This window comes from Marmota monax, unplaced genomic scaffold, assembly GCF_021218885.2.
Source record: "Marmota monax isolate L192 unplaced genomic scaffold, Marmota_monax_Labrador192_F-V1.1 WCK01_AAM20220418_F8-fsc00159, whole genome shotgun sequence".
NCBI lineage: Eukaryota > Metazoa > Chordata > Mammalia > Rodentia > Sciuridae > Marmota > Marmota monax.
The window spans coordinates 344,752-416,840 of NW_026694999.1; the positions used below are offsets into that span (position 1 = coordinate 344,752).

Below are 72,089 nucleotides of genomic sequence, written 5' to 3' on the forward strand. Positions count from 1 at the left end.
AGTTAGCAAGACCTGTCTCAAATAAAAAATAAAAAGGGTTGTGGATGTGGCTCAGTGGTTAAAACACACCCCTGGGTTCAATCCCTGGTACAAAAATAAATAAATAAATAAATAAATAAATAAATACAACCCAGAGGCCTGTGGGGTGTAGCTCAATGGTAGAGTGTATGTTTAGCATGTATGTGGCCCTGGGTTCAATGCCTAGCACAAAAACAAAATAAAACAAACAAACAAAAAATTAACTTTTATATGTCAAGGCATGAATAAACATTTAGGTCATAGGAACACAATAAGAATCCCAGAAATAATCCAAAATATATGGATATTTAGTATGTGGCAACAGTGATAACTTGGGAAAGGGTGAACGAATAAATAAATAGTCCATCAAAAGTCATCATACCAACTGAATTACACATGAATAAATACCAAATTGATAAAATTACTGAGAGTAATAATAAAAACATTAATAGTACATGTAATCTCAACCAATGTTATTCTAAATATGATGTAACAAACAAAAGTGAAAGGAGGTTCAATGCAGTCTTCATGTATGGTAAAAACTGGACTAAGTAAATCTATATGAGGACATTATATAGTTAAATAAAATTGGTAATTTTATTTAGATATTGATGTAGTTAATATTTAGATATTGATGTAGTTAATATTTAAGATATACAGTCCCTTTTTTTTCTATTCCTATATATGTATGAATGACTATACTTATAGGGACTTGAGGTTTTAAATAGTTTTCCACTACTACCGTCAGTCTTAGGTCAACTTTTTCCTCATATTTTAGCCTATACTTGGAAGAGAAAAATAGCAGAAAAGGAAGGGAATATATTTTTGATGAAGTGTAATGTCATATGTCACTCTCCACTGTTGCCTAAGACAGAAAAGAAGGGAGAGAGAGAACAACAGAGTCAGTTTAGAGGCTAAGAGAAGTATAGGAAAAATTTCAAGTAAGAAGTTACTTTACATATTCTCTTAGGACAATCATTCTACTTCAGGCACAATTCAATAATATATTTTAGAAGGGAAAAAGTATAAGGCCACACCAAGATCGATGCAAGATCATTACTTTCTTGGATCAGATATGAAACAGAAACACCAAATACTGATTGGTACTGAAATAAGTAGCAGTTAACACAGAGATACTACTGAGATTGTGTGTGTGTGTGTGCGTGTGTGTGTGTGTGTGTGTATGTATGTGTTTTAAACCTCTTTGGAATAACATGCAATGAAAGAAGCCACCCTCCATCAAGGTAGGGACCTGTGTGGAAGGTCCCTGCTTTTATATGTTAAGAAAATAAATAAAAGAAATATCAGAAAACTGCTGCAGACTATTTGACTACTGATTTTATATATTTAACACAGGTAGACAGAGAAACAATCCCTGTTATAGCCAGAAGGTAGGCTGTTTGTGTTAATGACCATAGCTTTGTAATCCCAATGTCATTTGAGATTATAATGCCATGAACCAACATAATGAGAATTCGTTTCAGACCCTTGACTCATGATGAGTCGAGAACTAAGTACAAATTGGAAAGAGATCAAATGTTTGTGAACTGGAGGTACAGGTGGGGGGAATGGAGAGGAGGAATGAAGAAGAAGGGGAAGAAGAAAAAGAAGGAAGTGGGGGAGAAGAAGAGGGGGAAAGGAGAGAGAAATATTTGGAGAACACAAGAACAAACTAGTGTTCAGGATAAGAATGCAACCCATAATTCCAAAACATGTGAGGAAAAATAAAGCTAGGAACAACAGCCAATTAAAAAAAAAATCAAAAACAATGACAACAACAAAAAATAATCAGAGAATTAATTCACTCCAGAAGATGTAAAAATAACAGAATACTCTGAAAATTATGTTTAAATAAATTTGTTAAGCTCCCAAAAAAGATCAAGAAGGAGAAGTTGTGAAGCATAAAACATTAACAATGATTACGAAAAAACTTCTAAAAAAAGAAAAACAGATGTTGAAATAAAATCCAAATATATGTGAAGCTAAATAGAGAATAAATGAATTAAAATATTAATTTAAAAGGAATTTATCTCCAATGAAGAACTCTTTAGAGAGGTTTCTGCTGAGGCTGGCTTTAAACTTGTGATCCTCCTACTTCAGCCTCCTAAGCTGCTGGGATTACAGGTGTGAGCCACTACTTCCAGTTAAATTATATTTAATTTAATAAAATCTTTTTGGGAGAAAAAGTTACATTTTAAAATATTAATTTTAAAGGTTATTACATTTTGTTCACTTGTGTTTCCTAGGTCAGTATTCTGCATATAGGTGCCATTTAGTAACAAACCAAATAATAATGATGAAAGAATATACTTAATCTAAGTTTCTTCTAATGACTGGAAATAATGCGGTAAGCAATCAGTTTCTGATTTTTTTCCAGGTATTTTTATGTATAACATTATGCAAAGTTGTGTTATTGATATAATGGAATATAGTACAGTATTATTTTGATTATTTTTATGAGGAAAGAAAGGAGAAGAATCTACTCTTCTCAATCCACCTAACTCAATTACTCAGTCTCAAGACACCTTCTTTTCTTTAAATATTTTACTTGAAACATTTCAGGTTTTCAGCTAATAGAAATGTCTCAAGCATTATGCTGCTAAAATAAATCACTTAAATTGCCAGGTTATATTTTACAGCTCTAGTTGCTTGAATATTTATTGTAAAGCACCAAGTCAAATGATTTCCATTTTTATAATTAATGAGAAGATCTGGAAAAATAATTCTAATTGGCAAGGCAAGAGTGATTGCTGTGTGTTCTTAAAATTTTATCCAGATCTGTAGCATTACTCTCTTTTTTTGTGAACACACTTCAATTAGAAAGATCAGAGGAAGGACACTCACTAAAGCTGAATTGCAGACATGGTCCTGATGAGGCGGGGGCAGCAAGAGGCTGCCTAGGTTCCATCCTATGTGCTCTTTACTCCAGGGCACAGCCAGCTTCGGAGGTGTTTTTCTATAATTTAAAAAACAATTTTCTAATCTTAACTCATTATTCCTTCCAGGAGTGTAATTAAGCCTGATTTTGAATCTTTGTAATTCTGAAGACAATATTTAACAATTATATTTTCATTCTCAAACCTAATTCTAAGGTTTTTTTTTTTTTATTCTTTAATTTAAATCTGCTATCTTCTTGAACTTTGTATCAATTCATGGTTCATTCTTTAAACAAGGCAGTCTACCTTCTAGTTAAGATAAACCATAATTTGGTTTTGCTCATTTTTTTTTCCTTCAAATCTTCTCATTGTATTTTGTTCCCAAGGCCCTAAATAGTGAAGTTATCCTTGACTTGAACTTACCATTTCCTCCTCTGCTTTTTCATCTGTCATCTACTCTTGAATATTTCTAATATATGCCTAACTGGAATCCTGCCTATGTCGAGATTCTTATTTATATCTTAATCATTTTCAATAGCATATCCTCCCTCTACCTCATTTACAGCCTTCTTAAATCTTTAATCTGTGAGTTTCAGAAGATCTAGAATTCTGCTGCTATACTATGTTACCTCATCATTTTTCAAACTCTATATATTTCTTACCTTTTCTATAATCTTTGATGGTTTCATCATCCATTTTTTTAAACTCTCAGTTACCAGCTCACTTGCTTTATCCTTTTAATTCTTTTCATAACCTCCTCTTCAAATAGTTCCATAAAAATAATCACAACATAAGGTGCCAAATTTCCATTTTGTCTCCATAAAGTTTATTTTCCTAACATTATCATTATCTAACAACTGAATGTCTGATGATGTGCCAACAAATGTGTTAGGGATTCAATAGGAAATATTAGATTGCAGACAGGGTACATAGCTATTATTATGTGCTTAATGAATTAAAATTTATGTTCATTTTAATAACAAGAACATAAATTTCAACACTAAGCTATGATAAAGAGATGAGTTTAAAGTGAAATGAGATAGAATGACCTTTACATTTTGGATTCTTGATTTTTGTTTTTTGTAAAAAAAAAAAAAAAAGAAAAGAAAGAAAAAGAAGGGAAAAAGTCTGTTTATCACTTTTATCACTGTGTGCACTAATGAGCAACATCTCTACCTATCTCTCACTTTACTTTTACCTTCTGAAGTCTGAAATACCAGACAATCAATTTCATCAAAATAACGCACAGAAAGTAAATAGGCTTAGAATCTGATCTTCATCCTCAGAGTGGAGGGTATTCATTCTGAAAATAAGTTGTAGAAATGAAGGGTCTGCACTTGGAGACCCATATTTTATTTCATCAAAAGTGTGTTTTGCTTACCATACAGCATTCTGCTTACATGAGATTGTTGATACATCGGTTCAAAACACAGATATTATTAAATCTGTTAAGAGAGGTTTCTCAAGGAATGTGAAATTCATTCAACCTCTTAAGGGTATATTCTAGGGCCACTCATTTAGATGAAGAGAATGACTCGAATGAAGCCTTTTGGGAATGATGCGGTTACATAGCACAATAACTAGTATAAATAAATAAGAATAGAAAGAATTATCTTTAGTTCTGTTTTTCCATTTCTGATAAAGTTCTTTAGGTTATATGCCAAGAGATTATATATCCTGTAGGTGGAAAACTAAAACAAAAATGTGTTTTGAATACATGTAACTTTGTAAAGCTGCACTTCTCTTTTTTCTCTTGAAAGCAATTAGATGCAGTTCTGAAGACAGATCGAGGAAAGTGGGGACCTGCCTGTACGAATGCAAGACATTGCAGAAGTCCTAGAAAATTAGGACTCCCAAGCTTTCAAATAATTTAATAGCATAGAAGAGTGTAATGCTGACACAAACACTATTCACAAACAAAAAGCTCTTCGGTTACTAATTAATATTTATCGTGAGATCTTCTGTACATTCTTGAGACTTTGGGGGAAAAACAGATTTTCAGACAATGCCTACCTATACTGCATTATTTCTGGAGGGGCCACCAGGAAGTCTATGATATTTAGTTTCAATGAATAGCCAGAGGAAGCTTTCTACTGTTCATCCAGACCAGAAGGCTCTGCAAAGTCAAACAAACAACCTACTCAGGTAGTTCTTTCTGTTGACCTCCTGAAATAACAGATGCACTGTTGCTGAGCCTCTCCACCTCTGCACACTGTCGCCAAGGCCAGGAGAGCTGGAGGGAGGTGTATAAGGCGCTCTCACCGGACTCCACTTCACCTTGGAAAAAGTGAGTGGTTGGTGATAAACTAAGTTGCGTGTTTTAATGTGTGATATTGAGCTGCCAGAAGGTTCTCATTATTATTTTTAACTGTGCTGCTGCCTACTCTGCTCCTCTAATGCATGGAAGACATTGATGCAAACTCAGGCCTCTGATGAAAAATTCACGAAAAGCTCTCTGATTCTTTGTTAGGTGTTATGTATGAATAAGTCTCTGCCACCACTCCTAGGAGACAAGGAACAGACAGCGGGAAAGGGAAAGAAAAAGGGGGATGTAGTTTGTCCTCTCTGTAAACCCCATGAGTTATTTCCCAGACAGGGTTCATACTGAAGAGGGCAGGGAAAGTCACCCCAGGGATTCAGATAAGTCGCCCTCCAAAAAAATAAAATCAGGAAGATTCGAACATAATGGGTGAGATTACTTATCTGTAGGAATGACATACCCTAAGGAATAGCCAAAAAGATTATGTGGAGAAATTTAGAAACACCCTAAGGAATTTGACAATAGCAGCAGCTTGATTGTATCCATATATTTCCAGCAACAATCTAATCACAGTAAATGGATGAAGCTGCAACACAATCAGGCAGTAACTTAATCAGTTATAGTGAATAGATTAAGTACTCTAATCACAATCAATTGTATTGTAACCCACCTGAAGGAAGAATGTACTAACTGAACAGAGTGTCTATAAGGAATTGGCGACACCAAGAAACCAGAATTTGACTGTGACTGCAGTTCCCTTCAGTGCAAGATGTGCAGCTACAGTGCAGCCCTACCTAAACAGGCAGGTAGGACTTAGGGCTGTTTCCATAGTAATTTGGATTTCAAAAGCTTTATTCACATGTAGATTTGCCTACCAGGAGTGAGTGCACTTATCAGCAAAGCAGCAGTCCTTATCAGTTTTGAGGCCAACGGATTGCATTTTTAGAGTTAGAATAGCAGCCAAAGGGCAGTTGGTAAAATTAATTTCAAAACCTGGGGTTTCATATTCACTCAACAACCACTCATGGAGAACCTACTATAATACTGCAGCCTCTGTTTTAGGAGGGGGAGACTCTGTGTTGAATAAGAGAAAATCTATGCCCTTAAGGAGTTTCATTTTGAAAAGGAAGACAGAGATTAAACAACTGACTATACAATAAGTTATTTCATTATAGCAGGGATTTCTAGAAAGAAAATATACATATTTACTGGAATTGAAAAAAGTCACAGGGGCCCCTGAACTGATTTAGAGAAAGCTTTTTGAGGGTCCTATTGGTTGATTTATGCATAGCTTACTAAATGTAAAGAGACAGAGAACCACAGAAATAAATACAAGTCCAGGAAGTAAAATTAGGCTAACTTGGTGATAATAAGTAGCCCCAAGATGATCTGTGACAGAACAATGATTTGCATACAGACTGTTTAGAAAGACCACTGCTAATGTGCCTTTAAGAGTGGCACCAAGAGAGGCTTCTATTATCTGCATTCCAAACATGATGTACTATTTAGAAATGAACTGCTTCTGATATTCTAAGAAAAGATAACAGCTCTGAAGAGTTTACATCACTGGAAGTTGACCATGGATCAAAATGATCTGTGTTCACTCATGAAGCAAAATGAGGGTGCTGGAAATGTGTTATGATTCCCGCTGCCATTGTAAAGCTCTGGACAATCAGCTACAGTGGAGAAGACCAATTGGAGGATGTAAGATCATAAGGCATAAAAGTAGAATGATGCTAAAGTGATGCTGAAATAGAGCATTCTCTTGTAATTTCCTATTCGAGGCAGAGAGGGGTTATTGAAAAAGTTTTAGAGCAACCAAGCACATGCTCTATCTAAGTAGGTCTCAAGGGCACTCAGGCAGAAGCTACATTACCCAGGAATGTGTTAGGACTTGGCATGCCAGGACATAAAATATGAAGTGCTAAAACACTACACTGTATAAGATATAAGGAAAGTGCCAGCATATGTTAGCTCCCCAATCACAGATTATAACAGAAAAGGAGCAGGACCAGATGAAACAGCAAATAGGTAAAAGAGTTCCTCCTTGCAAAATATACAGAGAAAATATATTGGTAAGAAGCTTCCAATGATTGTAAAGAAAACCAATTCATTGACAGTGCCTGGGATTATAAAACATTATGCATTTATTCTTTAAGCATGTATTTCTTAAGCTTTTATTGGGAAACTGTTTGTTTGGAGTGTTGTGCTAAGTTTATGGAGGTTTATAAATCCTATCTTTTAGAAGTTTATAGTTTACATCTATAATATTTGGTGAGAAAGCAATTCAACAGATAGAAAATCAGCACCAACAGGGAGAAAGAAGAACGAGGGTAAAGAAGAGAAAGGAAAATTCTAGCACCTTGTGTACACATTGAAGGGTTTATTTTTTTTTCCCCTGGGTCTTAGCTTCTCTAATCTTCTCTCCCTATATTCATTTTAGTGAAACACTGTTTGTTTTTTTTTTTCTTAGTTCCCAGCCCCTCTGAATTGTTTAATTGACATTCAAGATAGGATGCTTCACACATTGTGATGAGTGCTACTCATTTTGTTTTCTTCTTTGGGAAGATTTAATCAAGGAGTCTTCAAGGGAGTCAACATGTATAAAAGTAAAACATGTCATTTCAAACAATTGTGTAATGAACTAACCACTGAACCCAAAGAGGGAAGGAAGAAAATCTGGTTTAGACATGGTAGAAACTACAGCAGAGTAGAGATAATACAGCTTTGAAAAAGAAACTAGAAGCTGAAAAACTGAAGATAGTCCAAAAAAGAGGCTATGGATTATTGTACTATTTAATAATATGCAAATTATTAATGTTAAAATCTTTTGAGAACCACAATGTTTTAGATTGAAAAGGGGTCTCAGAAGTCTTCTAAAACAACCTCCTTGTTTTATGATTTAAGACTCCGATGTCTAAGAGAAGTTTAGTCTGTTGACAGAGTAATTCATTATTTCATAGCAATTATTTTCCTGAGTCTTACTCATATTTGGTGGTAGAGTTGAAAGTAGAAATCATGTCACCTGACTCCTCCTCCATTCACTCAACCTTATATTCCTATTCCATTAAAAACGAATTTACCTAATTATTATAACATGTTTCAAAAAAGAAGTATTAAGGTCGATTCTAATATAATAAAACCTTGTTTGAAACACAAAGACTCTGCTCTACAACAGTGGTCAAGCATGAGATTGCAGAAGGATCACCTGTAGGTCTTGCAGGAGCAAACATTTCTTGGCTTGAGATGTTACTGATGGTCTAAACTTTTACTAGCACTTTTACTAGCACTACTCTAGGAAACAGGCCCTAGTTATACTAATCCTACTCTTGGTAAAATGGATGAGAGAGGTTAATAATTTGCAATGAAGGAACAGCATGAACTAAATGAACCATTATTGGAGTTGGTTGGTTTTAGATGCTGTTGTATTTCCTTGCCAGTCTTTCACAAATTCTCTCTGTTTAAAGGCTCCTCCCACACTCTACTTGTTTGCAGCTGGAAAACTACCAACCTCCCCAATATTCTCTTTTTCATGAAGAATTCTAGTGTTTTCCAGGTTGCTTTTCCTAGTCTTTTTTCTTATGTTCTTTTTATTTCGTATCTCTCCACTCTGGCCCTTGCCGTGTTGATCTATAATTGCTGCTTTGCATGCTTCTTTAAACTTAAAGACTTCAAACTCCTGCAGGCACTAACCTTTACTTATACCTTCCTAGTGCCTAGCATATACCCAGCCTTATAAATATTTGGTTGAATGTTTATAAACATGAAGATAACTAGAGAGAAAACAAATATAATTGACTATAGTTGACTAATTCCCTGTGAGTGAAATGCATTGCTCTTAATTCTACCATCTATCTCTCTATTTTCATTCTATTCTTGGTGGATCTATAAATAAAATGCAAACAAACTTTGAGAAGAATGTAAACATGTGTTAAGTGTTAGGTCACGATAAAAAAAAAAATCTTTCACGCAAGTGTTAGGTAGGAGTTCAGGAATGCCAAGATGGCAGAGACAGGGTATAAAGAAAGATGCCACTGGAGGACAAGACAGGGACACGAATCATCATGTCCTTGTTTATGATCAATCTCATTGCCATGATAACTCCAGCCACAAGTTTAATATTTTAAAATGACCAATAGGGGTAAAGTGGACAGGTATTCTAATTAGGATTTATAAAGTAACCAATGGGGCGAAATTGGACAACATTCTAATCAGGTATTATAAGGTAACCAATGGGATCAAATGGGGGTAAGGCCTTCAATCTGGTCCATATAGGAAAGAGAACTCCTTATAGCTCAGCAGAAAAGACATTAATTTCCAGACATTGGGGTTTTAACCCTTTCTTTCTCTGTAAGCCCACTCTGCTCTACCTTATAGCATGCTGCTATTGCCTTTGCTTTCAATAAATCTGTACTTTGCCTGCTATTTCACTGTGTCTGGCCCAATTCTTTGTTTGGAACACCAAGGACCTGGACACCCCAGTGATAACTCAAATATTTAGAAATCACCCTCCAAAAGTTTAGCATCATCAAAGATAGAATATTCCTTCGTTCCTGAGTCATTTCCTTTAGAGTTCCAGTTCTTAGAAACTTTAAGTGGGAAGGAATCTTTGAAAGACACTGAGGTTCCTTCCCTTCTAACCACATCCACAGAAGGTTGGTCTCTGAATTTGCTTGATGACATCCCTGGCAAGAGCTCAGTACCTTACAGTGTACCTATTTTAGTTGTAAGGATGTTAGTTTTTGGAATTTTGTTTCTTTTAAAAACCAAATCTATTTTCTTTAGTTGTCTTTCTGGACATACATGGAGCAAATATAATCCTTTCTTTTTCATAGCAGTCCTTTAGATTTCTAAATATAGTTGTCATGTTCTATCTATCATATCTTCCTTAGTGAGAAGATAGAAAAAAGGAGAACCACATATTTAATCAAAAAATACCTATCAAGTACATTTATTAACTCAAATGCAATGATATATTTACCATTGGTGCTGTTTAGAATGTTATTCAGAAAGACTGTGTAGGAATATGCAAATCAAATCTGAACTAAAAATACAAACGAGTTTGAATGATGCACCCTCATTAAAAGAAATTTACTGATTGATTTCTACTAATCCTATTTTATTTCCAATTTTACAGGGTTTTTTTTTTTTTTTTGGTCATTGATAATATTATTGTTTCTATATTTTTCCCTTACAGAACTGTATTTATGTGAACATTTGAAGTATTATCAGAAGGAAGTTTCAAATAACAAGATGTACTCCAACAGAGTCTGTTCCTAATTTTGTTTCATGGTGACACTCCCCCTGGTTCAAGACAGTGAATAAACCTCCCTTCCACTTGAAGTCTCCATGTCTGATAAAAAATGGAATAGTTGAGTTTATGCAGCTGTTCATGAGCTAATTATCTGCAATCATTTCTGATTACTTAATAGGCCATGGTAGGATGTGTGTTTGCTGCTATGTTGAGTTTACACATTAGGCTTTAATGTGCTGATATGGTTAATTGTTGTGCTCACTGCTGCCTGCTAATAGACCATTCCTGAAAATGAGACCATATCTCAACAGAATTTGCTTGTTTATTTTAAATAAGTAATAACTACAAACTCAGATCCTAGATCCAGTGTTTACCATTTTAAGAATGCACTTTTTAATGCTGTATCATTTCTAATGCATTTAAATTATTCAAGTTTGAGAAAACGAGTTATTAAACTAATGAGTCAATAACCTACTCAAATACATAGATTTTAACATTTTGCCTGTTCTGTTCAGTTTCCTAAATTGTTTTCTGCCATTGATAGCAAAATAAATTCTTTTAAATAGTGCCAAATAAGCTGAATGTGATACCATAATAATGAGAAAAATAAATGCATATTAAAAACAGACAAGTATTTATTAATATGTAAACCAAGATTCTCATACTAGCAATTGGGAGTGACACAGATATGCTAGTATGAAAGGTAGGTATGGAATTGTGTAATGAGACCATTAACTTGTTTTGCTGTTTTGCATTCTGTGATAGCATTTAGTACAAAAAAACTCCTTTGTAGTTTAAAAAATTTAGAAGGCTGTTCTTTTGTTGACTCTCTGTGTATTTGTGTTTCTATTACTGAAAATGGATGCAGAGCACCTGGACAGATATTTCCTTTTCATCCTTCCCTGTCGTTCACAAAGATCTACTTTTTTTGCTCTGTCATCACTTTTTCATGCCTTCCTTCCCTTATTACTTTTATTAGAGAAGTCAATACTATTCAAATAACTAATAGGTATTTAATAAATAAATATCCTAGATTTCTTTCTGCAACTTCTAGCAACAGCAGAGATCTTTCATTCCCTGCTGGTCCCCAGGCAGGCTCTGCTGTGCCTCTTTTAGCATTGTTCTCACTTCTTTTTGAATAGATTTCAATGAACAGGTCCAGTGGGTCTGCTTGAGTCCATCACTGGGTGATACGGTGCAATGTGATCCTACAATTTGCTGCTCTGGTAACATTATATACTGTTTCCATGCACTTAGAGCCATAAGTGGCAATAAGAGAAGTATTGAGAGAATGGAATTAGAATAATTTTAATTGATGATGATTTTTACTCCTTTTTCCAACATATGACTTGTATCTAAAATGCAAAGCTAAAGCTTTGGCTCTTTCAATTTTTCACGAAGGGCTTTTTAGTTTTTATATTTTCTATTCTTCTTCATGTTTTCAATTTGATGTCTCACTGAAACCATAAAACTCCAGCATCTTCTTCCTAATGACTTTGTTTCAAAGTTCCGGACTCTCTGTTCCCCAAATATATGTGCTTCCTCATGCTCCCATGCTTTTATATTGCTTCCCTCAATTGTTCCTGCTCTGGTGAAATTTAAGTACTTATTCTAAGTTTTTTTTTTTTTTTTTTTTTTAACCATGGCTGTTTCTTCTCCAAAACATTCCACAAAGGCTGGGCACAGTAGTGCTCACCTGTGATCTCAGCAACTCAGGAGGCTGAGGCAGGAATATTGCAAGCTTGAGGCCAGCCTCAGCAACTTAGTGAGGCCCTCAGCAACTTAGGGACACTTAATCTCAAAATAAAAAATAAAGAGGGTTGAGGACATAGCTCAGTGGTTGAGTGCATCTGGGTTTGATTCATTGTGCCACAAAAACAAAAAACACCCTACAAAACTAACACATTTCATGGAAAGAGTTGTGATAGACCATAGTAGTAGTACCATCACTAATAAAGATAATCAAATTAATTCAAACACTTTAACTGCCAGAGATTGTAATAAACCCTTTACATGGATATTATATTTGGTCATCATAATGGTTCTGTGATATTTGCACTATGTTTGTTACTATCTAACAGATGAGATGACTAAGGTTTACCACACATTTTTTGCTGCTGTGACTAAAAGACCCAAGTAGACTAATTGCAGAGGAGAAAAGGTTTATTAATGGCTCACAGTTTCAGAGGTCTTAGTCCATAGAAAGCCAGCTCCATTCCTTGAGGCTTGAGGTGAGGCTGAACATCATGGCTGGAGAATGTGGTAGAGGGAAGAGGCTCACATTATGATCAGAAAGCAGAAAGAGACTCCATTCTCCAGATGCAAAATATACACCCCATAGCCACGACTCCAAAGAACCACTTCCTCCAGCCACATCCCACCTGCCTCTAGTTGTCACTCAGTTAATCCTATCAGGGTTTAATTCAGTATTAGGTTGAGGCTATAACCTTATCATTTCTCCTCCAAACTTTCTTGCATTGTCTCACACATGAGCTTTTGGGGAACACTGCATCTAAACCATAACAACACAATAGCCAAAACTTTGTAAAATATTGAGTTCAAGGTCATATGGTCAAGGTCAAGTTAATGGCTAGCTGTGTAGGTCTTTAAAACAACAGTCTGACTTCAGAGTTCATATCTTAGGGTCTGAGCAATTAACCATTCTGCATACCATGTCCCACAATTCTAGCAGAATAGTTTCCCTTTTCATTTGTTCAAATGGCCCTGTGTTTGCATCATTAGTTTAGAGTGTGTCCCAGTGTGCATTGGCTTGCTTATCTGCCAATGGGCTCCTTAAGGGGAGAGAGTGATTTATTTATTTTTATAGCCTCAGAAAACAGAACTAGCCCATCTTAGGAACTCCATTTATAGCCATGAAATGGGAATTGATTCTTTCTTTACACATTTATCTTCCGGTATTTTCCTTCACATACCCTATGATATCAGTAAATAGGACTGTTTGCTATTCCCCACACATCACCCATGCTGCTGCTCTCAGATATCTTTGCTTATGCTGTGCCTACTGCCTGAAATGCCCTCTGCATATGCAAATCTTCACCAAGGTGAAATTCCCATGGCTGTCTTTCCTGAAGCTCTTCTAGTTTATGGGTTAGACATGCTTTCATTCTTGTATCCTTTAGTGCTTTGTTTATAGTGCTATTATCCATTATCACCTCAACTTTATTTATTTGTAAGATCTTTTTACAAAAATACTTTCACTGAATTTTTCACATAGTAGGTTCTCAATAGAGATCAATTGATTAAAAACTTATTTAAACCAATTGCATTGTTTTCATACAAAGTGAAGAGGTTCAAATTTATGGCACTGTGAGGAATAACTATCTAAACATGCTATTAGTGTAGATGTAATGCAGCATGATTTTCATATCTTGCTTTTCAGTGAAGGCATATCATACCCTTTCCTTTGATTTTGACCTGTCCATTTGTAAGCAAATTTCTATAAAATGACAAAAGAAGACTTTTATTTAAATTATTAGAAAAAATTAACAGCTTTTTAGATATGGAGCAATTTCTTTCTCTTTCATAATAAATCAGCCATGCTCTTTTCAAAGACAGTTAAGTGCATTCACACTCAAACAGTAGTAAAGAGGTTAAAAATATTCAATAGACTGACATATTAAACCCTTACCTACTACAGAAGTCAACAAATGTATACCAACTTTCTGCTGTGTAAGGCATAATACTTGGTAGGATTATGTGGAGAATAAATTATATATAATGCTTTAGAAAGAGAACATTAAACAATACAGATAGTGGGGCTGAGGTTGTGGCTCAGCAGTGGAGTGCTTGCCTAGCACATGCAAGGCCCTGAGTTTGATCCTCAGCACCACATAAAATAAATGTTTATTGTGTCCAATTACAACTAAAAAATAAATATTAAAAAATACAGATAGGAGATTATATATATCCTATATAGTAGATTATAGCAATCATAGGCAGACTGTGGGTATAAGCCAAAAAAAAAGATATGAAGTGCTGTAATGATATCCAAAGAGAAAAGAGGTTTCATTTTTTTATGGCATCGTGAGGAAAACTAAATAGAACGTTTGCTCTTTTATTTCCTATGTCAATTTTACTAATATTGGTCACCTATGATAGAGATTCTTTGCTTGGCCTAACTTTAATCAGGCTTCTGAATCTTCTCATAGGCCCAACTATACATTTCTTCACTTTTGTTTTTGTTTTAGCAAAAACCTCTGCAAAGTCAGTTTAGCTAAAACTTTTATCCTTTGTTATCTGATCAGCTTGGCCATACTCCACCTACCATCTTTCTCCTCCACATTTCCCTACCCACCCCATGATGTTTGATCACCCTACCTAGACTTCATTAAGAATCCTGTTAAACAGTTTTAGCAAGAATCCTTACCCTTTATGTTTCTTCTGAGTATATTCACTATTTCCTGCACTGCTCTGTGGCTATGAATTCTCACTTGCACATACTGTGCACAGAGTAAGCCCAAAGTCTATTTCACACTGTGAGAGACTATTTCAGCAATTCCTATCAACATTTTTGCTCATGGTTTCATAAGTTCCGGTCTATGGTGTCTGTTGGTTCCATTGTTTTGGGGTCAATGGCAAGGCAGTAAGTACATCATGGAGGGGAGCTCATGGTGGAGCGAAGCAGCTCTCCTAATGGCAGAAGGAAGGAAAGAGAAGGAAGGGGTCAGGATCCCAGCATCCCTTTCAAGGGTATGCCTATGACCACTAAGCCCCACATCCCAAATGTTCCACCACCTCTCAATAGCACCACTGGCAGGTGACCAAGTCCTTAACACATGAGTCTGTGGGGGGCACTTTAGATCCACAAACTGTAGCAATACATTAACAATTTGAAATTGACTTAATTCTATTAATAATATATGTTAAAAGATTAGAAAAATATAAATCTACTCCTCTTTTAAACATGTATAAGCAACTTCTGCTCTTAAATGTTGCTTTTATCATCTAATAACTTTCCATGAAAACACACCTGAAGGTAGAAAGGGGTTTGGCATTTTCCTTGCATATCAGAGGAACTTAATGTTTGTTGAACAGAATAAAATGTTCTTTTACATAGAGAGGATGTCAAATCTCATTTTTGTTTTTAAAAAACAAAAAATTCTTTTAATCATTTTAAAAATACTGGTAATGGTAATACCTGGGAAAAATATTCATTATGTAGTATCTTATTATTACATTGTGCTCCAGTCTTATACTAAAAAATAAAGGCTTCCTCAAAGAAGTTTCAAGAGACCAAGAGCTTACTAAAGATAACTTTATTGTGATTATTACATGCATTAAATATACATTATAAATGGAATATGCTGCCCATCTGATGGAACAGAGTACATTAAGATAAAAGAAAAAAGTCACAGAATAGATGGATGATACACATTAAAAAAAAAACTCTTCTCAAATACCCCAAATACCTAATTTACATATGCCACAGGTATTTTACAACATTTCTTATTAAAAAGTTTGAAAGGATGGCTCCACAGTTTACTATTATGAATTGTGCTGCTATAAACATTGATGTAAAAGAAATCAGAATAAAGAAAAAAAAAAGTTTGAAAGGATTAAGTGTCAGATATTCTACAGAAAGAGAAAATATTAGCATCCTGGAATAATTTTTATTCCTGGACCATTTTCTGCCCACTGGAAAAAATTGCACTGTTTTTCTTTCTCAAAAGGACACACAAAAAAATTCTTTCCATTATTTGGTCCAATCTTCAGCACTGTTCTCATGATGGAGCGCCTGCCATGGTTGCAGAATGGGAAGGACAAATCTGCCCACTAGAGAAACAACAACAACAAAAACACAGAAGTGTAAACTTTATGAACAAGTTACTGTGATGTACAGACCAGGCCAAGGCTCGTTTGATTGGTGTCATATTGGCTTCATTCCTATTGCTATTAATTTGATTGTAAAATAGACATAAACCATTACTTGTTGCCCTTAAATAAAGTTTCTATCCTATAAGAAGCATCTCTTTTACACATGTGTTTGAATCACACAGAAAATCGTCTTAATTATGAGCTTACAGTTGCCAAATATCTAAAGATATAGAAACTCCTTCCCTTTATTAAGAATAATTGAAAACTATCAGAATCTTGTAATAAAGTAATCACTAGAGTTCCCTCTTATAGTTGAAGTTAAAAATCACAAGATCCAATATTTGTCATAACATTAATGCTAAACTTCCTGAGTCTCTTAGGAAAAGAAAGACTGCAATAGGAACATATCCAAATTACGCAGGTTCCATTGTATTATTCTTATTTGGGCCTCAAGAGGGGCATGAAGGAGTCTTATATTACTGCTAATATTATTATTATTTTTTCCATTGTATCTATTAAAAGCTTCTTGAGGAGAAAATTTATGGATTTAGGTGGATAGAGTTACATCCTGTTCAGAGGTGTAAAATCACTATCAAATTTTCCCTAGGAAATTCTTAAGAAGGAAAGACATTGAAGACAGATATTTTATCTTTTAATAAGCCCAACTAGAAAATTTTTGCTCCAGCACTGAAATAGGTCAATATTTTTATTTTTCAGTTATATATATCAGATGAAGAGTAACTTGGAAAAGTGTGTGCCTTTAAGGTTTAGATTCACACTATGCCTGTGAGTCTCATAATGAGAGAAATGCAGAAAGTGAGACTGACTGAAGGAAATCCAGATTAGTGTCTCCTATTCAGATTCATTTTCAAGGACACAATCATAGACTGGAAAGTCATAAGGAATACAACAAAATTATTTTAGTGCTATCATCTTTTTCTTTTTTTCCCCCTTGGTCAAACTTGTGTAGTGGTGTTCACTAAGGTTACTGTAAATTTAAGGCATGTACATTGTTTTCCTCATGTACCTCTGTCCAATGAATCCAAAAATTTGATAGAACACTGACGTCAGAAAGAGCAAATTCTTATTTTGGATTATTAACCACATGAGTATACCAGTACTTGTTAGTCAATACCTTTCCATCTTTGTGAACCAAGGGCAAAATTTTTATGCTAGTGATTACAAATATGATATACTCTGATAGTCTAATAGCTATTATTTCTCTACTATTATTATTATTTCTCTGAACCTCTTTGAATTTTAAATTATTCAACATTCAGGTTTTAGACTGAATACTAATATGGCTAAAATATAAAGGTAAAACTGAAAGAGCATTGCTGTTTGTTACATTTTAATAACCCAAATTCAATGACACCATAGTAAGCTTGATAAATCTTACACCTACTTCAAAAAATCCACATTGTGTTTCTCCAGGCAGAGGACAAGCATAAAACTGTCTTCCCTTGTTTGCACCATCTTTCCTCACAACTCGCAGAACACAGCGGAGGTTGTGTTTACTGCATCGAGGGCCGCCATTATTTAAGGTACAAGGACCAGCTGTCATATTTGTTTGGAGTTCACTGTAATGACAGGTCATGAAATAATTACAGCAAAAGTGGTAGGGGGATCATTCACACCATTCTACTTGTACCTGTTAGAACTCTGCTTATAGGAAAAAATTATATCAAAAAGTAGGTCACCATGAACTTTAGGTAAGTGTACAAACTGCCTTTTAAATTGTTTTCCAAGGTAATTCTAATTCACTTCTCAAGCTACCTATGTATTTAAAGCACAGAAATTAAATTTCTGAAGAATAAAGACAGCTGAATTGTTGTGTATCCATTACATTAAATTTTAAGTTCTCTTTCTGATATTCAGTTCTTCTTTTACCCAGTATTCAGTGTGGACAGTTTTATTTCCTCTAAAATATTCTCAGGTCTAGCTGGCCCTTGCCCCATAAAGCAAGCAGAGTCACAATCTTCTCTAATTATTTTCTCATTGGTAGAAACTCTCATCAATGGCTCTGACAAGGCCAAAGAGACACTCTTTCTACTGTCCACTTTAAAGACAATTTTCTATGCTTTTCTTTGATCAAGGCTACTATAATAGTTGCAATCATATTCTAGCAAGAAACAGGCTGCCTAGGAGAGCAGAAATGTGTATTTTGTGAAGCTAGTAGGGAAGCTTTATCTCTCCCACAATTAGAATCAAGAGTATTTGGAGGTCATTCCTGTATTCGCTGAACAAAGCTGAGGAGTTGACCTTGTACTCTAGCTGTATAAGCAGAATTTTCTCTCTGAAAAAGAGCTTCGCTATTTTTAATTTTCTATATTTTGCATATTTTAAGTCATGCCTTTATAATAGACTTTTAATAAGCCAGTTAAAGAAAAAGTGTTCACATTGATAAAAACCAGGAGTTTGGGGTATAGCTCAGAAGTAGTGTAGATGCTTAGCATGTGCAAAGCTCTAGGTTCATTCCAGCACCCAAAACAAAACAAATAATCCAACAAAACAAAACTAAAAGTTTTTAACTTTTTAAGGTTAAACAGTACATCCTTTCTTATTTGGGGGGAAATTTCTAAAGAAAAACAAATATCATTCTTAAATTATTTAAAAAAAATAAAAAATCAGTTTTCTTTTTTACCTGCTTCCTAACGCATTTTTCAGATACCTGATTTTATAATAGTGCCTCAAGGCATCCTAATTGAAATGTTCAGAGAATATGATATTTTATTTGGGATAAAATTTGTTTAAACCTACTTTTAAAACTGATGCTTAAATATATTGCTTTAAAAATGTTTGCTGGGATGGACTTAAACGTTCTGAGAGCAGTTTTCAAACGTGTTCCTATGGCAGTCATTTGTAAACTTAAAGTAACTATGGGTAATACTAAGGAAACCATTACAGATATTTAACCAGTCACTACTTTGCTGGCATATTTTTCAGAGTAGGGGTGGTGGCTTATATTTGAGATGCATAATATCAAATTAGAAATAGCACAGCTGAGTTCAATCCCCAGGATGGAAAGAAACAAACAAAAAACAACAACAAAAACAAAGCTGAGAAGTAATAAGCTTTTCTTTTCCATAACCTTCCATTTGACAAAATGCCTCCAAAAGAGGTGACATTAAAATTTTAACTCGAAGAGAGGGTGAATATCTAGACAGTGTAAGAAAAGTCGAGAAATTTAAAAATCAAAGTGATTTCATAGTGTTTTTCTTTAAATTTAAAAAGAAAAACAATTAAGATTACTAGCAATGAGTGAAATGATGCTTATTAAAATATACATATGTAAAACATAGTTTTATATATAATTTTAAAGGCAGACATCTTTAACAACAATTAATTCAACATTTTCTAATCTACTTGCTTCAACCTGGATATCTCCAGGGTTCCACATACCCAAGGAAAGGCTGCCATTGTTTACTCTTAAAGCTTCTCTGAGGAGAGGGGCAAAAGTGGAGGGTAGGATTGAGGAGGAAAGAGGGGCCTCAAAGTCTTACCTCTGGTTCATTTCTGTCTTCCATTTTGTTTCCTCCTTGGTATCAAGTTGAAGGAAAAACTAGTCATATGCTATCCTAACCTTGGTACTCGGAGTGTGTTTCACTGCCCAGAAACATCAGCCTCACCTGGAGCTCCTTAGATTTACCAGAATTAACTGCCCCTATTCCAGAACCCTAAGGAATCAGAATCTACATGTTAACAAGTTTCCCAGGTGATTCATATGCACATTAAGTTTCAAGCATGGAGTTAATGTAACCAACATCCTGGATGCCACCTGCGATCACAATCACATGGGCTCTAAATATGCACAGCTAATCTTAATTTTATGATAGAAAACATTATCTAGGATAATTAAATATTCTGCTTAATTGAGGACATCTTGGTTCCTCTTTGCTTCAAGCATTATTTTAAAACTTTCTAAAATGTAGCTAAGCATTTTCATAGGTAAGTTTAGCATAGAGAATAGTTGATTTTGATGATTAGGTCTATCATTTTGAATATGGATGTCTAAATGGCATAATATATCAGGAGTGGCAAACCTTTTCTGGTAACACATTTTAGGCTGGTGGGTCTTGTGTTCTCTGTTGCAACTACTCAATTCTTTTAAAATTCATTTGCTGAATGTAAAATTCATTTAAATTTATGTTAATTTTTTAAAAATCCTTAGTTTTATATATAATTTTAAAGGCAGACATCTTTAACAACAATTAATTCAACATTTTCTAATCTACTTGCTTCAACCTGGAGATCTTTTTCAAATAGCAGCTTTATATATAAAATTATATATAAATAAAGATGCTATTTGAAAAATTTACAATTAATCAGTGCAATTGAATGTAGACATTGTCATCTGAGATTATCTCAAGGATTAAAACAAACAGAAGATAAGTAAATGACTTATCCTGAGTTGTCTGTGATTCTGCAATCCTTAGGGAGAGAAAACTTCAAAGGATGACCTGGAATCTAGAAAGAGGTGCTAGTGCTAGCACCAGTGATTAGAGATAGACCTTCCACACCACTGATGGCAGTGAGAAAATGCTATAATTTTAACAATGTCATTTCACTCTTCTAAAGCATCCTTTGCATCAGTTCAGGAAAAATTTCAACCTAGAACACATGATGACTTTGGGAATATATCACTGTGTTTTGCTCTCTATTTACAATAATTGCATCAAAGATTTAAAATTGTTTATAGTAGTTATTCTTAACTGCTTAAAAATTGGTCAATTATCTAATTTATAATCCAGGAGCTGGATAACATTCAAGTGCATTTAAAGACCAATCCAAAAATATGCCTCATCAACATGGCATGCATAGTAGGGTGATGAGACTAGTAATTAAGAGAACAAAAGCCAAATTAATTACCCTGTAATTATTAACAAAAAATTTAACTTGGTATAAATTCTGAGTGGACCACCTGCTTTAATAGTATTATGTTGTGAGCTTCTGCTAGGTGTCTTGTCCACAAGATGAACACTGTAGTTGCCAGACAAGGAGAAAAATGAAATAAATGACAGTAATTTGCAATTTATTCCTTGTAAAGTAGCTAGGTGCAGAAGGGCTGCTGGGTGAATTTATTTCATCACTTGACATTTATTCTGCTAGTTGATCTTGATTGATTGTGGAGTCTCAGTCCTGGTGTTCCTATATTCAATACATTCACATGGCTGCGGCATTTCTAAGTAATACTGTGTACTGTGATTAATCATGTAATTCTATTACTAATGGCTTATGAAGATATCATTTAAATTTAAGGTTACATTAATTTTTTTTTTAAATCCATGATTCATTAGCTAAATTGTTTAAGATTTTTTTTAAAGCACTAAGGAAATAAAAATATGCCAAGATATTTCATCTGGGTACAACGAATGACACAATATTTTAAAATGATCACTTCTACTTCTTTTTACTTAAGCCACAGAACAGAAAAGCTGTTCAAAATGATTTTCTCCTACAGAATAGCTTCTCAATTCAGATATTCTTAACTAATTCCTCCATAATTTCCATCATTGAGGCACTAATAAAGGTTAAAGTGAAAAGATATTATATTTACCCAGCAAGTTAAAAATTTGCCCACTATAGCTTAATTGAAATGTAAGTATCATGGACAGAAGTTAAATCAGTTATCATAAGAGATTATGAACGAAAGTATTTTGAAAAACAAGTCAAGAATAAATCATTGGGATTAAGTGCTATAAATTTAAAGTTGTGATAGGAAACTTGATCTAAATGCATGTATTGAGCAAAAGCTGTCTCTGAAATAAGCTTTAAGAATTCCCAGACTTTGGTCTAGGAGAACCACTTATCCACTGCCCAGTGGAGGTAATCTTCCTATTAGCAAAGCACAGCAATTAGGAAAAGCTAGCAATCAGAATTCCACCCAGATTTACTTTAGATTCACCCCAAAATAATTCTGTCTCCCATTGCATGCGAAGAATATCCTGCATTCACAAGTTATACTCTTTATTTTAAAATGCTGGATATATGGCACCTGCTTTTTGATGAAAAAGAAGCAGTTTGGAAAACAAAATTGTGGGCAAATATCTCTTTCTGATGGAGGTATAAATTCATATCATGGTGGTTAGGAATCCCAGATAAAGGGAGGAAATGAGATGGGGGAAGGAGGGCCAACAGAAGATTGTCCCAATATTAAGGAGCTGCCACTACTGAGAAAAGAGATGACACTATTTATTCAAGTTTCTGCATCTTGGTTAACAGCAATTGAAGTTTTCTGGAAATGGAGCTGGTAGTCTCATAAAACACATTCAATCAGGTAGTATTTATAAATGGGAATTACAATTTTCATTTCAGATATAAAAACAGCATGAATACTTTTTGGGACTTTTTGGATGAAACAGAGAATACCATCCCACATAGATGAGTGAGATACAACTATGTTCTTTAACAGAAACATCACTAAAGGTATCTCAGATTTCTGTTTCTAAAATAGAGGCCACTTATTAAACTTTTACAAAAGTGTCTTTTTCAGTACTACTTTTTCACTGTAGGGAAATTTAGATGGTTTTCAACTTATGATGGTTGCACTTAGAATTTTTCAACTTTTCCATGGTGTGAAAGCAGTGGGCTCTCAGGAGGAGCTATACTTCAAATTTGGAATTTTGATCTTTTTCTGGGCTGGTGATATGTAGCAAGACAATTTCTTTTGATGCTGGACATCAGCAGTGAGCGGCTCCCAGTCAGCTATACAACTGCAAGGGGAAACAACCAATACTCAGTGTCCTTATGCTGCTAGTCTATGACTGATGTTTAGCAGGTATATTAACTGCATTTTTGACTTAAGACATTTTCAACTTATGCTGGGGATAGCAGGATGTAGCTCACTGTCAGTTGAGAAGTATTCTATATAAAAAGATGTTAAAAGGGGTATTCTATATAACAAGATGTTAAAAGGGGTTATTGGTAACTGGTATTATTATGGGCAATTTAAGCATTTTTCTTTATGCTTTTGATATATTCTGTATTAAGCATGCACATGGTCATGGTGAAAAAAAAAACAACTTTTTATAGGTGTTGGAAATCTGTTTATTTCCTTTCCTTCTCTAGCATTATAAATGAGAGAAGTGAAAGCAGGCAAATTACTACAGTGGTTTTTCAGTGTTTGACTTATATTACCAAAATCAATTCAACTTTCTTAGCAATGGATGATTTTTCTGCCTTCTAAAAACTTAATGCAGTACAAATACCTCAAAGATCTCAAAAATACCTTAAACAAAGCTGAATTCAAATATCTTAAAGACAAGGGTTAGAAGCATCATACCTGTTAGAAAATCCAGGGTTGCAACTTTTGAGATCTGGTTCTGAGTAGTGGGTTGTTTTCAATTTTTTATGTGCTGGACTAAATAATTCAGACTGAGAGCAGACCAAAGGTGATATGTTTACTTTGTTGGATAGTTGAGTTATATAGTTTGTTCTCTCCTTGGAGGGGTGCTGTGTATAACTAAGACAAACGTTTGTAGGAAGAGAGTTTTGAAATTCCCCGTCTAGTATCTGGTTTTGGCTTCTTTTTCTTTCCAAAGTACTGGATTTATTGCTAAAATCAGTTAAGACAAGAGTTGTAGTTCCAAATACAGTTTTCCTGTTGATCTTTACTTCTGTATGTGTGTTTCCAAAGCTATTACAAGGATACTTAATCAAGTTGCTAAAGACAATGGTATTTTCTTCATTCTTGAGCACTGAATCTGAAAGAAGAGATAAGTAATTCTGCAGTATTCCTAAAAATATAATATATTGACTATTTGAAACATCTTTTTTCATTTGATTAGAAAATTTCGTTCACTTTATTGCAGTGAACTTATATGTAGAACTAATAAGGCAAAGTTAGGTTGAGCAAGTTATAATCATTTTCTGGTTAGGAAGTGAAGTTTTATCTAAAATGCAAAATATTAACAACCTATAGGGACCCAGATATGGAGTTAACAAAGATTTTTGTTTGCAGTGTTTTATATTTAAGCATTTAAAGGTTATACAGCTATCAGTTTTGTTAACATTAGACAAAGCATTAAAGCAGTAGTAATTAAGAGAAGATGTCTCATAAAGCTTTAGGTTCAGAAGACTCTGTAGTATGAACTACCAGTAATGTTTCTGTCAATGACAAGGCCAAGTAAAAGGTTTATTTAGAATAAGTAAACATGAATCACACAGACTTAATATTTATCAAATAAAACATTTCAACAAAATATCCTGGGATTCTGGAATTTGTACTATATTCTAAATTGTAGTTAAGGATATATGTCTTTCATACTCAGAAAAAATTAACACAAAAACAGTGAGATATGTAAAGGCATTTGAGAATGTTGAAATAATGTGGAGATCTAAGACTGAATTTCTGAGGGTGCTCTGCTGAATAATACTGAAGAAGGAGGGATGGAAATAGGAGGCGCAGTCCCTTCAGCTATTAGCAAAGCTGTGCAAGGGGTGATGCCTGCCTTGCAGGCCCAGGGAACAAAACACAATATGACAGCTAACACAATGTAGAGGTCTTTAAGTCAAGAATGAACTTTCTCATCTCTAATTGAAAGAAAGAAATAACACTTTGAGAACACAATAGAAGCTGCATCAATGAGATGGTTCTTAATCACAGGTTTCCTCTGAGGTTTTACATTCTCCGAACGCATGAAATTGTGAGCTATAAAGAGTTATTTTGAAGGATTTCAATGAAATCAGTACAATTGTCTGGGTAAAGATTTTAATAACAAGGGTAGGAAGGATAAAGAAGAGAAAAAATTCAGCATTTTTCTATTCCACCTGCAAAGATATTCTTACAGAAATCCTCCCTTTCAATTTATGAAACACTTGGACTGAATAACAAACTCGAAAGTTGCTGAAATCTGCATAAAACAAAGCTTTATTGAATAATTCATTAGAAACAGTAGAGAACAGATGTGATCATCTCAGTTTTTTGAGATACAAAGGCACATACTGTTTTAGCACAAGCATGTTTTCCCTCCCTATAAAAAATATTCAACAGAATATTGGCATGGTTTACATGCAGAGGATGGCAATTCCTTTAAACCTTTGAGAAAGAAAGCATTTGACTTAGTGATGGAATATCAAGATGAAGAGAGATAAGTACCTAACTTTGTATAAATGACCCTTTTGGAAATGCAATGAACTAGAAATCAAAATTCGGTCTTACCAATAGGCCTTGAGGTCAAGCAAGCATCACATGCCTTAGCAGAGGGCTTATTTATTAGCGTACAGACTGAACATGTCCATTGCTCTTCGGACTTCTGAGCCACCAAGTCAATAAGATGATCACTTCTGCTAGATGTCCAACTGACTACAGTATTTCTTGTTGGCAGTTTGCTATAAAAATTTTAAAAATTAATTACTAACATTATCATTGCCTTATTCTTATACATTCTGGGTATTTTAGAATCAATTACAAAAGTATGAATACCTATTCTTTCATTGCTTAGAAGTCATAACTGAGAGCTAGATGTCATAACTACATCTTGAACCATGCTGATTTGCCATTTAAGTCAGAAATAAAAGTTTTTATTTAGAGCCAAAGAGCTATTTTTTGAACCAGTAGGAAGTATTTCACAAATATTTTAAGTAATACTTTTCAAGGCAAAACTAAAATGTTATTCAAGTAAATCAGAAAAAGAAATATCATGCAGAAATTAGAGCACTAAACATTTAGTGAGAAATTTTACATTACCTCATGTACCCTAAAAAGAAAATTCTAGAAACTCTAGAATTTCTTTTTGGTATCTGCTAAGCAAGATATGGGTTAGTTGATCTATAATAATGAAAAGAGATATTTATCTTTGTGTTATTTTTCTTCATATAAACCACTTTATATTTTCAACTTAATTATTATTAGAATAGTACACAAGCAATAATACCGACCGTTTTTTTTAACCACAAATGTAAATCATGATTTTCTAAATGGAATTCTTCATTGACCATTTATATAACAATATATGTTGTTATATAAAATGCCTTTCTACAGCTCTGATACAGTCCCACTCTCAAATGCACAGGTGTAGGGCTATAGAACACATCATGTGGTTAAGCAACCACAGCAGAATCAGGGATTTGTCTCATTATTCCAAGCATTAATATTGAAAACTCTCTTCCAGGTAAAGGCTATGTATCTTACATTTCAGAACATGAGTTCTTTGACTTTCCAAGGTGACCTTGACTTCTGTAGCATTTTCCTCCTTACATACAATTATACCAGTTTTTAAATTCAAGCTTGTCTGGTAAAATAATAAATAGCATGAGAAAATCTGAAAGATACATCTCATTATGATTCTTTTATCTTTACTTACTTTGACTTTTAATGCACTTAGTATTTCTTATTCCTATGGAACACCAGACCTTCTATAGAGTTTGCTTACCTCACCTTATACCTGCCCTCTACTAATTTACACTGAAAGACAGTATGTTGCATTTGTTCATAATTAAGTAAACACAATTTTAATGCCCTTCAGACTTTCAGTATGCTTTCAACTTTTCATTATTTTCACCTTTTCTTACGGAAGTATTTGGAAGTATTCTTTCCTATACTGCCCCGTTTCTTAATCACCCACTATTAAATTCATCCCAATCTCCACTTTGGAATGTATCAGGAATCTCAAACTCACATGTGGTAGTAGGATGAATAATGGCCTCTTAATTGTATGAGGTTATATCCCAGGAAACTATAAACTGTTATTTTTTAAAGAAAAAGATCCTTTGCAGATGCAATGAAGGATCTTGACTTAGGGAAATTATCTGGACGATTCCTTAACCTATTCACAAATATCCTTATGAGAGGCAGAGGGATATGATTTGATTTACATAGGAGAAATGGTATTGTAAAAGTAGGCAGAAAAACGTCGTGGTGCAACTATAGTCAAGGACCTTGGGCAGCCACCAACAGGTCGATTCTCCTCTTGAGTCTTTAGAGGGAGCACATCCCTGTACACACTTTATCATTGTCCCAATGATGCTGCTGTTAAGCTTCTGGCATGTTGAGCTTGAGCAAATCAATTTCTGTTGCTTTAATTCACTAAATTTGTGGTAATATGGCATAACAGTTACAAAAAAATTAGTACAAATAAAATTCATGGCTCTTCCAATCTGTAACTCTCAGTAAATGGCATGAGCATGCCCTAATCAATCAGGCCCCAAACCTAGAAGTCATCCTTAATATTTATTTATTTTATATTCCACATTCAATCCATCAGCAAATCCTACAGTCGGCTGCAGAGTCAAATTTACCATAAAGGTAATGAAGCTTATCCTTTCATGGCTTAGTGGGTTGTTCTCTACCGATCAAAGTAGGGAACAGGGAGAATGGAACCAGTAACTCTAACTGCATGCTGGAGGCCAAGATGCTACCAGTGGTGGTAATCCTGGGGATTCCAGGTGAGACTTATGTGCTGCCAGTGTCACCTCACATTTGTTCATCATCCAGGGACAATGTGCCCTGGTCACATCAAGGAGCAGGTAGATTCTGTCTTTATCCTTGAGTACCAGGATCTGAACAAAAAAAATGCTGCTTCACTCCTTGCTCATGAGCCATCATTACCCAGTCTGCAAGGTCCCTCAACCCACATACCACTCCAGTGCCCTTCCCTTAGCCCCCAAACAGCAGGGTCAAGAGGGAGGAAAAAAGGGCTAAGGTTCTTAAAGTAAGGTCCTCAGGCCAGCAGCGATAGCACCGCATGGCAAGTGGGACATGCAGATTTTTGGGCCGCTCTCCAGTCCAGACCTACTGAATCAGAAACTGTGGGGATGGCCCAGCAATCTGTATTTTGACAAGGACTCAGAGATTCTGATGCTCCCTAAAGTTTGGGAACCACAGATTCGAAGTATCCTTGCAGAAAAGAAAGAGCACTTGAGGAAAATATTATAAGAAACATTAGAGACACATTACTTTCATTAGCTAACTGTGGGATAAAAGAAAGTTTTCTAATTCACTGATAATAAAAATTCAGTATGATTGGTGGTCATGTGACAGAGAAATCAAGGAGTCTGTAGCCCAAATATGGAAGAGGGCAATTACATGCTGAGTCAGGCAGTGAAGGAATAATACTCTTATTTTTCTGAAGTTTCTGGTACTTAAAAATTGTAATCTGTTATGACTTCTTATTCTAAATATTCACATGAGAACCTAACCTTTTTTTTATTTCCCTGTGATGTCTGTGCTGGGGAAGAATAAATCTGGGCCTCAGGTATGCTATGCAAATGCTCTACTACTGAGCTACATCCTTAGTCCTGGACCTAACTCTATTCATATTTTTTTATTCTTTTTCATAGAGTAGTCCCCCTAAACTGTGTAAGTTTCAAGCCTTCCTCAAATTCCAAAAATATCTTAAATACAACCACTTTTTACCAGTCATCATTCACCACCTGCACTGTTATTGAAAGCTCCTGATGCTGCTGCTTCATTCCAATAACCCTGCAGTCACTTTTTCAGAGCAGCTTGAGTGATTCCCATAGAACACAAGTCAGTTCATATGGCCCCTCTGCTTGAAGTCTTTCAGCGGGTTTCTGAGCTCACTCAGTCAATACTTTTCAAGTTAGTGATATTCTAAAATCTAAATGAGTTCATGCCTGTTCAAAACATTCCAAAGACTTCATGTTATACTCAAAATGAAATGGAAACTTATTTCCATGCCCAAGCAGGCTATGCATGATATCTGGTCTGTGTCTCCTTCCTTCTGCTTTGGTGAATCATCCTTGCCTTCTTTCTCTTCCTTAAGTCAGAGGTTCTTGATTTCTAGGCTACCTTCTTTAAAAACTTTTCTCCTATTCCCCTATCTTTACAAGTCATTAGATCTTTTCAACAATCTCTTCCTCAGGGACTTAATCTGCTTATCCCATCTAGAATGAACTTTCCTTTTTATTATCTGTCCTCTATTGTGTTTGGTATTTCTTGAGAGCAGTGATCACTACTTATCATTGCCTCATATTATACACACATGTGGACAGGATTTTCTTAGAATGATCTCCCCTTGTAATATAGTAATCTATATATTCCACAGAAAGAGCTTTCTTCAAGATCATCTTAATTTTCCAGCTATCAAATCAAATGGCTTATAGAGGGTACCATCCTCTCTAACTCAGTTGAATAACTCTCTCAAGCACTTCACCACTTTGTTGCTATAGCATTTATTCTTCTACCTCTTTCATGAGATCCTTTTTTTTCTTTTGATCACCAAGATAATTAAGGTAATCACAAAGAGTTATTCACAAGGATCTCTGTTGGACCTTTTTGCCTCTTCTTTGTGCTTTGCAAATATTATCAAGTTCACTGTTACCTCAGATTACCCCCAAGTGGGGAATGGGAGGGGCATAAAGTACAAGTGGAGGATCTTTGCATTTCTCAAGGGAGAGAAGATACTAGCATGGGTAGCAACTGATTTTTCTTTGTCCAAACAAAATAGATTTTTTAAAAATGCCAATATAAATGCTAATAAAACTAAAAGAAAGTTATGCAAAAGGTTGGTATAAAGGTTTGTACAAAAGGTTTGTATAAATATACAAAAGGTTTGTATATTTAAATGTTTGTATAAAAAGAACTTGCTACTCAACTTCTATTTCAACTGAATCATATGCTACTTCATTCCTTCTACTCTACATTTTTACTCTTATGACACCAACACTTCCTGGGAGCTCTCCAGAATACATTTCTTCTGCTAAAATCAGGGGGAAGAAAAAAAAAAAAAACACAAACACAAACACCTTATTATCCTAAGGTTGAAGTTAAGAAGCTTAAGCCGGAAGCAGCATGTCCTGTTTTTACTTCTTATATATATGTAGAACCTAGGTAAAGTCACCTTCATGGTTTCCTGTCCCTGAGGCTCTGGTTCTTACAGCTTTTGATTTATTCTCTGAATTACCCCACTATTCATTTGGTCGCATGACCCTTTTCAACTATGTTCTAAAGATGACAACTACGCAGATAAACTTTCTTCCCAAAGCAAGCTTACTGTATCAAGACTAAACCATCACAGGTTGTTTCATTTCTTTTGTGCCCTCTCGTTGCTCCATCCCTTCAAATATCTCTGCAGGCAGGCCTGTGTTAAGATTTGGCTTGAATCCTATGTTCATATGTGAATATACCACCAGTGTAACCCTACAATATGTACAATCACAAGAATAGGAAGTTGTATTTCATGTATGTATAATATGTCAAAATACATTCTATCTAAAAAGAAAATTAAAAACTTTAGAAAAAAAGATTTGGCTTGCAAACAACACTAAATTCTCATTAACTGACAACTAACAATCAGCACATTTCCAAACTAGATGGTTTTTAAGACCTAAATGTCTTTTTAAAGGAATAAAATATCCTCTCCACCTATGAATAGCTCTCCAAATGCAGTGTTTTCCCTCTGCACTTGCCCATGTGCTGTTTCTCTCCCAGGAAATCCTTTTCCTTCCTCATCTTTGATGAATTCCTACTTCCTTCAACAGGAAGCTCTAATTTTACCTCTCAGAAAGATTTTCTTGTCCTTCCCACGTAGATTTTTGTGTTTTCTGCTCTATTCCTCCACTGCCATTAGTGTATACATACCAATCCACAGGTTTTATTTATCTATTTAATCATTTACTTCTCACTTCAGATCTCGAGCAAGGTGGAGACTATTCAATTTTACATTGTATTCCTGTAGCTGGCATATAGTGAACCATAATAAATTAAATAATAAATTTTAAAAATTATAAAAAAATTTAAAAAAGATTATAAAAAAAATTCTTATCTTCTCTGAAAGAAACAATACTTACATACATACATTATGACAACTAGCATGTAATTAAGACTCAATAATAAATGATACAGGCATTTAAAATGTGGTATGATTAATAAAAACTGGAAAATTTGGGTAGGATTTATGATGGAGTTCAGTAAACTTTTAGCAATTGAAGGAATATTTAGGTCACTGCTATTGGGCCTTCTAGACTTCAAGTTAACTTCAAGTGACTTTAAAATAAAAGAAAAAAATTTAGTTAAAAATTGAAAGTATTTAATATTCATCAAAAAGAGGCTGCCAGTTAATGACAATTAATTACCTTATTTAGATGATAAATAATATTTGATGATTTGGAAGAATAAGAATTTTTTTAAATCTGAAAAGCTATCAATTCATGAAAAATAAATATAGAACATTAATCACCTAGTCAAATATATAAAGGAAGTCTCTGTTTGCCAGACACTGTGTTGAGTGTATGTGGCCAAATGTATACCCATATTATGAAAAATAGTTTCTTGCTCATAAAAAATAAAAAAAAAAAAAACATAAACCTGTACAACAAATATAATTAATTATTTAACTATTTCAGATGTCTCTGATGGTAAAATCAGGTGAAGAAGCTGAGAGGAAGGGATATAAAGTGACTTAGAAGCAGTTGATAACAAGAGAAGGGGTAATGCAGAAAATAAAACAAGGAGCAGAGAGAGAGAGAGAGAGAAAGTAGCTTCAGGTATATTTATGAAGAAAGAAGTCAGGATCTTCATGCTGTGACGCAGAGCTCTCTATATACCTAATGCCCTCTCTCTTCTCCCCAGCTTCTGCACAGCCAAGGGATGCCATGCTTCTCTTTCAATCTGCAGTCATATCATTTTGTTCCCTTTGCTTAGTTTTCCTCCTACTCAATAGAGAACATCTTCATTTGTTCTCAGTGAACTGAAAAAGTTTTAATGTTTCCTCTAACAAGAGTGTGGTAATAACCCTCCAGCCATAAACTCTAACACTTCTATGGGCCCATACGACAATCTTCCTAGATACTCTGTTACTTCACATACCCAACACTTGCTGTATCTTTATCATTATATCCCAACTTTCTCAGACCCATAAAGTACAAACGTCTATTGTTTGGTTCTGATATTACCTGCATTATTCTTCATATCAAATACGTCACTAATTTGTTGACTTTTTAAAGTTTATGTAAGGTGCTTTTCCAGTGTTTTGATCTTCCTAAACATCAGACGCCTGGTAACCATCTCTCATCCTTTACTCTGCACTGGCTTCTTCATATGCATTTCCTATTTTTTCGTTTTCCATGTTAACTACATGCTACAGTCAAAATTACTTAATCCCATTAACCATTCCCAGAACTACTAATGATCCCTATTATTTGATTTCATCCAACCTGTAACACTAGCCTTCAATGGAGCCTTCAAAGCCTTGGCTGATATTTTTTCATTCTCCAGCATGTCTGCTTATTAATGATTCAAGTTTGGTGGCCATGCTGCCCTTTTTTGGGAGTGGTCGTTGGGATTAACCCAGGGCCCTGTGCATGGTAGGCAAGTGCTCTACCAACTGAGCTACATCCCCAGCCCCCATGCTGCTTTTTTTTAATTAAATAATGTGTACTTTCTCATTTACTTAACCAAAATTCCATTTTTTAAAGTAAAATTCAAATTGACTTTATGAGATCTTCCAACCTCTCTGTATGTATAAACCTCTAATATCCCTGAACTCATAGCATTTCATGTACTGGTAATTTTGGTTCATAATCCCATACAGAGTAGCTGTTAATCTTTCTTTTGGCATTGCCAAGGCACACTCATCTACTATCTTCTACTAAGGAGTGTGTTGGCAAAAAGGAAATAATCAGATTTTGTTGGGATTACTAGATAATGAATCTGAACTGATACAAGGACATTCCAGGAGACCTAAAATATTACTGTGGGCCACCAGTTAGGTCAGAAGCTTTAGTCATTTTCATCTTTTTTTTAATATTTATTTTTTAGTTATAGTTGGACACAATATCTTTATTTTATTTATTTTTATGTGGTGCTGAGGCCCTCACACATGCTAGGCGAACGCTCTACCTCTGAGCCACAGTCCTTTTCATCTTATAAAGGGTCTTCAAACCCATCCTGTGCTTACTACCCCAGTTCTTGAATGCATAATTATACTCAGCAAAGAACAAAATCATTACACATATGTTTAATAAGTGTAATAATTTTGTTCTTTGCTGAGTATAATTGTTGTTTAATTAAGAAGACAAATTCTGAAATAAGATCCTGCTTAAATTTTATGACATATTTCTAAATAAAGCAAAGACTTCTGAAGATAGTTACATTTTTTTTCCCAATTATTGACTAGGATATTCACTTTACAAATTAGATTGCACCCAAGGGTGGGATATTATCACCTGATTTAGAGGATTTCTTCCTGAATTGAGAAGTGATCCATAATCAGCTTTGGTTTCTTCTGGTTCTCTGATGACATTATTTACTATTTTCTTCCAAAGATTCAAATACTTTTGAATTATGTACTCTTAAGAGTAGCCTGATATATACTTAGTTATGTTTTCTGATTATTAACCTTTTAGTTAAATAACTGAGGCAAACAGTATCCCTTTAAATGAGGTTTCTTACCATATGTCAACATGTTGAGGATTTTCTTTTTGACACTGAGGACAGAAATATGTCATTCTGTTATTCTCCCCGAAGCGACATACAGTTATTTTGAAGTGGCAATGACCACAATTAGGACGCCTGTAAACCTTGCAGTGTTTAAAGACACCAGATCCTGTTTTACAGCACTAACAAAAAGAAATAAATAAATAAAAGTTAAAAGAAAAATAAATATATGTTTAAACAGTGTTGCTAAGGAGTGAAAGATAAATTCTTTAAGTCATCTCTGAAAACAGTCTGTTAAAAATTTACATATATTTGAACATAGTTCCATATAGTCTTTTCTTTTTGCTAAGGAAAATGTATTGACAAGCTTCAGTAATGTTTGTTAAATAAGATTTGTGTGACATAATTCAATCATTTTATCTTATTAGTATTCAAAATTATTCTTTGCATATCTTTATCCTCTTATCTAAATGGGACATAAAAGTTTTATATATTAAAATGTTTTTATGATTTTTAAGATTTTTTTAATTGAACATAATTATGTGGTTAGAAGAAAAAGACTAGATTAGTTTTAAATATGATTACTTTTGGAACACTGAAGCTGCTCACTCAGTTACAATAGCCAAAAACCTTATTTCTAGGGGAAAAAATTTAACAAGAGTATTTTTTTTCCTTTTTACCTTAGAGACTCACTGGAAAAGAAAAATCAAATACCATCCTAGCAGATAATATGTTCCATTTCAGAATAAATACAATTTCAAAAGATATTTTGCTATTTTCTGTGAAGGTTTTATGCTCTTCACATACAGTTAAAATAATTTTCATCAGTTGTGTGAAAATTTAAAAGCCCAGAAATAAGGTTCACCATATAAACTGAAAATTGCACAAACAATATATATTAATTTAAAAAAGGTACTAAAAATACTCAATTTAATATGGGCAGAAAATGGGCTGGTTTAAAATAGCCCTAGTTACTTAAGGCAAATATGTAAAGCAAAATGTTCATTGACACTTTAAGTTAATTAATGAAGAATGCTACAATACTTTCTTTTCTAAATATAGTAAATATAAGAATTTGAGTATAGAAAAGACTGGCAGAAAAACAGATTTATTTGAAACACGTTGTTTAAAAGAAAAAATGCCTTTATTGAATTTTATGTATACATATATTTAACTTTAAAAATTTACATGTTAGCAAGTACTTATTTCATTCCTGGAATAGTTTTTGTGGGAGACAGAGAAATATTATTTTACAGATAAAGAAACTACACTTAAGGTTTATTTACCCAAAGTAGTCTATCTATTTTTTAAATTAATTAATTTATTCTAAATATATATATATATATATATATATATATATATATATATATCTCAGCAGAATGCATTTTGATTAATGGTACACAATTGCAGCACAACTTTTCATTTCTCTGATTGTACACAATGTAGCATCACACTATATGTACAATCACACATGTACCTAGGATAATCATGTCCATTTCATTCTGCCACCTTTCTGGCCCCCATGCCTACCCCCCTTTGCCCAATCACAGTTCCTCCAGTTTTCTCATGCCCTCCCTGCCATTACGAATCAGCATCCACAAAGTAGTCTATCTTTTTATATGTTCTGTTTCACATATCCAAAAGAGTCTATGCAGAATGCATAGACTAACAGCTAACATAGCTGCTCCCAACTTAGAAGAATTCAATATAATCATGGTTAGACAAACTTGGAATGACCTCTGACCTAGTATTTTAAAATATTAATTAGGCTCATAAAATGTCCCTCTCCCTTTTTGTATCTCTATACTCTTACCACTAGGTGGCTATATATAACCTTAGCATTTCTGATGCAATCAAAAGGGGAAACCATTGACATTTTACATAGCTGAAAGTTTCAACTCTTACCCTGTAAAAGAAAATGCTGAAGTCTCGAGTCATCTTCACAAGGTGATGGGTCTGTTGATCTGTTAACTGACAAACCTTAAAATGAAAAAAATCATTGAGTGTAATTTCATAATTTATTCACTATTGGGAAAAAAACACTTATAGTTCTTTGATAAAACTAAATAGATTTAAAATATATGCATATCTTCTAGAACTCTGTTTATTATATCTTTTTAGTGTCATTCACTAAACTGTAGCTTTATTTTTACTTGATAGTGGTATTGATTTATTATCCCAATGTGTTTTAATTCTAAATTCAAGTATTCATTGAATGTTCTTATCAGACATCTTCAAAGTCCCAACATTTTCTCTCAGCTACTTGCAAAGCCTTGCTGGATTTGAAAAACTGAAAATTTAATAGGAAGAAAGAAAGAAAGGAGGAAGGAAAACTATGCATAGGAGTAGGTGACCATCAAAGTCATAATAGGTTTTAAAAAGATATGAATTTATATACATGCATTAATATCAAAGTACTGTTGACACATGGAATAACTCAGATAGACCTTACTGGAGAATGGTTTTTTGTGTGATAAAGTGGCATTAATCTCAGTGTTACCAATGCAGAATTAATTTTCATTTGGTACATGTGCTTTCAATAGTAAATCCAAAAGAAATTCTGATACCTTACTCTTGTTGTATGTGCCTGAATACACCATATGCACACATACACACACACACAAAAAAAATTATCAGTGATTATAAAAATGAAAATTGTCTAATCAACATAATCTTCCAAAAGTATTATAAATGTTCCTCATTTTTTAAATTTAAAATTTATACATTTAAAAAATATTTACTCCTTACCATATCTAAAAACATATTAAGACAAACCTTTGTATGCATACCTGTACTATTTCAATAATTATGTCTATACTCTGAATAACTAAACTTCAGAAATGCCAGTAAGTTTTAAACCCACAGGAATTACGGGTAATGGACTTTTACTAAGAGAATGCCTGGCTGGATGTAAGATAAAAAGCAAATTCTCAGTTCATCACAATACCCTTTGTTCTTAACATTTTCCATTGAGATCTGTGTGATTTAAAACAGCTCCTTCTGCTTAAAATTTTTTTCATTATTGCCACATTGAACTAATTTGTGCCTAGTGTCAAAAAACAGAACTTAATCTAAAATTATCACTACCTGGTTTCTTTTAAAACTATTCCTACTGATTTGGATTTTACCAAACCATCTAGAATGTATCTGTATAAAACAAAAAGATGACTTTGGACTTATATAAAATAGTTTAGTTAACAGAATTAATTATTATGTAAAAATAACAGTTGATAGAAATGATTTAATTAATAGAGTTACAAATAATTTAAGTAGTAACAGAACTGGATAAAGTTCTAATGCAGAATTCTTCTCTGGAAACTGAAACACATGCATTCCAATGTCTCTGACTTCTAAGTGAGAAGTTTGAGTTCCAATCTCTCTGAACTTTCACAACCTTGCTCTATTATTGACCAGCATCCTCTTTCTATAGTTTTAGCATTTCTCTCTGCTAGTTCTTTTTTATCCCAATTTAGAAATAGGTTCAAATCTCTCCAGATATAGAAAAACAAAAACTAGATCCATCCCTATCCTGGTATTCTCTTCTAGCAGTGTAATATTTTTCTCTTCATGTTAATCTAAGCTACTAGAAGGAACAAGAACTCTGTATTTTGTTTCCACTTGCTCACTGATCACTCATTGCTTAGTCCCTGTCATCTGAATTCCATTCTTATCATTCTACTGAAACTACATTTTCTATCTTCACCAACACATATAAGTACGAATACATGAGTATGTGTAGAGTATGTGTTGAATATGCCAGATAGAAAAAGAAAGTTGTGAGCTTAAATGATTTACATATTCTACAAAATTCACTCTAAGCCCATCAAATGTCAGCAACTGTGTCCTAGATACATGGATACATTCCTGAACAAAACAGACTTGTCCTAATCAGAGATTACATTCTGGTTAGTACAAGGCAGATTTGTTGAATAATAAATGTAATAAGTAAATATATTGTGTTTGAGAGAAATACATGGTGAAGAAAAAATAAAAAGCAAAGCAAGTTAAGGAAGATTGAGAGAGTTAAGCAGGAGAAGGAGGTGCACACTGCAGTTTTAAGGAGGTGGTCAGATTTGGTTATAAAGAGAACTGGACATGACCCAAGACTTGAAGGACACCTGAAGTATGAGGAGAATGTGCTACTGCAACCCAAGTGTAAGTGTTCCACATGGGTCCCTTAATAGTATTAAAAAAAAATATGCAATTTTAAAAATACTTAAAATTTACTTTAACAGCTGGATGGAGACCACTGTCAAAGAGTGCTTCATTTTTGATGATGTTGCCTACCCCAGGCAACACTCTTTGATCCAGTAACACATCACATAGCATCCGACCTGTCTGTTTTTTAACTTCACTTTCTGCTCTTGAGAAACTAAATTTAGGTGAACATATGTCTAATTCTGCCATCATTCTTATTTTCTGTTGGCTTTCCATTGAGTTCCTATAAAAAGGAATAAAAAACACATTAATTGTTAAGACTGGCTTATAATTTTACAGTGTCATTTAAAAATAAGCTTTGATATAAACACTTTATGATAATCATGGCACAAGGGTTATTTGGGTGAACAATGAAGACCCTAACAAATTATTCTATTTGAAGCCTTCTTTATCATGAGGTTTCATCAAATATAAACTACTTAAAAACACAGGTGATGACCCAAAGTAAACCGTAAATCTAAGCTCCATAGTTTTGCAGGTAAGTATTTTTATTTTATTTTTTACCTGAGTTCTACAGATGAGTCAAAGAAACAAATCAAATCTTTGGTGAGTTGCACTTCAAAAACAGGAGAAACACCATTTTTTCTTTTACACTCAAGTGGATTAATCATGATGGAGCCTTTCATTCCAAAATGAATCCTGAAACAAAGTCAAACCCATTTTTAAATAGAAATCTATCATGCATCAAACTTTCCCCTTCATGTTTTTTGGAATAAAATAAAATAAATGTTAGTCATCATGGGCACTTTTAAAGGGCAAAATATTGTCACTAATAGTATATATTTTTTCCTTATAGCTTTGTATCCTTATAAAGCTAGAAGATGTGACAGTGTTTCAACCTACACATAAGTTCCTAGAGAATAACAAGGTCCCAGCAATAAGCCCAAGAAAACATACTCCTGTCCTTCTTATCAGATGAAATATCATTTATTCATAGAACAGTCTAGCATCTCTTGGTGTTTTCTGATTCAAAGGTTTGAGATAAAGCTAAATTTAAAATGCCAATAGTTTGTGTTTATAAATTCTACAAAGTCACTAACATTCAAATTCCCTTTTTCTAGCCACAGTGGATTGGAAATGTTTACCTACTGCAAAATAAGATTTACAGTTTAAGATATTTTTCTTTCCCATTGCTTTGCGCTGAGCAATGAAACAATTTCTTGCAAAATCTTGTATATAAAGAAAAGAGAAAGAGCAACAGAAAGGAGAGAGAGAGAGAGAGAGAGAGAGAGAGAGAAAACACAAGTGAAAATGCTATTGTCTTCAATTCTTTTCATTTTCTTTTACCTTTACATGTATTGGGAAGAAGGGATTTATAAATATTTACGGTTAACTTTAAAGTTACAATGTAGTGATGAAAAATTCATAACCTTTCAGATTTTATAGGATTGATTAGCATGTCCAGTAACATAAGAAAAAAAAAAAGAAGTGGTTTTGTGAGGCCTCTGATGATGAAGATCAAAAATGATTCTCAAGATGAAATACTGTGTTCTGCCTTTCAAATCCATCTTCTTGTAGCTTTGTTGAGTTAATAAATATGGTTCTTTTGGCAGCAAATGTTACTGCTCTGTGCTTCTAATTCCAAAGCACCATGTTATAGTATTGTACAAGGTTAACCAGTCTAACTTTAAAAATGTGGGTTTTAAACTCTGTGTGCCCTACTATCAATCATAAATGCATTTTACATGCCCCATAGTTCTTGACAGGAAAAATGTGTGCCTGTAAGTACTCCATAATTTAGCTTATGGAGGTTCAGCCCCAGTGAAAGGTGTGCAACTGTCATGCCCAGAAGCCATCATATCTAAAATCTTTTCAGCTGCATGCCTCGTAAAGTGGATTCTAAATCACTTTCCATAATGAAACCACATCCACATCAAAAATTTCAAAGGTTAAGACCCAATTCAAATGCACGAAAAGCCTCAATAAGAACTGTAAATAAAGTAAATGTGCCTTTTTCTTGTAAACCTGTTCAATTTGAGGGAAAAATGTGCATAAAAATAACATTTTTATCTTATATTTTTATTTTACTAAATAGCCAAATGTTATAATAATGAAGCCCTGATAACAAATTTTATGTTTAGTGTTGTGTTAATTACCTTTTATCTTAGACTAAGAATATATCAGTATCATGAAAATTTTCAAGACATAGTAAGTATCTACATTGTTTTAACAACTGATATATTAGTTTTTATAAACCAGTACATAGGTCCATAGACAAGAATGAGATTTTTAAGTTTCATTTGGTTTTCAGTATTTCCTATATTTAATTAACCTAGTTAAGAAAAATATTCCCAGATCCTCATAACTTCGCTGTTCCTACATCCCATCCAAAGGTCACAGGAGACTCTGCATAATGTAATTCTGTCTACCAACTGAAGTTGTCTGGCCCAAGGGTGGGTTTTAGGCCAAACCTGAACTGGTCTCTCTAGCCCTTCCTCTGATCCTGTGAGTTTGATACAATTAAGTAATGAGCTCCTGTCTTAAGCTGGATTCATGGATTTTAGACACATAGAGATCAGTTTCTTCTTAGTTTTGGAAAAGCTACGATGGGAGCTGTCTGTGGGAATGTTTCCATGTGGGAATGGGTACCAGAGAAGCCAAGGAAGACCTGTCTTCAGAGAAGAAGTCTACAACAGATTTAGTGAGGAACAGACTCAAGAAATGAAGAGAGTCCTAATAGCTTTCAGTCTTTGCTTCTAGTTCTCCCTCAACCCATCTGTATTATCTTCAGCTTTCATAGATACTCCATATTCTTACAATAAGTAATTATCAAACTTGTTTGCACTGTATTTTTGTCATTTGTAGTCAAAGCTGTAACATAAAATTATGCCCAAACTAAAACTGAAATGATAGTAAGAAAATCTCTGCTAGAAATAGCCTCCTAAAACAAATTGATAAAAAAGCCCTGATCCTATTTCAAACATCACTCTCTTCTAGGCTATCATTACCGGAATAGTCTGAACATTATGAAGTACACAAAACAGCATAGACAATAGCACTGTCACAGTTCATGTCAATAACAACCACACCTTGCAAATAAGGCAGTTGCTTAGTAAAATTAGCAAGTGGTCAGAAGTGTCCTAAAGATAATAAAGAATGTTAAGCATAAACATATAAAACCTGTGGTAAACATTCTAAAAAGATTGTTAAAAGATAGGGTTTTAACCATGTGATGATGAAAAAAGTGAGTTTTACTTTTATTTAGGATACAGAAGTAAACATAGCTCCACCCAAACACGGAGAGGAAAACTTACATTATTTACAAAGCCAAACATTTACTGAAATCTATAACAGACATGAGGTTGCAAGTCAATCAGGTAGGCAAAATTCCAAAATGACAAGTCCCATTGTGAAGAAAGTCAGAAAACACAAATTATTATATCTATGGCAGGACATAGGAAGAAAAGACCACCCTGAAAAGGGGTAAGGAAACATACTGAGTGTAAGCAAGCATGACAGTTCAGAATCCCCGAGTCCCACAAGAGAGTCTGCACTCATGGCATCCATTGCTGAGATGGGCAAGAGGAGGAAGAGTCTGGGCAGGAGACCTGAAAGAGCTGCCTTTTGTGGCATGACACCTGCCTTTATGAAGTTCTGTCTGCTTCTTGAACACTTCTCTAATACGAAGTCTTAGAAAGTCTTAAGCTGCTGTAGCAAAAGGAGAGGTAGAAAGAAAAAGCTGCTAGGACATCTCCACTGCTCATATAATCAATTTACAAGTTTTTTACTGATTTTACAAGTTTCAGCAGTCTGCAAAGGGGCAGAGTAGGAAACTCCTGCAACCTGGCCCAGGCAAAGATGATTCTCTGGTGAGAGTGAGGGGGAAGCAAAAGCCACCTGTCCTTAGGGGTGAGACAGGAAATCAACGTTGACACAGAATCTTGCAATTATTGAAGAAAAATTTGCTTCCACTGAGAAAGAGGTAGGAAACTTTAGGACCCAAGCACACAAACAGAGGTAAGGTAGAGTTTATGAGAAAAGGGACAGTAACTACTAGAAAACTGCAACCCTTACACACACATGTACAGGACCTGACCAAGACTCATGCTCATCCAGAAGAAATAAGAACTTCCATGGTCACAACCATGAGCCTCTCACTGAGTAACAATCAACAGTAGTCTCCACTAAGGAAGTGGCAAGAGTAGAGAGACTCCCTACGTGACAGGAATATGCAGGATCTGTTGAGAGCTGGGAGCAGGGCAGAAATGCAGAGAAACAACACACTGAGCAGCAGAAGCAGCTGGAGCTTTGAAGTCCTTGGTGAACTTCAGGAGGCAATGACAGCCCACCAAAACCCAAACCAAGTTCCACCAACTCCTTAGGAGATCCACTCAGTTTCCCAAACTAATGAGCTGACAGAAGAGGCATTCTGGGATTCAGTTTCTTCTAGAAGTAATTTCTGGGATTCTGCTCTTGTTTTTCTGTACATTCTGTCTGGGATTCAAAGAATACAAATGTCTATACCACATGCACACACTTAAAAATCCAATATCAAGAGATAACACAGTCACTGGAAATAGATTAAAAAAATGTCCCAAATGTTGGAACTATGAGACATGTAGTGAAAGAGTAACATTAAATTAAAATTAAGATATGCATTATAGACAATCCTTTTTTATATATCAGTCATTAATATATTAGTGATTAATATATGAGATGATCTAGTATAAAGGCACATGAAGAGATGAGAAATTCCTGTCAGAGAAATAAAAAACAGAATTCCTTCAAGGAGCAGATCAGTAGACTTCACACAGCAGAGGAAAACACACAAACTTGAAAATAGATGAACAGAAATTATCCAAACAAAAAGACAGGTATTCTTTAGACATGAAAAATATCCTTAGTGTTTACTCCAAAGTCTCCAATTTCCCTTTTGCTTTCTGTCTGTGGACTCAAATTCAACTCATGACTGTATTCTTTATGTGAGATAGATTTCCTTTTACTTTTCTGTGTTACAGGTCTGCTGGTGTTGGATTCTCTTATCTTTCTTTATTTGTGTGTGTGTGTGTGTGTGTGTGTGTGTGTGTCTGTTTGTTTGAAAGTTTTTATTGTACCTTCATTCTTAACAGATATTTTCAGTGGGCTTAGAATTCTCAGTTGAAAGGCTTATTGTCTATTCGGCAATTTAAAGAGGTTGTTCTGTCTTGAGGAGTTTCTGATGAGAAGTCTAATGTGTTTTTTAACTTTGTTCTTTTGTATATGATGTTTATTTTTATCTGGTTGCTTCCTGGATTTCTTTTGATCTTTGGTTTTTAGCACGTTGGTTGGGTATATGTGAGAGATATTTGTTTTTATTTGAAGTTCTTTTGAGTTTTTGAGTCCAGGATTGGATAAGGAAAATTTCAGGTCACTGAACTCTTCAAAAGATGTCTTCTGCCCAATTATTTCTTTCTTTTGCAATTCTAGTTAAAAGTATGTTAGACCATTTGACCTTGTTCCACATCTTCATTAATTCTGTACAATTCTTGGTCATTACTTCTTCTGTTTTCTTCCTGGGCCTCCAAATACATTAGAACATTTAATACTGTACCAATATTAGATCTCCACATGCTCTTTGAGAAAATCAGGAGGGGAAAATTCCCAATTCATTTGGAGACCAGCCAAAATTAGACAAAGATACTGAGAAGAAAATAAATCCACAGGCCAATATTGCTCATGAAGACAACTGCAAAAGTCCTCAATAAAATAAATCCAGCAAAATATAGAAAGGGTAATATATCATAAAAAGGTAGAATGTGTCCTGAGAATGCAAGTCATTCAAAATTCAAAATTCAAAAATCAAACAGTATAATTCAGCATATAGTACAGTGTGGATGTGAGGTGTTCCCCAAAAGCTCTTGTGTGAAACAATTCAAGAAGGTTCAGAGGAGAAATGATTGGGTTATAGCCTTAACCTAATCAGTGAATTAATCCTTAATGAGATTAACTGAGTGGTAACTGGAGGCAGGTGGGGTTTGACTAGAGGAAGTGGTTCATTGGGAGTGTGGCTATGGGGGATATATTTTGTATCTGAAGAGTGGAGACTCTCTCTCTGCTTCCTGATCGCCATATGAGTTGCTTCCCTCTACCATAATTTTCTGCCATGATGTTTGTTCATCCTCATCTTGAACTCTAAGGAATGAAGTCTGCTGTCTGTGGATTGAGACCTTTGAAACCATGAGCCCTCAAATAAACTTTTCCTCCTCTACAATTATTCTGGTCATATCTTTTAGTCACAATGGTGAAAAAGCTGACTAAAATACCATAGAAACAAACAAGAACAGCCATGTACTGATCATAATAGATGCAGAAAAAATACTTGAAAAAAATGTAATATTCATTCATGATTTAAATTTTCAACAAAGCAGAAATAAAAGGAAACTTTTCCAATCTAATAAAGGACAACCATAAAAAAATCACTGAGAATAGGCAAAGTGTACAAGTGGCACAGAGAAGGTATTTATTACCCTAAAGTATTTAATTTAGAATCTTTATCACACTTCAGTCCTTCCTAAAAAGTTATTTAACAGATTACAAAAAATATATCTAAGCTGTAAAACCCTTTTATAATTAGTTTATGATAGGTCTCATAAAGACATCTTAGCAAACTAAGAATTGTTGTATCATCTCTCGCATATCATATTAAAGGTTCATACCATTTAAACTTCAATGAACTACAAAAGTGATTAAGTATAAAGTTTATCTAGAATGGCAAAGCCTACAAAATATTTCAGGTATAGCTTCTGGTTTGAGTATGAATACTAAATTATAATCCATTATAAATCACAAAATTACAAAAGTATTTTGGAGAGATATTCATTAAAAATATCTTATAAAATAATAGGCCAAAATGTAACAGCTGTATCCATTTTGATTGAAAAATAAAAGCTTGCAGAGTTGGTAGGTCTAGATGAGTAGACATATAGATATATGTTCATTGTACCGGCAATATATGTGTCCAAAGTCAATAAAGATTATATTTGGCAGTGGAATCCTGAATGCATTATTGTATACTTTTTCAGTTTATTCTAGTATTTGTTATGTTTATAACAAAAAAATGAAAATGATTTTTGCCTTGCTTTAGCTGAAGAGTTACTGTTCAAAAACAGGAAAGCCGAGTGCGGTGGTGTATGCCTATAATCTCAGCAGCTTGGGAAGCTGTGGGAGGTGGATGGAGAGTTCAAATCCGGCCTCAGCAATGGCGAGGCACTAAGTTAGTCAGTGGTTAAGCGCCCCTGAGTTCAGTCCCTGGTACCTACCCTCATCCCAAAAAAGTATAGAAACTACTAACACCACAACTGTGCCCATAAAATAAATGTGTATAAAATAATTTTTAGTATTCTATGGCACTATTATGAATACTTAGATACCTCATCTGCTAAAAGAAGCAATTACATTCTAATTTGTATTTTTCTGAAGTATGGATTTTTACATGGCAGATTTCCTTAGAGTGGACTGCACCTGTATTCTACTTTATAAACAAATGAATCCCAGAGGATTCACAGCCTGCACATTGAAATACACATATCTTATGATTAAAATCCATGGGCAATTTTCATCATGAAAAGCTTGGTATTAAGGGAAAACTGTAAGAAATCTGTAAGCATGTTTCCTGCTACATGCTCTCTAAAATGCAGACCTGTGTTCTGGGTAGAAAATAAGTAATAAATGAACACTAAATTTCTCTGTCAGGCTCACAGACCTGCAGCCTCACAAAAGGATCACATTTACTTGACAGTCATCCATTCCCCTAAGAAGCATAGGTTGGGAGCACAGGTTTTAAGCTTATGTTATGTTATGAAAGGGGATTCAGTTGATTTTAAGTTGTTGAGTTTAGATTCCAACAGCTGATCTGCCACTGATCTTGAATTGTTACATAAAATAGCTGTTAAGGTTGCAGGAAACCAGAGGCAAACCATTGCATTCTCTTCCTATCCTCATCTGGAGATAGGTACTCTCCAGGGATGGTACTCCGTTCATGTAGTTTGAGGAAGTGATTGCCCTTGTTTGGAACTTCATGGGACACTTACTGACAGCTCTGCCCTGAGAAATGATTCCTTCCTTATCAGTCTGGTGGAGAACACTTGATAAAGCCTCCTTTTCATCTTACAGAAATAAATCTGCACCTACCATCAGAGAATCAATAACATATCAATGTTTTCAACTATGGTGCATGGATTCCATTGTGTCCTACTCTGTCCAGAGCTAAGGGTTTTCAATCACATCAATCTACAACAGCAGTAATGTAACCTGCAGTATATCATTACTGCATGAACCAGTAGGCATATGCTGATGTTATCAATCCCAGACTAAGAAAAACTATGAAGTGACAATGTTGTCCAAGGACAGCAGCTGCTGACAATGAAGAGAGAACACCTCAAAGGAAAAGCAATTACATCCAACCTGAAGTACTCTAAATATGTGGTAGATGAGATGCAATAAATAACAATCATAGAGTCACACCATCTCTTTGTAAGCTTTATTCACCTTCAGTTAAAAGTACAGGGTCTAATAACAACTCTTTTCTTTAAAGAAGGTGATAACAGTTCAATACCTTAAAAAAAAAAAAAAACACTAAAGAGGATTTAAGGAAGCAGGACCCATCTTTATAGTTTGCAATAGCTTAGGCTAAATCCAGAAAAGACAGACTTAGATTCAATAGACATATTAACTCATAGACCTTTTTCATTTTCCTGCAAAAATTAAGTAGGTGACCATGCATTGCAATTACATACATTTTGACACTTTTCATCTTTAAGTTAATCAAGCAGTAGACTGCTTATCCTTTGCCAACACAGTAGCCATGAAATTCCATAAGAACTCTGAAACAATGGAGAACCTGTTATTTCTGAGAAAGTTTTTGAATTCAATAAGTTCCCAAGTTCTGTTGAAGGTTTCAGAAAAAGAAGAAAGACAGAAAAATACAAAAAAATCTAGTGATACATTTAAGCCAAAGTAGGGCCTGTCACAAATATAAATAACTGATGCTACTGAATGCAATGAACATTTGATGACAAGAGGGGAGATAGCAGTGCAGGGAATTTGGAGAATAGCAAAACAGAGATGTGCTGCACTAATGCATCTTGGGAAGCCCTGCTAGCCTATCCATTTTTTTAAAAGAAATAAATTGACTAGCCTCCAAGTAATGATGACATCACAATTTATTCTTCTTCTGCTTATTGCTTTCCAAGATAGAATCTCAACCTCTTATATTAGAGCTCTCTTAAACATAGAGTACTTTCTACATGATTAAATGTGACACCTGGCAAACTGTAAGAAAAGCCTTCTACACATCCTTTAAATAAGAGTGATAAGATGTATTGTACAGGTTTATCTTACCGTAAAGCTTTTGGGCCAAAGTACATAAACAGCTCCTTCCCCAAAGTTTCCACACCACTGTAAACACATCCATTAAACAGTCGCAAAAAATTCTGTCTGGAATCTTTATTACTATTCAGTGCAACAGCCTAGAAGAAAATATACACATAAATGCACACACGTGTATGAACTCTAAACAAAATTATCATTTAATTCTTAAATGTATTTATATTACTTCATACCCAGGTGCATTCCAATGAGAAGAATAAGTTCCAACAAGTCAAGTAATGTAATCAGCTGTTTACATACATTTTGTCAAATTACTATGCAGTCATTTAAAGAGAGCGGCCAAAAACATTAAGTGAAAAACGGTAATTGGCAGACAATCAAAAGGAGTTTCTTCCAGGATCATATAGATGTGTGTATATGAAAATAAAGCACAGGAAAACAATGTGAATGTTGTAAAACCAGCAAGTGAAATATAGAGTCTTCCATTTCCAGAAGAACAGCCAAGTTCTCAGACAGAATATTTGAATAAACACTGCCAAAGTGATGTAAAATACGAAAACAAAGTATTTTTAATAGCACTGATGAATTCTGAAGCAAGCAAGGAATCATAAGGAGCTGAAAGCGAAATAAAAGTAGGAGAGAACCTTGCAAACAAGGTAAGCAGAGGCCTGAAGCCAGCTTTGCCATAAGGGCAATCATTAGACCTAAGGAATGTGACAGCTTCAGTGTCCACAGCTTTATGCCACAGGTCTCCTGAGAAGGGTAATCTAATTGGACACCTACCTCACTTTAACCACAATGTTAAAAATGAAGGGGAAATAAACTCACTTTCACTTTTCTCTGTCAGTCTTGCAAAACCAAACAATATATTGTGAGGGTTACAATATATGTACTAAATACTATAATAAAATCAAGGAAATTATAAACATAAATATAAAATATAAGTTCTTCTATGGAGGAAGGACAGGAATGGGATTTAGCTTAGATATTGTTCATGTTCTTAATAGGGCATATGTATACCAGTGTTCTGTATATAACTTTTTATGATTTAGCTATGTTTTAAAAACATTTAATATTCATTCAAAATTTAAAACTTATAAATTTATAGCTACTATACAAAAACTTGTTCATGTAAATATATCCATACATTAACTCTTTATCCAAGGAAATCCTCATCTCTTAACTTCTTTACCCTTTTTCTCAATGGGCCTAAGAATCCTGAAGATTCTAAATGAAATCGTGGAAGGTAGGAAGGGGTGAGGGCAATGTCAAGGAGGTTATCATAAAAGAGCTTTGGATAGAGAGCCTAGAAGAAAGTCATGACTATTCCTTAGCTTAAGGTGGAATGATATTGCTCAGGAATTCTCAATCTTTTGGTTTAAAAGCAACTGCTATTGTATGTGCTTGAGGTGATATATCTACTCTGTTCCTTATTTTATAAGGTCAGCCCTTGTTAAAAAAAAGATATGATGATAGATAGTGTTTAATTCAGAGAGATAACAGGCTGATTATATATATTTAAAGATTGAGAGTAAACATTATTCTTCCACAAACCTACTCGGGACTATAATAGTGACACCAATGCCAGAATTTTCCAGCTGCCTAAAGTTCAGGGAACTTTAAAGGGCTTTGTATCCCTCCTTTGCATAAGTACTGTAGAATTAATCACAGGTTTACAATGGCCAGTAACTATGCAAGAATAATTAAAAGTGGCAGCCTTCCATTTCTGCTCAAATCATAAGAATCTGTGGGGGAGTCTAGCATATCCTCAGAACTTCTGCCTCTGATTTCTCTTTCTCTCATGAACTTGAGAGCCCATCAATGAACACCAAGCACTGGCAAGGCAGGCTGAGTATTTGGTGAGGGAAAACATAATTCCACATCTGCCTTGCTTCTATAAATGAACCTGTTAGAGCCCTGACTTGAGAAGCAACAAGTCATGATGCTTTTCTGCCTCACAAGGGACTTTAAGCCACTTAACATACACTTCAAGCCAGGTATAGATTACAATAGCAGGTTTCAAGGTAGGTTTCCATGACAACCAATTAGCATGCACAAAGTCCTTATAAAACTAAACAGGACACTTATAAAATGATTATACAGAGTTGGTACTGATCTACCATAAGTAAACTTTGCCTTGGTATAAGATGAAGTTTTATATTTTGGGGACCTTAGATTGAAGGTCTTCTACATTGATTTATGAATTAATAGCTCAGAATCTTGTTTCTCTACCGCTACAATGTCAGCAACTTCTTAGCCTCCCCCAATATTATTTATTAGCAAGTGGTTTTAATCATGCCCTTCAGCTTCTGTCAGGGCTCCCAGAAAAGACTGTGAGATGAATTTTACCATTTTTAGTATGTGTAGCCACCTTCCCCCCACCCCGCCCCCTCCACACACATACACACATTCACACTCACACATAGCTTTCCTTAGTCCTTGGTTAGAAGGGAATTAGCTACTACTTTTATCATTGTGTTTTATTTTCCTTTAGTCTTTTAGTTTTCCAGTTCACATCACAAACTCAACATCTATCCTATATCTGATTGGCTGATTAAAAAGTTTTCTTTCAGCTGTTACATGATCATCCGGCCCTACACCTGACTGCCCCTCTTCCCTTCCTCCCAAGATGGAAAACCACATGACTAGTTTGCTCTCACTGCTTGCTGGCTTCCTGCCCAGACCTGCTTTCCTCTACTTAGTTCTGACTTTACCATGTTTTAGGATGAACCCTGGCAAAGAGACAGATAAGGTACCCCTGAAATAAACAGTGCTGTCACAACACCTACTAAAACAGTAAATTGAGTCCCAACTGTCTCATTACTAAATTAACAACAGATAAGACTGTACATCATTTTAATAAAATCTCTAGAAGCCAATAGCTATAACAGTTCATGTTATTTACTTGACTGTGTCTACAATACAGACATTCTCTGACCACAATCTTTCCCATTAAAAATGGATCAAAACCAAGTATGGTAGCATATGCCTGTAATCCCAGCGACCTGGGAGGCTGAGCCAGGAGGATTGAAAATTCAAGGCCAGCCTCAGGAACTTAGCATGACCCTGTCTCAAAATTAAAAATAAAAAGGGTTAGAAATATAGTTTTCAGTGGTACAGTGCCCCTGGGTCAAGCCCTAGTAAATCACACAAATAATTCATGGCTGTTTAATTAGATTAATTCATTTTAGAAAAATTTATTGATTTTCTACTGTGTGTGAGGTTTTGTTCTAGAAGCTGAGGATGTCAATAAACAATTAAATTCATCCTACCCTTAGGAAGATTATCTTCTAACAGGTGAAGAGAAGGCAACAAACTTAAGAACACAATATGTCAGAACATCTGAAAAGAAATCCAGATGAGAAAGAGATCAAGATTGGGGAGGGGAAACAGTGAGCAGTTTGGAAGGGCAGTCACAATTTCATTGGGAAATTGGCATTTGAGCAAGTTTTACATGAGCTGAGAGAGAGAGCCATAATTCTGAAATGGCAGAATTGGCAGTGTGAAGGACCTGGAATCCTGTGGGCCAGTGTGGCCATAGCACAGATAATAAGAGCAATATTAGAGATTTGATTTATGGGTTATGGACTCCCATGGGTTCTTGGGCTGTCTACCAGAACAACCAGATAAAGCCACATTAGCACAGGAACAATGTTTTTTTGTTCTTATGCAGGGAGATCAATCTCAGACTGGTTCAAATGAAGGAAAATGGTACACAGCTTTTATGGCATCAATGGGTAGGCAGAAACCTGGTTTCTTGCTGATGTCACAGGTAGAAGTTGAGTTTTAGTTTCATCTGTGCTCTTCTACATGTTTGTCCATGTGTCTCAGTACCATCTTAAGTCTCTACCTGGGAGTATGATTTCTACTTGGGGGTGTGATTTTTACTATGCTAATAAAGGTAACTACAGGTTACTTTAGTGACCATCTTATGCATGCATTTGCCCCTTAACACCTGAATTTGCTCCTTACCATCTGAGAGAGTCTCCAATATTATTTTCAGAACAGAACAAACTATTATCCTCTCTCACTGGGTCGATTTTAATGAACTCGTTCTTGGCTTTCACTTCTTATTATCTCTGCTGACCACATACATAGTCTTTGAAGGTTGAACTGATGTACCAACCTTCTGACTCCAGGTATGTTCTTAATTCCATAGCCCTAAAGTCTGGTCTACATTTTAACTTCTGATTTTTTGCCATGTTATTTTTTTTTTAATCTCATAAATTGAGAGCTAGATTAGCTTTCACAATAGGCTAAGAGTGAGTAGCCAAAAGGATACAATCTAAGCAGTCACTTTTTCTCTGACAGTAGTCAAACAGAAGAAAAAAATGATCTATATTATTATTTTATATATACTCCCTGGCTGCTGACTAGAATTTTGGTTGAGGGGCTAAAAGCCAAGAAAGTACTTCAAATACTACTGAAAAATCCAGCCAAGAGATGGAGAGCTGGATCAATGGAGACAGTGAAAATTGGTCATATTTTTAAACATATTTTGAAGATAAGACAAAAAGTACTTGCTAGTGAATTTAATGTGGGAGGAGAGAGACATGGGTTCAGAATAATCTACTTTTAGCCTGAACAGCTTAAAAAGAGAAATGCCATCCAATAAGATGGGGAAGATTTGAGTAGAACACATTAGGAAGGGAAAAATAGCAGTTTTAGACATGTTAAAGTTGAGATGTTTATTAAAAGAACTGTCCAGGGCTGGGGTTGTGGCTAAGTGGTAGTGTGCTTGCCTAGCATGCATGAAGCACTGGGCTCAATTCTCAGCACCACATACGAATAAATAAAAATAAAGATCCATCAAAAAAAAGCTGCAACACTGGATGAGACAGGGAGTATATGTAGATAAAAAGGGTCACGGGAACTAGGTCTGGGGCTCTCCAGGGGGAGAATCAGCAAAAGAACACTATGAAGTCAGAAGGAAGGAGGAGGAAGCAGCAAAGGTGACTGAAAAGGCAGACTGCAAGGTAGAAGCAAAACTAAGCAAGTCAGTATCTTAGAAGCAAGTGAAAATCATGTTCCATGTAAGAGGGTATGTCAAGGGCTTCCAACAAATCAAGTGAGACGAAGGCTGAGACTGGACTACTGGATTTAGCAATGTAGTAGTAATTAGTGACTACAGTTTTAGAGAAGCCCTGGTGGGAAAAAGCCTGGTTGGAGGGTCCCATTATCAAAATGCCAAGATTTAATTTATCAAGAGCAGAGTTGAAACTTCACCCATAGCTGATGCTGAGGAGTACTTTTCAAACCTCCTGGCAGGATTAAGCCCTCAAGCCATCAAAGATTGTCTTGAAGCATTTATCTACACTGTTAACTATCAGAAATTTTACAAAGATCTAAACATGGAAAATTTGGCCATTTAGTAAAAGAAAATCTCAGTGGATGGTCCTTAAAACCTTTATGGTTACAAGCCACTTATTAACAAGACAAAGGAGAATAACTGTCCTTGTAAATAAATCCTGTTGTGCTTGGAAGGAATAGTCCAAAGATATAAAGGCCATTATACTTAAAATGCATGAGACCATTATATATCTTTACACAGCTGCCAGTGAAAAGTGAAATATGCTGTCCTGCCTGACAGAGCCCCAAAGAGGACCTCAAACCTAATCTTTAAAGGTATAAAATTGCCTTACCTGTTCTACTGGTGTTTCACCTATGTTCCATAATTGAAAACAACATAAATATGACCTCAAAAAAGAAAAACTGAAAGTCATGAAATTAAGGGCATACAAATGCTGAAAAAGATGTTTATGGCCCAATGAATATGAATATTATAACACAGCTATTGGCAGAAGGACAAATGGAAGAATGGTTATAGGTGGAGAAATACTTGCGTTTCACTTTACCTGAATCTATCAAATCAATTCTGTGCAGCAGAAGCTCTTCCAGCTACAGATGCTGTGTGACCTTGGCTTAAATATGTTCAAGAATTAGTTTTTTAAATACCTGATGAGGTGTTTGGGAATTGAAATAAAATGCTGGTATAACCTCATCCTTGCTTACATATATAGTTTGTAATTCTCTCTGGTTCTAGGGTTTTCCCTCCTGGGCAGCTGAATAATATTGAGACATTCTACTCGTCACACTTAGCATACCATTTTCTAAACCATGGTCATGGTATTTACTACTCTGAATTATTATTTGTGTGTGACTTGTATTTCTTCCCTATCTGTAAAAGCACATTGGGGGCTGTAACTTATGTTTAGCTAGTATCTTCAAGGGCTTTACACAATGCCTGGGGTTCAGCAAATGTATGCAGGATTAAACAGATCCCTTCTCTCTTCTCTTCTAAAACTCAGTGTAGCTTTAAAAAACAGGCTCACTGTCTCCCCCTACCATAACCATCTTGCTTGACCTGTTCTAAGACTTCACAGCAAAAAAATTCTACTGGAACCATGCGTTTCGTCTTTTTAAAAAAATCTATTAACGTTTCATCCTCTTAAAAAAATCTATTAACATCTCTCAGTCCCTTATTTTCACGTGATCTGCAATGGAGTAAGATTTAAATATAAGAGGACAAAATTCTCATAACTATTGAATGCTACATGGAAGTAAAATACCACATTTACCAGAATTTCCCATAAATTAAAATGTTTAACGAAAAGAGATTGAGGCATGTGCAGCAACGAGTCCCAAAGCACCTGTTTTGTGTGTGTGTGTGTGTGTGTGTGTGTGTGTGTGTGTGTAAGAGAGAGAGAGAGAGATGTTTATTTAGCACTAAACAGCTGCTTTAAAAACACTGTTTTTAATACTACATTTTTGTTTGGAGAAAAATTGAAAAATTACAGGTAAAGATTATTTAATTTAGTTGTCCATTATTCAGGAGCTTCACTTAGATACTATTATTTCTAAAATGAGTTCTACATACCACTTGGGACAAAATAAAAATTTTGCCAATCAATATACTCTTCACTTTTTTAAAAAAAATTCCATTTTAGTGGAAAATTCTGATATATCAGTGATGGCTTGTTTCACTTATTTTGTGAGCTACTGTGTATAAACAGGGTGAGGCTTTTACAATAACCCTAAGATTTACAGGCTATTCCCTTGTCCTACTATGAGACCTAGGGTTATCACCTCATTCTACAAGCTCCTGATGCCTAGACAATTCAAAAATTAATTTCCACAAGCCTATTATCTTTTCTGTAACTATACACAATTGCCCAATATATACTTGACTTTCTCATGTTGACCCTTATAATCCTGTTACTGTATTATTTGAACATTTCAACCTTTTTATTTTCTGAAAGAGATGAAAATCTCCTTTGCCTCAATTTTAAGTATGATTGAGTAGGGTTCACCTTCCCATTTTCAAGTGGCTTAATAATATGAAATCTTCAAAACAACATATATTTTCAGAGACAGCACATGATTTATTGCGCTGATTACCATTTATCCTGCCTATCCATGGGTGAACAAGGAAGATGAACTTTTCAGAGCAGAATAAGACTTTTTCATAGATAAATGTTTCAACTTTACTATAGTTACATATTTTCCCCACAGAGAAGAAAATGTCTTATATTTTCATATCCTCTCCTCATCCTTCCTCACATGATCTTTTCTCCCATAATATAACAATTCTCTTAATCAGAGATCACTTATCTGCCAATCTAAACCATCAAAACCCCTAATTTTAAAATGGTCTCTAAGCTCCAAACTGAAGGTCATTAGGTCTGTATACTCTATAGTTTTTAAAGACCAGGTCCTTTGAGCACTTATCCAGAGACATCAACCGAGTACAGACCCTTTATAAGGGTAGAGACTGTTCCTGAGGTAAATGGGTCTGGGGGAAGCCTTGATGTAGCAGAGAAAGGAACAAGTTCCAGGATATTTACTTTTTTGCAAGGCACTAAGAGTTTAATATGTCCTCTAATTTAATCCCGACCACAAAAACTAAGATGGGGCTATAAGAATCTTCAAATTGGAAGTAAAAAAGAGTATAAATTAAAAACCAAGTTGATCAGATGTTTGTTTCTGGACAGCACACTGAACAATATTGGATAAAAAGCTACAATGACCTCAGAAAATGACCTCCTTTAGATTGCTTATCTGTGAAATAATGGGATGATATGTGCTCTCTGTTATCCCCCATTTCATGCCATTATAATTCTGGATACTGATAATGATGATTCTATGTCACTAAGGAGAAATAATTACCAATAATCCATCTAAAAAGGCAAAAAGTATATAACGCATGCTATATACAATATTTGGAAATTCCTTTGGCTACTTAAAAAAATTAGCTTCATTTAACTGGAAAATGAATTTCTGTGAATTAATTCATTCCTTTAAATAATGGCAGTAGAATGAGCTATGATTTTTTCCACTTTGGAGAAGGGGAAGGTAGGAGAAAAACTTATTATGAGGTTTCATTATTTTCATGTAGTAGGCATTTCCAAAACAAAAACATACTCATAAGGAGTATGAAATTTATTTTTAAATCTGTAATCATTTTGCACTATTAAAAACTTGGTTCTTCTCCATATATTCACTTTTATTAAATCTTAATCTGTTCATGATACTCTGATGTACAAAGATGAAAATAGCTAGAATGTTAAATGCATGCATCAAATGTTAAGAAGTCATAGGAATAACCAGGAGATCATGTTTCAAATGAAATGAATGCTTATAAATAAACTGTTTCATATCCTATTTTGTGAAAGGAGATTGAAAACACATGCAGATTACACACTGATTTCACTAAAATATTGTATCCACCCAACAATTAAAATAGGAGGATTGACTCTTCAAAGCTCATTAGCCAAACACATTCATTTACATTCCAAGATTGTTTCTTACCATAAGGTTCTACAAGCTCCAGCAGAGTTTTATGCAATGTGCTTACACAGTTGCATAATTTTTATGCTGACAAGACAGTAGATCAAAACTCAGAGAATAATAGAGTACATACATGACTGGCAGATGCTGGGATCTTGTATAGCTAGGCTTTCTTCTTCAAAATGAGGATTAGTTGTCATAGGCAGAGATACATTAAAGTGTGTTTTCTATGAACTTTAAATTGGAACAAAGAGAAATGCTATAAGACAAATAGTAACTGGTCATGATGACAGTATCTACTGCGGTACAGGGTTTGCATTTTATTGTTTGGTGGGGTTTTGGAGTGATGACTATCTGAAATTTAAATATTTGATTTTAAGTACTCAATTTGTAAGTTTTTCATGTTCACTATAAAAATATAGCATATAGTTCTTATTTTAAAATGATGTTTGAGAAAATGAATCATTCCAAGCCAGTAGCAGAAAACATTTAATAGCTTTAATTTTTTGGCATATATGCATAGAAAACAGGCTCATCTGTTACAATAATGATCTTGCAAGAAGTTTGTGACAACCTACCAAGTTTTAATGAAATTTACTATGGATCCAACATCCCTCTCCAATGCAAAAGACTCTTCAGATTTACAAGGGTTATTACTATCATTATTATTTGGGGTATTAGAGAGATTGAACCTGGAGTGCTCTCCACTGAGCTACACTTCTACCCTCTTCCCCTTTTTTTCATTTTGGGACAAGGTCTAAGTTGCCCAGGCTGATCTGGAACTTGTAGTCCTTCTGCCTCATCCTCTTGAGTAGCTGGGACTACAGGCCTGTCACTGTGCCTGGTTATTATTTTTTAGATCAAAGTCCTAGAATGTGAAGCAATGGCAGAATACTTAGAAGTTTATCAAGACCCATAAGGATATTATTAATTCCACGTTAATAGAACCAGACTTCTAATCCTAATCACAAAGATCTCTTCCAATATGTAGATTCCTCTATTAAAGTATCAAATATAATAGCTATAAATGCAAGTCTGCAGCATAGTTAAGAGAGGTTTTGGAGTGAGAAAGAAGAAAGATCAAACCCTAGCTCATTCCTTTACTACTCATGTGATCATGGGCAATGGGTTTAAACTTACTCGGAGCCTCACAATTCTCAGTATAATCAGGTTAATCCTTTTAGGTATTCTTTCTCATGACTAATGATATTTAAAAACACCTCATGCCTTGCAACCAGAGAAATTCATAATAAATTTAAAAGGAAATGTTCTTACTGTTTTGCCTAAATTATAATGAGGTGATTATTTAAAACATTACATTAGACTCTTACAGCAGGAACCTTATCTTATTCATACTTAAATCCCCAGGAGCTAGCATAAGGCCTAACACAAAATACAAAATGTTGAATCATGTAAATTACGACATTGATAAGAATATTCATATCATATTCATTGCTAAGCATTATGGCCTGTACTTTTGAAAGAGTGATTTTTTTTTCCTCTCTCATTTAATCTTTACCATCAGCACCCAGTCCCAGTTCCTCACCTGAATCACTACAGTAGACTACTGCATTGTCTGCTCTGGCTTTTCTCCAGTTTTTTCTTTCTTTTCAAAGTGTAAATGAATTTTGTCACACTTCAAGGACTCCCATGGCTCTTATGACAAACACAGAGTCCCTAGTCTCATCTATAGTGTTCTCTGTGGTCTGCCTTCTACCCACCAATCAATATTATATCAAACCACCATCCCTGCTTCATTCTCCCTTTTCCATCCACACTGGTTTTCTTTTATTGCTTCATATGCTAGAAGCTCTTTTTCTTTGTTCTGAGGCCTCCCTTCAGCACAGGTGCTATCTCCCACTCACCCCTTCATGCCTCAACTTTGTTTCATTCCCAGGGAAGCCTTCCATGAACTAAGTCCTTTTAGAAGCATGTCTCTCTCCTACAGAGAACTTATCAACATATATTTCTTTATGCTGTTCTTCAATGAACGTTTATGTATCTTCCCAACTACAGCACATGATACGCAGGGGAAGTGTTTGTTTTCACTCTCCAACGTGCCTTCAGTATTCAAAATTTTGTTGAATGATTTTTATAAACATTAATATTCTTAAGAACCATTAAATTTCATCTCTACAGCACCCTGAAATGATTTTGAGAAACGTGATAATTAAAAAAAAAAAAAAAAGTACAGAGTACTTACTGATACAGCAAGTCAGAGTAAATAGAAGGGGAACTGGAAGAAGATGCAAAACTTTTTCAAAGTTTGAAAAAGTATTTCCTCAGATTTAGAACCTCATTTTTTTCAAGTCAGAAGCATATGCTAATTTCATAGCTGGCAACTTTTTTTCTTTCCAGGACCAAAGGCTATGGGGAAGCTTTGCAGGAGAAATTGAAGTACAGCACAATATGCATGTATCCATGAAATACAATCATCCACACATCTGAAGGGCTTTAAAAGTATGATGGCTTAATCAGAATGTTTTCAGTACAGTTCTAAGTTCTTACCAAATGAATATTCCACCATCTGCAATGAATACCTGAGTGGCAAGAAGTTGTGCTACAATTTACTTTAAAAAGAAAAAAAAAAATCATTTAAGGGATCCAGAACTGGGTTTGACTGCTCCTTCATTAGATGGCAATATTGAGTAACAAGTTAGTGTTAAATTTCCTATGTGTAATTTTATAATTATTTGTTATTTGTCACATTATGAACCAACTGCAGAATATTAGTCAGGTAAGAAGCTCGGATTTTACGTTAAAAGCTTATTAACTTAAAAATGTGAAGAAAAAGCATGAGAGGTTGCTGAATAGTATTAATAGTGGAAAAGGCAGCTGTAGACCTAAATAAACCATTTTTTTCCTGGGTTGTTAAAAAGTTACGCAAGGTGACTTTGAATAACACACCTTCAAATCGATTCTATCCGCTCAGGCATACAGTCTGGGCGCTCTAGCTAGGACCAACTTCTCCTTCCCATAAAGATAAACGTTGGAAAACGCGGGTCTCCAGGGAACTTGGACCAAGAGAAAAAGATACGGCACTACTGATGCTGGAAACCTGGGAGGGATTTTATTCCATTTCTCTCTGCATGCTCCATGGTCAGTAATTGGAGTAGCTCACCTGTGAAGAGATCTGGACCCTTGAGGCTGCCTGTAACAATGCGGGGCTCTCCAGGTTCGGCACAGCACTTCCCCGCACATCTATCACCGCCTGGCCTGGGAGCACTCGCGCCCGAATTTTCTCTCCGTTCAGAGTACATCCTGGTCCTTCCACCATCTCTGTAGTCTGCACTTTGGCCCCTAGTTGTAGGGCCTGAAGAGAAAACAGCTGCGCAACTTTATTTCCGCGCGGGACCTGACTGCTTGGAAAGGAAGTTCAAATCTCCCGCGCGCGTCTAGACCCGGCCCGGCCCCGCCTCCGGCCCCGGCCCCGGCCCCGCCCCCGGCCCGGGCCCCGGCCCCGCCCCCGCCCCGCCCCCGCCAGGGCCCCGGCCCCGCCAGGCCCCGCGGAGGGCACCCCCTCGCGGTTGGGCGCGAGACGCTCCCTTGTGGCGCATGCGCCATGGCTCACGCCTCAGGCTGGCCCTGTGCATTTTTGAGGAAATGCCATTGAGGTGAGTGTGTACTGTGGAACTAGGCTGAATGAAACGAAAGAACAGAGGAAATCAGGACTTGAGAACCTCCACACTTATCTTTTTTTCTTTAAGGTTTTGCCCCTGTGTTTGAACTGTCCCGTTGACACACATTTTCTGACCTGACCCTATAATCTGCCCTAAAATCCAAAGCTGTCACTGTCTGGCAGGCCTGTGTTGTTGTATACCTGTCCTAACCTAAGTGGGATAAGAAGAACTGAGGGGAGTTCATAGAGCAGACAGCTTTGATTTTTTTTTTTCTCCTATAGGTTTATTATGTTTTAGAAAAAAAAAACAGAGAGCTTTATATGTCAAATATATATTTGTATCTGTTTTTAAAACCTTCATATAGTGAAGTGAGCCTTACCCAAATCCAAGCATCCATTTTGTTCCTGGATGTCCTGAGGTGAATGCTGTTTAAAATTGTTTTGTAAAGGGTAAGACTATGTAAATTTGAAGGCAATGCATACCTTTTCAGATTTACCCACAGCAAAGACGAATACACACATAAATATATGACACTACTTTCTTTCCACAGCTCCCAGGGTGCTCTTTTTGCACATAATATATTCAACAAATATTAACTGAAATTGAAAAGGTTGGACATTTTAGTCCTTAAATACCTTTTCTGTTAGTTACATATATGAGTATGTAATACATACATATATATGTACATATATAATTCTTTTGAATTAAAATTAAATGCTTTTAGAAGGCCCTTCTAAAATAAATGTTATCAAAATTGGGTAATTTGTTAAATTTCTTTTTTAGTAACCTGTGTTTTCCTGAGGAAATTGGACCAACTATATGTATGAGTATGGGTATCATTTGTGTAAATTTTTATATATATTTATCATCTTGTATTGTAGTTAGAAGACATTTTTATTAATATTTTACAGATGAAGAAACCGAGTTTTCTATGATTACATGTAGGGACTAACACAAATATCAAAAGAACCCAAGTTTTCTAACTCATCAGTATTCTTTTCACTAATAACACAGTTAAGTGTTGATGAAACAGAAATATCCAAAACATTAGATAAAACAGCTTTCTTCATGACCTCAAGTAGCCAATATACAGTATATAGGTACATAATACTAAGGAAAATTACTGGTGAGTGGAAGAAATTGCCAAAAGGATGTGAATAGGAACTAAAAATAAGTGTGAATTTTACTTCCAAAGCTTTTCATTAGTAATAAACATAATGTTTATTCTCTCTGAGGCACAAATTCAGGCTCTGGGGTACACAGTGACACAAAGGAATCTTTGTACACATAGAAATTACAATGTAGTTAGAGATACTGGTATTTTAAAATATAACATACAAATCTCATGCTTGGTACAAAAAAAAAAGACATAGATCGTAGGGAAATTCAGTGAAAAAATAGTAGTTAGAATATGCTCAGAAAGAAATGGGAATTGAGTGGCTACCTTAAGATTTAGGGGTGCTAGACCAATAGAAAGGAAAATTAAGGGAAATTTTTGTAAGGCAAATATGAGAAGATATGTGATTTGATAGACAATGATTAATGATACAGTGTCAAGCTGGGAAACAATGGTAGACAATATTGAAAACATTCCTAGGAACTATATTGCAAAAAATATAGGATAAGGAAAAGTAGAATTCATTTTCTTGGGACAGTAGGCAGCTGAATGAAGTTTTTGAACAAGTATAGGGATCTGAGTCATGAATTCACAAAACTTACTTACCGAATATCAAAACCAAATTTGGTAAATGACTTTTATTAAAGTTGCTAAACTGAAATTCAGAGGTCCATTCCGGCTGTGGAGAAGAACTCAAGGGTAGTTTGTATCCCTATTTGTTTATTATTCATTAAGGGTAGTTACTGATGGTAGGCGGGTAGAGTTTCCTGCAGGATGCCAAGTTGATATTGCTTCAAAAAGTCCTTCTTACAAAATGTAGTAATTATCCCAGATACTAGTGCTTCTCTGTGCCAGGCATTGCTCAAGGTGCTTTACAAATACTGACTCTTCATCCTCATAGCAATCCTCTGAGGTTGAAACTATTGTTATTCTCATTTTTTCAGTGAAGGAACTGAGGCACAGGCAGGATGGGTAACTTGCTCAAGGTTATAGATATGGGAGTCAACTAAGGAAGCCACAGCCTTTGTCAAATATTTTCACCAAGGTCAATCATGTTACACTAACTCTAATCCAAGTATTTTAAACATCTTAAGAAATTATGGATTAGAGGAAAAGAAAACCTTTTAGCCTTGTATGGGGATTAAAAGTCTTCCTTCAACCCAGTATATTATGACATACTTTGGATTATAAAACTTTGTTGGTACCCTTTCCTTATAAGGTCTGTGGGCAGATATTTAATTGGAATGATAAAAGTATACTATAGGAGGAATATATTTAATTTCTGTGTTTTACATAAATTACCTGAATATTTTTAACAAGTACAGAGATCTAGTCTCTCACAAAGCCCCCTTAATTTGAGCTTTGAATCAAGGAAAGTGTCTTCAGTGAGCATTATATGCAGGTGTTTTCAGTAGTACTTACTAAAGCGTCTCCAGTTTCTAAACATTAAGAGAAACTTTTAACATTAGACTACCAGAAGAATAATAAAATGCACAGCAACAGAAACCATTTTAACACTTTTATTGTTTGAAACATATACCTAAAGTTGGAACTTTGCAAATCAGTTGGTTTTGTTACAGTGTGAAGGCTAGGAATGCCCAGGTGACAGTTTTCTACCTGCAAAGTCAAAATTGAAATTGCAAAATCAACCATGCTCTTCTGATAAGGAAACTGCTTTGACATACTTAGCTTTTCCGTAGTGTTGTAAAATCAATGATTGTTTTAATTTTAGCTTTGTTTTGCCAAATTCTCATGAAAGGAATTGTTTTTTCTAATTTAAGTTTAAACATATTAAATAAGTAAATAGTTTCTGAGTATCAACCTTAATTTTGAATCAAATAACTGAATAATTATTAAATACAAAACAACTGATATAATCTCTTTGCAAGATTCTGTTCAGGAGAAAGAATGGAAGAATTAATTTCTTTTCTGTTTGAAATAGAAAGCAAGGGAGTTATTTTCTGTCATGATCTTAGAGCATGTTTTAATTTTATTAAAACTTTCTTATCTTTTCTCTTCATCAGCCTCAGACACTGGAGAATGTATTCAGGTTGAGGACTGAATTCCATCATTAACTCGGTCATTCAAAGGACATTTGTGGATAATAGTATATTCTAGGAAGAACACTAGACACCCTAGATGAAGAAAATGGTCAAAGTTCTACACAACTCACAGACTAATGCAAGGAAAAGAGGAAAAAAAAAAACGCCAACTAAATCTAGTAGAGGTAACTTTCCAAGTGCTCTAAGTGTACATTCCCAGACATTAAAGCTAGATTTTGAGGATTTAGGTAGAAGGCAGAAAAATGTTTATAAAACAAGGAGGGTGTGAGAGCCTCTTCTTTGGGGGAGCTACAAGAATATCTGGAGGACAGTAGAACAGGGACAGATGTCGGATAGGAGAATAAGCAAGACAGGGAAATAACCAAGAGACATAAGTACAGCCAGATGATGAGAAATCTGATATACCAAGAGGTGTGGTCATAATTTTGAAAATAATGGGGAAGAATAAAGAATCTAAGCAGGAATCTGAGAGAGATTGGTTTTGAAAAGATTATCAGAATAGAATGAATATTCTCGGCTTGGGGCAATTTTGCCTCTCATGTGACATTTGATTCCAACTAGGGGAAGGAAATCTGCTACTTAATCTAAAGGGCCAAGGGCAGGGATGCTGTTAAATATCATACAGTGCACTGGACAAACCACCATAGCCAAGAATTATCAGGCCAAAAACATCAATTGACCTACATTGAGAAACCCTAATGTTGTATGCTAAGCAGTGGCCTCCCAAAATGTGTTTGTGTTCTAATGCCTGGAATCCTTGAACATATTTCCTTACATTATAAAAGGGACTGTGCAGGTATAATTAAATTAAGAATTTTTAAATGAGGGGGTTATCTTGCATTATATAGTTGGGCCCTTGTCTTTTAAAGAAGGAGGCAGGATGGTCAATGGCAGAAAAGGTAATGTAAGGACAGATCAGAGTAAGTAGAGATGTGAGATGCTATACTGATACCTTTGAAAATGGTGGAAGAAGCCCTGATCCAAGAAATGTCAGAGACCTCTAGAAGCTAGAAAGGGCAAGGTGACAGAGTCTTCAATATAGCTGACAGAAGGAATCAGCCCAGCTGCCACCTTAACTTCTGTTTAGTGACCCTGATTTTGGACCTTTGACCCCCAGCACAGTTACAGAATAAATGTATTTTCTTTAGGGTACTGGATTTGTGGTAATTTTTTACAGCAGCAATAGGAAACTAATTTATCTGGTTTGGAGGATGAATAGACAGGAAGCGAATATTGACAGGGATAAACATGAAAGAGGTTGACCAGAGAGAAGTTAACAGTGTTGCCAGGCACTTATCTGAACACTGGAAACACAATATGACCAAGACAGAAAAAAAAAATTATCACTCTCAAAATTTATAATCTAGCAATTTGTATATGAGTTTTTGTTATATTCTAGAAAATAGTTATTTTTGTAATGCTAATTTTCTTTCCCAATCCATCATCATATATTAACAACCTTTTTCTGTCCTGAATAAAAATTTTTAATTTGATTTATTTAAACGTATTAGTATTTTATACTTTCTTCCCAAATCCATGGTCTTCCCAATATCATAAAAATATCTTCTGACTTTTTTCTGTGAACTTATATAGTTTTCTTGTGCTAGACTGAGTTTTGTTTTCTCTTATCTACTTGCTTCATTATAGCAGTGTTATTAACTCCATCCTTGCCATGTCTTCCTTTAAAGGATAGACTTGACCATACTATTGTCAGGACAGGCTCTTTGACTACCTTTGGTCAATGAATGTGAATTCTTTTGTCTGGTGACAAGTTTGCAAGTGAGAAATAATATCTTTATTGTTAGAAGCCACTGAAACTTGGGACGGTCTGTCATGTAGCATAACTAACAAAGATTTGACAATTGCTATCATGTGCAAAGTTCACACTTTCACATAAATCTGTTTTGTTTCTTCTGTTTCATTTGTCTATGTTAATTGCTTATGCAACCCTTTAGCTATTCCAGAGTTGTATCTTTTGTACTAAATCAGTCAATACAAGTAGACTGTCTTGCTCAGTTCTGTGAGCCCTTCAAGCAAATATTGAACATTAGGAGGTAGGTCATAAGAACTCCCTTCCTGGGGCTGGCGATACAGCTCAGTTGGTACAGTACTTGTTTTGCATGCACAACGTTGTTCTGGGTTCAAACCCCAGGACCACACACACACACACAAAAAAAAAAAAAAAAGAAAAGAAAAGAAAGAAAGAAAAAAAGAAAAAGAACTCCCTTTTTACTGCTGTTGAAAGTACATGAGGCCTGGAACTTGCAACTGGCATCTGGAGTCAGGGGCAGTCTTATAGAACCAAGTCTTAAGCTGTGGGGTACACAACTAACTCCAGATTAGTGTCAGAATTGAATTGAAATTTGAACACCCAGTTGGTGTTCAGAGATTCACATTATTCATTGGTGTGAGAAAAACAACAACCCCCACGCCCCCACCCCCCCATTTGGTGTCAGAAGTGTTCTGTGTATGAATTCAGATCACAAGAAAAGAAATTCACATACACTTCCAGTTTTTGTAATTAAATAAATGTACAATTTTATTAAAACTTTCTACATCTGTTGAGATAATTTAACCTGTATTATAACGAGTGAAATTTTGATCAGAAAACCATTGTAACATTTCTGCGATAATTCCTACCTATTCATGTTGTATTATTAATATATTTTTAATTTATTTGGCTAATATTTTATTTAGTACTTTTTTATCTGTGTTCAAAAGTGAACTAAGACTGTTTTTTCTTTCTTTTTTAAATTGTTCTTATCCAATTCTAATATCAAGGTACCAGGCTCATAAAAAGAGCTTTTACAAGATAAAGATTGTCTGCTTCTAAATGTTTGACTTATCAACCTTTAAAGGACCCTATTTTAACTTAAGTATAAGGTATTTAATTAACAAGGACAAAAATGAGGCATACCAAATATGTTGTGGCATTTTCTTGTGGAAGCTGATTTAGTCAGTTAAATATTTTCTGTAATTCATCATAAGATAAATGAGCTTTAAAGTTTCACAACAGAACTTTAAAATTCATAGTATTTGGCAATTTTGGAAGAGATTAAGAACATTAGTGTTTTTGTGTACTTGCCCCCTTTGACAACAATGTTTTGGTTGCCAGCCATTTTAGATGACAGTTTCCCCCACAATTCCTGTCAAATTATTAATGCAAAGAATTTAAATAACAATGTCAATACAAGCTATATTTTGGGGCCAAGTGGGGGTGGAATTGAAAGACTAAAAGGGGTCAGGACCCAGAAGGCAATTACTATGAAGATTAGATTTCTGGTGGGGGCCACAATTGTTACACTTAGAAGATACATGAAAATAATCATTCTTTAAAAATGAGAATTCCCACTTGAGGCAAAGGGGCAAGTGTTATCTTCCTTAATTAAGTCTGAATGTGGGGGGAAGTGCTTAATTTTCATGAATAGCTCCCCTTAAGAAATGAAGCTGAAAGCAGAAATCTTACTAGATTTCAGCTAGCATTTTAGTCAGGGTCATAATCACTTTATACCAAGGACCAAAACTGCAAGAGGTTTGCAATTTTTTTTTTTTTTTTTGTATTGTAGATTGAACACAGGGCCTTGTGCATGCTAAGCAAGCACTCTACCACTTAACCTCACACCCCCAGTCCTGAAATCTTTTTCACGTGCACACCCATTGCCATTTTTAATGATTGCTAGTTTGATATAACAAATAGCTAGAAAGCTCTGAAGACATAACAACCTGTGTGCTGGTTGTTAGAGACAGCAATGCATTTGCAGAAGTGGAAGCAAGGGACACAGTAGGAGGTGATAGAGAGCAGGAGGGATAGAAACTAAGTTAATTCCTTCTGGATACTACAAAGAAGAAAACATGCAGAAAAGGTCTTGTGTCTAGGAATGGGCCTGGGGTTTTTAAACCAGAAATTCTTGAATCATATCATTATGCCACATTATCAACTCTGTGGACATTCTAAGTTCAGCTTGATTGTACTGAGGTATTATTTGAGGCAAGGTAGCACTGAAATTGATAGCTGTGAAATGACAGCAACAGATGGACCTTCCTAGCATGAAGTGATCAAAGGGATGTGAAAAGTTTAAGCAAAAATACTCCATCCTGAGCTTGACAGACCATATAGAAGCAGGTTATATCATTAACTAGAGGTCAGATATAAATGTAGTGAGCTTGTTTCCTTCTCAATCACATTTCTATACCTGGGAGATAACTTGTCAGCTATATGTGTATCCATCTCTACCTATGTAATAGCACAAGTAGAAATCTTAAAAGGTGGCAATCAGGTCAAATTTATTGTGTTGTCTTAATGAGAATGTAGTTGTTAGAATATAGTAAAGTGGATTTATATTCCTAATAGAAGGGTCAGTTTCAGCAGCCAAAGAAAAGATCACTCCTTGTTTAAACTTTGAGCATACAATTTTAATCAGTGACCAAAGTCAACAGAAAAACTCAGTCATATGTAATTTATAGATGTCTTGGCAGTTATTCCAAAAAAGAAGAACAATATTTTGAAATTTCTGATCCTATGCAGAAAGGGTTCAGGGTTCATTTGCTAAACCTCAACAAGGATTCCTTGGAATTTCTTATCTAATTATGATTAGCTTGGGCCTAATTTGAACTAGTGATTAAACCACAATAAGTTTTATTTTCCATTATTAATCTCTGGTGCTTGACAAGTTTATCAGACTCAAACTTTTGTAGTATTTCAAAATTCTGGACTTTTTTGCCTATTTGCTAAATCTTAACACCTGGGTTTTTTCTGTTCCACTGATTTCATTTGTGAAGCAATTGAAAATGGTAGCGTGTATGTGTTTGCGTGCCTACCTGTAGGTACACACATGCTTTGGAGTCCTTAAGGGATAAGCACTTACCTTTGCAAAATATTCTAATTTAGATTAGCAAAGCGGAGAAATACTTCATCCTATTCATGTATTAACTCTCAAATAGGGCATCCTGAGGCATATCCTAAATGCCGGCTGGAATTACTGTCTATCTTAGATGTGGAAGTTTGTGTCAGTAGACATTTATGTGACAGCTTGATTATAAATGGTTTTGATTAATTCCTCAGCACACGCATGTTAGAACTTGCTTCTGAGGTTGAGTGCTGATGTGAAAGGGATTAGCACTGCACATTGGGAATTCGAAACTCCCTCTAAGAGAAGGGTTAAGCATAACATCAACTCAGAAAAGGCCAAGGCATTTACAGAAACACATTTACAGAGATTTCAGATATGAAAATAATTTTGTACAAATTTTACCTTGGTAATGTCTTTCAAACTCTGTAGGAAGTTGAATTGTTTTACAGAAGGGCAGTCAACAATCTCCTTCAATAAAGCCTGGACTTAATGTTTCATTTTAGAAAAAGTAGTGATATTTCAAAGAGAGAAAACCACTACTTGGGAGCATTCCTGATTACCAAAATAGTGCATAATGGGGGAAAGTTCCACACTGAGTTCTTTGCATGATAACACAGAAACTTTTAAAGTTTATTCTTTATGGAAACTCTTGTAGAAGGGTGAAATGGTAACTCTTGGGCAGAAGATTGAATCTAGTTTCTCAGAGACTTATGAATTTCCTGACTTTTAGGACTAGGGGTTATGTTCAACTTAATATATTGTAAAAAATGACGATGGTGTCTTTAAAAAATATTTTAAATCCATTTTCTCATATATTAAGTTGGGACATGGGTAGTCAAGGTTGGTGTAGTGGCTTCATGGTATCAACATCCTGAACATAATCCCAGAAGTTTGGGAGTCTCTGAGGCAGGAGGATTGCGAGTTCAAAGCCAGCCTCAGCAATTTAGTGAGGTGCTAAGCAACTCAGTGAGACCCTGTCTCTAAATAAAATACAAAATAGGGTTGGGATGTGGCTCAGTGGTTGAATGTCCCTGAGTTCATATCTTAGTACCAAAAAAAAAAGAACAAAAACATCCTGAATATAATTTGTCTTTTACTCTTTAATCCTAGAGTTTTCTTCATGGTTATAAGATAGAATCCTCTACCTAACACTAGCCTCTTTTCTCTGTTTCACACAGGAGGAATAAAGGATGATATGAGGTAGGCTATTGCCTGTGTCAGGAAGGCAAGATTATATAGGAGTTCCTAACAAATTTCAGCTAATTTCATTACCCAAACCATGGCATATGGGTAACCTTTGCTGTAGTACAACCTGAGAAATATGTGTTGGGTTTTGTGTTGGTTTTGGTTGTATTGCCATTAAAAATAAAATAAAAATACAATGAGAATGGATATTAAATAGGGACAACATACTCCACCACTATTACTTCAATATATTATCCAGTATCCATTATGAATTTTGGCAGGCACCTGTAACATATTAATTGTTTTTAGTTTCATAATTCATACCTTCTTATCCATGTTTTGCTTGGTTAGAATTAGATTTTGTGCAAAATAGCTTTAGTGCACAGATTTGATGATATCAAGGAATAATGACATCCTGAGAGCTTGTTGCTGAAGAGTTACTTTCTCTGAAGTGCTCCAGAACAATAATAAAAATCTAATTATTACATGCAGAAAGGCTAGGAAGCTTAATGGATATGATATGTTGATACCCCAAATACCAAAGTAAAAAGTGGTAGAAGGAATGAAAAAGAAATAGACAAATCCAATGGAGATTTTAACACCTTTAATCAAGTGCATATGATTCATTTCCAAGATAAACTATATGTTGGGAAATGTTCAATAAATTTAAAAGACTGGATGTTAACAAGTGTTAACTGGTAATACAGAAATAAATTAGAAATTACTAACTTACTTAGAAAATCCCAAACATTGGAAATTTCAGAACTCCCTTCTAAATATCAAATGAATAAAAAAAATCACAGAGAAAGCAGACTTAATTTGAGTAAAATTATAATGAAAACACAACCCATGTTGCTAATGCAGTACTCAAAGAATGATTCTAAAATTAGAAAAGAAAAAAGACTTAAGATTACCTACCATTTTACCTGCAGAAGGTAGAAAGAAGCAAACATATAAACTCATATACAAAAGGAAAAAAATAAAGATTAAGAGTGTAAAAGAAGAAATATAAAACAAACAATGGAAAAATTAACAAAGGGAACAGCTGATTCTCTGAAAACATTAATAAAATTGATAAAATTATAGCTGTATCGACAAGGACAAAATAGTTTAAAAATATAAAAATGTTACTTTCAGGAGTAAATGAGGATCTTTTTTCAATAATGTGGGTATTAAAGTTCTTTAAAAAACACAAGTTACCAAAACAGAAAATCTGAATAACCCCATAATAACTAAGTTGTATTTATCACCATAATTGTTCCACAAAAAGAACTTGAGTCTCAAATGTCGTTAGTGGTAAATTCTGTCAAATGTTTAAACATTTTTTAAAAATATTTTTTAGTTGCTGATAGACCTTTATTTATTTATATGTGATACTGAGAATAGAACCCAGTGCCTCACACATGCCAGGCAAGTGCATTACTGGTGAGCCCAAGCCCCAGACCCAAATATTTAAGAAAGAAACAGTGTAACTCTTACAAATATTTAACATAAAATGGAAGAGGAAATAATTTCCAGCTTTTTCTATGAGGCCTTGTATGTCAAACCTAGGATTTGATTTACCCTACTTACAATCTAATATACTAGCCTGTACTGTTTCATAAAGTCTGGCAGAAGTCTTGAGACTCCTGGATCACAGATAAAGGATTTTTATTACTTATAGGTAGCAAGCAACAAGATAATCAACATGTTTGTTTTATTCCCCTCCATCTCAAATCCTATAGGGGTGACCCAAAGGGCCCATGTGGGTGCCAACACATGCAATGAACCACATTACAGGAGAGGGATTCTGAGCCTGGAAAATCCACTGATTTGTGTCTGTATGGTAACCAAGAGCCCTGACTGAGAAATATGAAAAAATGGTTTTGATTCTAGTCAGTTATTGATCTCAGCACAGGATAAGTCACCTGTATTTTGGAGTCTCTAGTTCATTATCCATGAAATCAGAGGGTTTGGAAAAGGTTATTTCTCAGGCCCCATAGAACTCTATGACTTTAAATGTCTATTACCATGAACTAAAGAAGTTTGACAAATATAGCCTTAAATTATTCTATGTAATGGAATTAAGAGCATGAAATTAAAGACAGTGAGTTTCTTTGGCAAGCTTTTGATCTTAAAAAAACCCAGTTACCCTCTATTTTATGATTCACATGTTATCTATGGATCTCTAACTTCCTGATGTTTTTATTTAATGTTTCATATTTGCATTGCTAATCTTACAGTGTTCTTTTCTTATTTTAAAAATAATCTCTTGATAGTGAAAACAAATCAATAAACCTAAGTGTTTATGCATATGCAAGTGTCTAGCAAATATCTAGAAATATGTACACATAAATGTATATATGTAGTATGTGTATATAAATATATGTGTACATGTGTATAGACTGACAAATATTACTAGGGTAATAATGTAACTTTTTTTGACAGATTTTGTATAGCTTCCTTCTAAAAAAGCTGATATTTTCTTTATAACTACTTTTGCTATTAGAATAATGTCAGGTTACAGAGAAATATTCACTATAAGCACAAAGCTACTAGTCTTCTTAAAAGGAGATTTGAAAGCATTGAATTTTCTTAATCCGACAATAAAAATGATATTTAACTCATTAGAATTAAATGGCATCAAATAATACTTTGTTTTAAGCCTCAAGTTTTTAAAGTATAAGGAAAACACGTATCTCTGGTCTAGTTCAGGATGTTTATTATAAACTTTGAATTTATTTAGTCCAATCTAGGCATTGTTTGGCATTACACTGTGGCGTTAAGATATTTTGACTCCCACTTGCAATTAAGATATACCCTCCCTTCAATTAGCCTAAAGATTTGAACATATTCTTTAGGTTAGCATTTCCCAAATCATGTTTCACTATTGCTCTTTGAAAATAGCATTCTACAATAAACAAATTTTTAGGAAACAGTGAGTTAAATAAAGATAAAATTGATTTATTTATTCTGTGTGTAGTAATAAGGGTCTTACTAAGCTGTTGTTCTTTGTGGACCTCCACAGGAGAAACATGAAACTCTGTTTTCCAGTTCTCTTTGATCACTGAAAATTGTGTCAGGAAATACATTCTGGAAAAACTATTTTGGAATCATCAGCATTAAGCCTTGTGATTATTTAATGCAGTTAGCAGAATATCTACCTAATTTTTCAAAAGCTCTTAATTTGTCCTTTTTAATATTTATCTACTAAGACAATTGTGTTGCCTTGGCTGTACTGTATTTTTTTTCCTCATTTAGCTGAAAAGGCAGAGAAGATAAGATTACCTAATTGGGAGCTTGAAGCCTTAGAGGCACAGCGAGGTTTAAATGGTTAAGTGGTTGAGTAGGAGATACATAGGCAAGGATCAAGGGTAGTGGAG

General features: G+C 34.8%; 1 protein-coding gene across 1 annotated transcript; it reads right to left on the reverse strand.

Annotated features, from left to right (window-relative positions):
- Window positions 1-15,701: 15,701 nt before the first annotated feature.
- Neil3 (nei like DNA glycosylase 3) lies at window positions 15,702-59,267 on the reverse strand. Its single transcript, XM_046427543.2, has 10 exons — window positions 59,014-59,267; window positions 47,118-47,245; window positions 38,304-38,438; window positions 37,809-38,022; window positions 35,487-35,561; window positions 33,597-33,763; window positions 25,404-25,573; window positions 23,526-23,946; window positions 17,649-17,823; window positions 15,702-16,201 (listed from the first exon to the last, which is right to left on the reverse strand). Exons 1-10 carry the CDS (start codon window positions 59,167-59,169, stop codon window positions 16,019-16,021), a joined length of 1,824 nt encoding a protein of 607 aa, XP_046283499.1. The 5' UTR covers window positions 59,170-59,267; the 3' UTR covers window positions 15,702-16,018.
- Between the last annotated feature and the right edge of the window lie 12,822 nt (window positions 59,268-72,089).

What these genes read in the sequence shown, in the direction of transcription:
- Neil3 (XM_046427543.2), bottom strand. Translation starts at nt 59,169, where the DNA reads ATGGTGGAAGGACCAGGATGTACTCTGAACGGAGAGAAAATTCGGGCG. An exon ending in TTTGGCCCAAAAGCTTTACG is followed by an intron (nt 38,439 to 47,117) that starts GTAAGATAAACC and finishes ACTTTGTTTCAG; the next exon opens with GATTCATTTTGGAATGAAAG. An exon ending in GTCTCCATCCAGCTGTTAAA is followed by an intron (nt 35,562 to 37,808) that starts GTAAATTTTAAG and finishes TTTCATTTTAAG; the next exon opens with GTTTGTCAGTTAACAGATCA.